The sequence below is a fragment of the Rattus rattus genome, chromosome 7, assembly GCF_011064425.1.
Source record: "Rattus rattus isolate New Zealand chromosome 7, Rrattus_CSIRO_v1, whole genome shotgun sequence".
Classification (NCBI taxonomy): domain Eukaryota; kingdom Metazoa; phylum Chordata; class Mammalia; order Rodentia; family Muridae; genus Rattus; species Rattus rattus.
Window position 1 is genome coordinate 109,895,475 of NC_046160.1, and position 72,089 is coordinate 109,967,563.

The window sequence follows — 72,089 nt, forward strand, 5'->3', positions numbered from 1 at the left end:
GTTTTTGTTTTTGTTTTTTATTATAAAGCTGAAAGGTAGCCAGGCACTGCTTCCAGAACTGCAGCTTGAATTCAACCTCAAGGGACAGAATGATTTGGACATTTGGACATTTGCCAAAATTGTGCAGTAACTAATTTCCATTGACATATTTTATGACAATAACTCTTTGGACAAAAAATTGTCAAATTTTTGTTTTACAGATAAACTAGGATGGTCAATAAGTTGAAAATTGCTCAAGGACATATGCATAACACTGGTATTTATTACATATATATTTAATAGTTCTTAACAGAAGTAATGAAGAGAGGGGCACACAAAATACCCAACATTGGTCAACACTCTCCAATATACTTTGTTTAGGGCAGAAAGCAATAGAATATCTCTTTTTGTCTTTTCTTTTTTTTTTTTTTCCAGAGCTGCAGACGGAACCCAGGGCCATGCGCTTGCTAGGCAAGTGCCCTACCACTGAGCTAAATCCCCAACCCCAAAGATTTATTTATTATATATACAGCATTCTGCCTGCATATATACCTGCAGACGGCACCAGATCTCATTACACATGGTTGTGAGTCACCATGTGGTTGCTGGTATTGAACTCATGACCTCTGGAAGAACACACAGTGCTCTTAACCTCTGAGCCATCTCTCCAGCCTAGAATGTCTTTATTTGTGCTCTGAAGCACAATTTGTAGTCAAGTCCTAGGGATTTCTGTGTGTGACATACAGTTTCCGATAGAAAATAATAATATCTGCTTTTGACAATTGATCTGTGTGACCAAATGTACATCAAACAAAATATTTCATATTCATGCCACGGAGAAGGATATAAGATTGAGAAAATCAATTACAATACTCGACAGGCCCTGGATAGTGCTAATTGCATGACAGAAAGAGTTGCTAACCATGAAGGCTCAATACAATCTTCCTTATTCATAAGATTAGAAAGTAGATAAGGAGCAGAGTTATATCTATAAGAAATAGCAACCTCATGAGCTGGGACAAGTAGCTAGTATTAGTTTTGATTTTTATTTAATAGAGCTCCCCACTGAAAGAACTACTTGCTAGAAGGTAAAGGACTTGCATTTGAAAACAAACAAAAAAAGTTAAATAATCTATTTTGTTCAAGGTCATTTGAAGCAAGCCCCTTGGGACATAGCAACAACTTTGTCAATAGGCTCTAATGTGACAGCATCAAAGAGCTTATTAAAATGAATTGCTTGAGAGGAATCATTGGTTACATTGATCAAGCCTGTAAAAACAAACCAAACTGAAGAAAAACATAAAACAGTTTGCAAGTCATAAGGAAAGAGAATAGGACATGCAGTGCCAATGTGTGTTTTAATAATCCAGAAGGATAATGTGCTACTAATCACATCTCCCTAGTATGATCTACCTCAGCAAAGGGTTGTCAGGTCGGTGTTTAAACACAGAAGCAGCTTTTAAAATGGTTTTAATAAACAATGAGAATAATATTTAGACATTAAGATTTTGAAATAATTCTAAATTGACAGAAAGACAGCAGTCATTCCCCAACTACAGTTTATATGATCATATATATCCTTAATTCTTCATGAGTACTAAGGATTAACAATGGTATGTGATAATAGATAAATTATTAAATCATTTTCAGACATTTTACTATTATTTCTTTCTTTTTCCTTCAATCTTGTCCTTCTGAAAATGCCATGCATTTCTCTTTGCCTTTATGCTCCTCTGACATTTTGTCTTTCCTTCCTCTCTTCCTCAATTGTCCAACTACCCCTTTACCTTTTTTAGAAGTCCTTGTCATGTTTTCTTCTTTTCACATAACATTTCTAACACTTTGAGTTCAATGATGCTTTAATATGATCAGTCAATTATTGTCAATTTTGAGGGAGAATACTAGATTCAGATCAGGTAAAAGTTTAATTTCATCAACAGAAAAGATGACTTATTCCCTGTCTCAGTAATTACATAGATATATACAATATAGTAGGTAAATTAATTGGTTATCAACACAGCATTCTATATTTTATTTGCTAGATATTGGTCACTAAATCCAGTCCACAGCCATGGAAGTAGAATAATCTTATTTCCTCTAGAAAATATGATTACAGAATATATCCTATTGTTTTGAGAGCTTTGAACACTCATTTTTACCATTCATCAAATAGATATAATGACTATGTCATTTTTTTCTTTTCCTCTCTTTTGGATCTTTTATTTATATTTCAAATATTATCCCCTTTCCTGTTTACCCATCCAGAAACCTTCTATTCCCTCCTCCCTTCTCCAGCTTCTAAGAGGGTGCTCACCCACCTACCCACTCCCTCCTACCTCCCATCTTGACATTGCCCTACACTAGGGCATCAAGCCTTGCCAGGACCAAAGGCCTCTCCTCTCACTGATGGCCAGCAAGGCCATCCTTTGCTACATGTGCATCTGGAGTCAGGTCCATCCCTGTGTACTCTTTGTTTGTCACTATTCTAAAAGTGATTTTTTTTCAGTTGTCTTTCTACATTTATTACTCAGAGATCCGCCTGGAATATCTGTGATTTTTCACTGTGCTTTCATTATGCAATTTTTTGATCGTGTCCATCTTTACATATATATTATGTGACTACATGATTTATTATCCTCTCTAACAACATCTTAAAATTTAGTTTTAGTCCCACTATTAAAAACACAGTTGCTGTACCTTGTTTAGTCTTATTCACTTTATCTAGAGAGTTTAGTTTTATTTCTGTGGGTACAGGCTAAATATAATAAAAACACTAAAAAAAATAAATAAAATAAAAACACTACCAAAATTGCCTTCATTTTTCAATGTACATCTTAATAAATCTTTCCTAGGTTTTGTCTTTTTTCTTCCTAAAGCAAAGCGATTTTTTTCCTAGTTATGTTTGTGTGTTTGCTTACTTGTTTTCTTTTGTTTGTTGGTTTGCTTGCTTTTTGAAAGCAAAAACAGAAGAATAAAATCTTCAAAGGGTATTACATGTATCATACTTGACACACATGAGAAGATTAACCAAAAAGAAAGGATCAAGATCCAAGAGGAGGAAACTCTCGTGGAGCAACTGATGTGCAAAGTCTAAGAGATGGAGTCCATCACCACCATGCCATAAGTAGCAAGAGATACAATGCAGAGTAGTTTAAATGATGGTTATAGTGGTTGTGAATTATACAGTAAAAATATAAGCTAAAGTAGAGCCACAAAAAATAAATACATAAATGAGTAGGATACAGATATGAACTTTGGGCATGGTGCTGCTTTTGTTTAAAGGAAATGAATGAATATATAAACAATGAGCACATACACATGCATACCTAAAACATTAAAAGTTTATGCATTCACTTGTATGCAGGAGGCCAAAAAAGGACATCAGATCTCTTAAAGCTGGTGTTGAGGCCATTTTTTTCTGGAGCCTGCCTTTTTACATGGGTGCTGAGATACAGACTCTGGTATTCACATCTGGAAAGGAAGCTCTCACAACCACTGAGCTATCTCTCTAGATTCCAATACTACATTTAAGTGTAAAAGGATATACTCCTGCAGCATTTTGAGGCCTGATAATCTATATAGTATATACTAAGATTAGTTACGGAACTTAAAATCACTCCCAGCAATTATGATTGGAGCATGACGTTCTTTTTTATGCCCACATGCACTTCTGATGGATTCTATGCTCCTCGAAAGTTGTGACTAGTCGATATTTAAAAAGGGGAGACAACAGTAAATCTTGAAACTTTAATCAAGTTGGTACAAGTGATGATGACATAGAAGTAGTCGACTAAGATACCAAAAACCAGAACAACTTTTTGGGTGAGAAAATCTTTATTAAACTCGAACTTTTCTTACTCACCCACGTGAGAAGTTAGCTGTTCAATACGAATAGTGTAGGTCACCTGAAAAACACACAGAATAATTGTAACTGCGTTAGGAGCCTTTGAAGTTATAGATTGAGCCAGTGGGAAATTAGCCAGATTGCCATTATAGCTGAAAAGTGCCGGAAGGCCCCAGCAGCCGGTGTAATTATGCAAGCTTTGTGAGCCTTGAACATTTTGTGATTGCAATGTGTGCTCTCAGCTTTCATAAAGTTCTTGACCAACCTGCATCCTTTAAGCTTCTCTCTGGCCTAAGGCCGAGTAATGAAGTAGGAGAGAAAAACAAATATTGCATAATATTTTTTTCATAACAGAGGTTTCTCTGCATGTGTCCATGGCTTACACTCATACTTTGCTCTGCAGTGAATAGACGGGCTCAGAAACCATGGCCTTTGAATGGAGCCTTTGCCTAAAGAACAGACATACACACAGCTGTGTGTGATTATGGAAGCTGAATAATAAAATAGGCCAGCTGGGGACAGGCAGGGGTCAGTGATAAGATAAGAGTCTCATCAGTGTCTTAAATTTCCAGGGCAGGATTCTGGGGTACAGAAGAAGGACTCAAGTGGAATGAATGTGGACTTTTATTTTGGGCATAGAATAAGTAAAGGAGAGGGTAGAAAAGAGAGTATGTTCATGTTAGTTATAGTTACTAATGCGGTAGTGTAACACTATGAACAAAGCTACAGGGGAAGGAAAACGATTATTTGGCTTACAGTCAGCGTCACTGTTCATCATGAAGAATGCCATGAGGACTTGGTGTCAGGAGTTGATGCAGAAGTCTTGGAGGAGGAGTACTGTTTACTGCCCTGCTTCTCATGTCTTGTAGACCTGATTCCTTACTGAAAACAAGATCACCACCCTAGGGGTGGCTCCACCCACAGTAGGCTGGATCTTCACCCTTTAATAACTAAGAAAATGCTTTTCAGGCTTGCCCACAATCAACTATTATGGAGGCATTTTTTTCTCTATCTAGGTTACCTCCTCTCAGATGTTTATAGCTTAGGTTAAGTTGACATAAAACTAGCCAGTGTAGAAATTTTAGAATCTAAATACCATTGCAGTCACAAAAGACCAAACCCTAAGTGAAGGAGAAAATTATCATTCTCAGAAGAATGATTCTTATTGCCTGTTTACTTGTGTCTAGAGAAGGAATTCCTGATGAACTGAGACTAAAGAATAAATGAGTGTGCTCCATCTAACTCAAGGAGTGAAATGTTTCTTGTGTGCGACCTCTGATTCTTCTGCAGATCCCTTGCCAACAGACAAGGTCTGGGAATATTCAGCATAAACATTGTCTATGACATTCACCTTAAAAACTGAAAGGCAGAGATCACATTAAGAATGTAGAGAAATTATCAATTTCCCTAGACACAGTTCCCCATGCACACAAAGCTCATTTATCAGGAGTTCCAGGGCCCCCTTGATACTCTACGAAGGCTGCAAGCCCTCATTAGCAATAACTGATGCCCCCAACAAGTGATTTCTCCTTGCATTCTCTCCAAGGAACGAAGGAACATTTCTCTAATCTCTCAGCTAACTCATGTTGATTGCTTATGAGAGTCTCCTTCTTTTAAAAGATAAGAACTGCTAGGCAAAGAACCTACTGAGGCTGGCTAGCCAGCAGTGACTCAAGTGCGAGCATGTGGCCATGCATTTCCTACTCCATTGCTCACAAGGCCATTGCTTCCAAACTTGGTTTTCACATTCTCAAGGAGAGGCTAGTATTTTGTCTGTATATCTCTGGAGTCAAGCAATTCAGTTCACAAAAGACACCAAAGACATCTTTCCTCATTGTCTTCCTATAACTTTATGAAATATAAACATTTTGTTGTATCACTTAGAAAACATTTATGTAATTTAACATTCATAGAAACAGAAGAAATAAAATTAAAATTAAAATTGCACAATTAACTCTGCAAATGGCAGTGCAATATACACTTAGGAGAGAGGAAAGTATTGTAAACTACTGTTTAGGACTTTTGTAATGTTTAACACCAAATTTTAAACAAGAAAAGGTGAATAAAATGTGATGATGATATGAAAAAGTTGTGAAACTACTAATTATATACTTAAAGAGAATTTCATAATAATTTTCTTAGTCTACATTCTCTCGATCATTCTGCGATTTTCTTACATATCTAGAGAAAGCAATGCAAACAATACCAAAATTATTGCTCCCTGAATATGTTCAACTGTTTTCAAAAGACATACAGATTTAACAGATTTTATATCTAACTTTCTTTTATGATTTATTTTAAGTATGTGTATGATCCACATGTATACTCTCTCTCTCTTTCACACACACACACACACACACACACACACACACACACACACACACATCTCATCACAATTCTACAACAGGATTTTCTTTGGGCAAGTCATTTATTTTCATATACAAATGGGGAAAAACATATATAACTTTTGTTTGATTGTTTACTCTCTTCCATCTGTATTTTTTTAATTATTGAATTGTACTTAATTGGAGTGCTCTATTTCTAAGTAGCCAAATCTGGCCTGGAACTCACAATCTTTTTATTTTATTGGTTATTTTATTTATTTACATTTCACATGTTATCTCCCTTCTTGGTTTCCCCTCTTCAAACCCCTCTCTCCTCCCCCTCCCCAAGCCACCCACTTCAACCTCATGGCCTTAGTATTCTCCAATGCTGGGACATGGAGCCTTCCCAGGACCAAAAGGAACAAAATCTTTATACCAGGGTATGCAAAAGAGTGCCTCGTACAGGGTCTCCTTTATCCCTGGCCGACCTGGAACACTGGGACTTCTCATAGTTCCACAAGAGTTCCATAAGTAGACCAAGCCCTGCAACCTGTCCATCTCTTACATGTGAGTGCCACCATGCCCGGCTGCCCTGTATTTTTATTACTATTGTATTTTAAATAAGATTCTATGAAGTTCATTTTTATTGTGAAATATTCACCTCCACAGTTTACTAGAAGTGCCATGTTTAGGTTTTATGTATCAGATCTCTAGAATTTATTCTTCTATTGCAGTCAAAGATACTGTAAACTAAATATTTTGAATTACCAACGTCAATGAATAATAGCATTTTTAATCCCACTAAAATAGCAATTGTAAAGATTGTGCTCCTTTTGTTTTGCAACTGTCATTTTTTAGTTTTCCAATCTAATAGAATTTGGGTATCCTGGCTTCTTCTCTTTTGAATTACATTTGTTTAATGACTGAATTATTCTTTTATTAAAATTTTTTGTTTATTCTTCTTTCATATGTTACCTCTGAATCACAGCCACCCCAATCCCCTCCCATTATCCACTCCTCTTCTATATCTCTTCAGTTAGGGGTAGGCCTCCCAGGGATACTAAGCAAACATAGCATATCAAATTGCAATAAGATTAGGAACCTCCCCTCATATAAAGGCTGAAGGTGGCAACCTAGGAGAAGAAAAGACCTCCCAAACATTGGGAAACTTGTCAGAGACATATTTTGCTCCCACAGTCTTACAAAAAGAAAAAGCTACAGAACCATAGCATACATGAGAGGGCTTAGGTTAGACCAGGTTCATGCAGACTCCACTGATTGTTCAGTCTCTGTAAACCTGTATAAGTCCAGGTTGGTTGATTGTGTATGTTCTTTTTACCCCTCTGGCTTCTACCATCCTACCTTTCCCTCATCAGCAAGATTCCTCAAGTTCTGCTGAAAGTTTGGCTGTTTCTACCAGTTGCTAGATGTAACCTCTGTTGTCTTAACCTTAGTACCGGTTATTTTTTTCCCCAGGCATTCCTTGCTGTCCCATAATCTTGACTAAAAGAACCTTGAGCAGGTGTTTTGTAATCTAACCTCTCTTTCGGTTTGATGCTTGTTCACAGTAAGCTTGTGGTTAGCAGAAAGGGTAACATTAAGTTACAGGTGAAGACTTTCCTCCTTGTGTCTTAGCAGGTACACAACAACCACTGAATGATTCTTATTAAGCTTGGCCTTCATCACACATACAAACTTGGCACCTGTACTTGTTCCAATGGCAAACTACCCTTTCTCTCCTTTCTTTTCTGGAGTCTGGCCCCCCAGGTCTCAGTTGCAAATTAATCTCTGATAACTCAATTTAAAGAAAATTTGGTTCAGTGTATAATCTCTAGTATAGTTGTTGAATAATTTTGCTCTTAAAATTTAATTTTCATAATAATTGACATTAAGAAAAATACAACCTCAGGTAATATAATTACCCAGTTATAACTGAACTACACTCAGAATTAAATGCTTCTTGAGTTAACATGGTGAGCTGTTTTTAAGCAATAGTTTTAACTCAAGGTGGCTGTAGAAATTACAATATATATTCCATAGCCAAATACACAGTGTTTATATGTATTTTGATTCATGTCATGTTTTTATAGACAGAGTACATATGTTTTCTATCACATAAAAGTATAGGACAATGATTAATCTTCTATGTTTATCAGTTGTCCAAACTACACTCTTTCAACAACAGAAATTCAACCATTTTAGTTTGTTTCCTCTTGAACCCATCCGAGAATTTAGCAGCCATGGCTACCACTATAATAAGTATAATTCCCATTTAAGACATCTGGCTTTAATATCTACATCGATTCCATCCAATCTCCACTGAAAAGTCTTGAAAATCAGTCTCATTCACTTGCAGAAAATTGCCTTTATCATTACATTTTCAGTGCACATCCTCTCATTTCCAGAGAAGATATATTTACTCAAGACCGGAAAAAAATGTTATTTTTTTCTCGGTTTACTTTACTCAAACTGGAAAATTTCTAAGAAAAACTTTTAAATTCTCTGTGGTTCATTGTAGCTTCATGGTGTGGAATGTGAAAATATCCATACAGATTTGAGCTGTAGGGCAACTCAATTTTTCTTTTCATTAAGTAAATTACTAAATTATCTGGTCTGATTGTGGAGTGATTATTCTTTTTGTGTAATTTGGAAATACATAATTATACAATCCTCAAAGGGGCATTTAATCCTCCAAAAGGATATCTTCCAAGACACAAAAGGGTATGCTCCATTCTTCTCTAAGGAGCAGTGGTGATTTAAGCCAGAGCCTTTGATGGCATGTGCTACAATCACCTCAGAAGATGAAACATCATTCTCTTTTTGCTGACAGAGGTTTTGAGAAAAGTGCACAGTGGTGCCACATATCATGTGTGATCCTGAATCAGGGTTATTCTTCCTTAGCAGAGGACACAAATCGTGAACAGCCTCCTCCTGACACAGCGGGGTCATCCCTGTTATAAATGGAGTCACATAGCTCAAGTTAAAATAAAATGCTCTGGGGATTCAAGAGGCTGGTTTTCCTCACCTTTCAGTGGACTGGCTTAGAGGTCCTCGCATCTTGAAATACATCACTCTTCTGCTCCCTGCCAATGCCTGTGCCCTACCACTCCAGTAGCCTGAAGTCTTTGTCTCATGCATCCATGCCTCCAGGACCACAAACTCTTTCATGACTCTGCTTAATGATTCCTCCTAGTACTTACTGCTACTCTTCTGTAGTTCCTGATTTTTAGTTTAATTTTTGCTACCACATGCTGTGCCTTCTACAGGAAGATGAACAAGGGAAGATAATAATTGTTTAAATTTCCACCAAATATCCTTATACATAGAATAATACCATATATTAGGTGTTTAATATGATGTTTTAAATTCATTTCTTTTAATACCTGGGAATGGAAACCAGGTTCTGATGCATTCTAAGCAACTCCTTGATAGTTGAGCCTCATGCCTAGTCAGGAGTTAGTGAATTTATATAAAGTGACAGAAAAGTGTGCATCCATTCTTTTATACCTTGGACCTCCACAGGAAAAGCAAGTGTGCCCTCTTCGTAACATTAATCTCCTTAAATCTAAAAAAAAAAAAAAAGATGTGGATAATTTTATTTCTTCCAAATAACTTAATTGAATTTTATAATACAATGAGCCCCTATTAATATTCAGTGTACATGTTTAACATATTTTCAACTTTATTTTCTGCATTATCTTAATATTAAAGGGAAAGTGTGATATTGCATCTGTGTCAGATTCTTGTGGTCATACAAAGTCAAGTACTAATTGACTTTATAACTAAATTTGTCAGTTCTAATAAGATATTTTTGAAACAACCTTGTATCTTGAAAAATACTTACCTCTAACAAGAACTCTGTTGAATACCTTTGTCAGGGCCAATATTTCATTATGTGAGGTTTGTAAATATGTACATTTCTGTCAATACAATTCTATTAACTATTATTATATGGCTCCTTACACCCTTAGGGCCTGTATTTAAGTAGCTATATCTGTCATATATTTAGTTTTTAGAAATGTTAAAGTTGGTTCCATTGTCATCAGTTATTCCAATCTTGTAATTTTGAAGACAGTAAATGACTGAGAGTCAGGTTTTGGAAACTTAGAACTGAGTTGAGTGGGTTGAATGCACTCCTTTAGAAAAGGCATTCTGTCTGACTTTAAAAGGTGTGTTATGCAGAAGCCGAATCTTTAAGATTATATCTATTTTTTTTCTGTGTTGATAGTTGAACCTGATGGAGGAATGGATTATAATAGCATAGATCATCACCCTTAACGTGCATGGTGTTCTGGAGGCTGGCTTTTATGTATCAAAGGTCACTCTCCGGTTAAACAAACAGTGAAACACTGAGTTCATTTCTGAGTCTCCTGATTACTGATGTCAAGTTTAAATGTCGCTTGCCAAAACTATCAACTTGTAATATTACTTAAATGCTGTGATTTAAGTTCCCATTGGTAGACAGACCTAGTTGCATTTGTCTACATTCTTGCAAGTGCTCCACTAAAGGATGTGTCACAAGTAATAAAACAGAGGGAATAGTTAAAGGTGGTGGAAGTGACAGTAATTCATCCTGTGCCATTTTGATGGTGAATAGCTATGGCAATCGTTCCAAATACACATTCTCAGCCTTTCAGTGAAGCTATGAAAATAGCCTACAGGCTGAGATGACACACATGTCATCACCATGGCTTTGATGGCTTTATCACCCAAAGAGACAGGCAACAGCTCTCAATAAGGCTCCATTGGAGAAGTCTTCTCTTGGGTCCACTAGATTGCTATGGTTATCATGTTTCCCAAAGTACCCCATACTCCTATCTTCAGGGTCCATAGCTTATTATTATTACAGGAAACTTTCCATCAAAAGAGAGCCCACATTATAACCATTTATTCTTCACTTTTCCTGTCACTTTTCTTCTTTGTCAAAATGAGATGGAGACAAAGGCCTCCCTTTTGGACCCTATTGGTTCATTCAAAGGCAGGGACTCTGAACACCAGGAGAAGGCAGTCCATGTCACAAAGCTCTAATGAGATCTTTTCTATGCCACATCAATATTTTAGTTTTTCTCTTCATGCATCGATGCTATGTATTAAATACAAGATACTTCAGAAGACTGAAGTGTCTCAAGTACAGCCCTAACTTCTTTAGCTGTAGCAACAGTGGGTGCTAGAGTTAATTATCTTATGTAAATTAGAAATAAAAAAATCTTACTATATAAAAATAACAAAAGTGCTAGCAATCTAAAATTTGCTTATATGTATTAAATTTTTAATGAAAAAATGTTTTAAAGTGACTCAGAAAAATCACAACAAATGTCAAAGATAAGAATGTAAGTTTATTAGCACACAATATTTGAAAGTTTTTTCCAAGAAAATCATCCCGAGAAAGACTTTACTATCAAAATCCAGTTTATACATATATGAAAACCTCCTATTGAAAAAACTTGCTATATAACTAACATGCAAAGTAAACACAGCAAACCTCTAGATAAATTTTTTTACTGAGTTTTTGTTAAATACTCTCATTTATATGACAGATAGTAGAAAGGTTTATCTTTTCTTAAATGATGTTGCTTACCCTGTTCCTATATGTAACAATCAAAATATTCATAAAATCTATTTTTAAGGTGACCACTGTTTCTCACTGAGTCACCATGGCACAGACACTTTCTACTACCTCAAATAAAATAACCTACTATTAAAATTTGATGAAAGCTTTGAATGGACCTGTAATTCCCTACTCTTCTTTGGCCCAGTGTAACTTTTCTGTTTATGTCACTCAGTTGCTTCACTGGTATTTGTTGGACACAGCATGTTAAGAAAGATCACTTCACAGTGTTGTAAATGACTTCTGATTTTGACTTCTGAGAGTTCGTGCAAAATTGATCTCTTAAGTAAATCTTCTCGTTATTACATAATACTATTGTCTTTAGAGGAGAGAGATAACATATCCAGGTAACAGTTATTTTGCCTAAGTATGCACATATTTCCTTCAGTGAAACATTTTGTACTCTAGGTTATATTAAGTGCGCAGATTTGGGACTGTAACTGAGACCATGTCAGGAAATGTATGAAGTCAGATAATGTTCCCAGTTTAAGAATCTCAGTTGCTTGCTATGCTTCTGTCTCTCTCACTTTTGAAAATTTTATAGGTTCATCAGTTTTCTTTGTAGGTTCTCCAGTACTCCAGTGGACTCACAAGTCCCTTGTATTTTTAAACATATATGGACTGCAAATGAATGACCCCATCTGGAGGAGTAAAAACAACTCGTTTTTAACACCTGGAAGCTTTTGCAGGATAATGGACATTAATAACTATCGTGTCCGGCAAGTTGCCCAAGGTCCCTGACCCCTCCTCCACTGAATTCTACTCTAATATGTTGGAAAAGATGTAAAAGACAAAGGAGGTGAAAATGATTTTTGGTTACAAATATTCATTCTCTAAATCAGTAGAAAACTGTCTATAAAGCACACATTTGGATTCAAAGAAAAATTCTGATATTATAAAATCCTGACCTACATTTTGTTTTTTAATGAGAATATTAACATTATCCCATGCTATTATGATGATTGATTCTAACACCTTCTGTTAATTGACATATTGTTAAAATGGATGAGTTGTGTTGTTTCCTTACTACATCATGTTTGAGCAGGATGATAAGGAAAACCCTAAATATTTTCAATTTTCTTTTTTTGACAAAAACAAAGTTTACATTTGTGCTTTGAAAAAATATTTATTTCCAGTAAAAATAGGAAATGTACATCTCAATGTATTTATTTTCAATTCTGGATTAGTGTTCTAATTCCTTGCTAGTCATATTCTCTCTCATTTGCTTTGTGATTTACCTTAGTGTCTGTATCCATGGATATCTCTCTTTTTAGTTGATTCTGTGTTTTTAAGTTTTATTTTTCTTAAATTTATTTCCCTGCCTTTTTAGCATTTGAAAGTCAGCCTCTTTAATTCCTTCAAATTTTGTGGACATAGAAAGTAGATGAATTATAAGTAATTCTTTAAACCCTTTATGTTTGAGGTGAAAGAAAAGTTTTACTCTAATGATACACATAATCAAATTCTCAATATGACCTTAGTGCGTTTGGGGGTTTTGTTAGCTTGATTTAGTATTATTCCTTTATAGCAAATAGATCTTGGTGTTATGCCTGTGTTCAATTGTATCTTCTATTTCTTTCACCCAGACAAAATACATTAGCATTTCTCTTTTAACTAAACTTGATATTTAAACATATTAATTTCTTTTTTCTCTTTATTTATTAGATAGATTTCTTTACTTACTTTCCAAATGTTATTCCTTTTCCTGGTTTCCTATCCATAAGCTCCAATCCCTTCCTTCCCCCTCCCCCATACAGGTATTTCCCCCATCCATATCACTTACTGCTCCCACCCATTCCCCTGCACTGGGGGTCCAACCCTGGCAGGACCAAGGGCTTCCCCTTCCACTGGTGCCCCAACAAGGCTATTCTCTCTACATATGCAGTTGGAGCCCTGGGTCAGTCCATGTATAGTCTTTCGGTAGTGGTTTAGTTACTGGAAGCTCTGGTTGGTTGGCATTGTTGTTTTAATGGGGTTGCGAGCTCCTTCAGCTCTTTCAATCCTTCCTCTAATAATAAAATCTATTCCATTTTTCAGTCTCCTTTCAATTATTGAATATCATTCTTAATTTTAATTATTGAAGTTCTGTTGCCTTAAATTTTTGCATCCTCAATCCTACATCTGATAGAGGGCTAATATCCAAAATATACAAAGAAATCAAGAAGTTAGAGTCCAGAGACAAATCACCTTATTAAAAATGGGGTACAGAGTTAAACAAGACATTCTCACCTGAGGATTATTGAATGGCCAAAAATCACCTAAAGAAATGTTCAGCATCCTTAGTCATCAGGGAAATGCAAAGCAAAACAACCCTGAGATTCCACCTCACACCAGTCAGAATGGCTAAGATCAAAAACTCAGGTGACAGCAGATGCTGGTGAGGATGTGGAGAAAGAGGAACACTCCTTCATTTTTGATGGGATTGTAAACTGGTAGAATCACTCTGGAAATCAGTCTGGAGGTTCTTCCGAAAAGTGGACATTCCATTACCTGAGGACCCAGCTATAACTCTCCTAGGCATCTACCCAAAAGATGCTCCAGCATACGACAAAGAGACATGCTCCACTATGTTCATAGCAGTCTTATTTATAATAGCCAGAAGCTAGAACGAACCCAGATGCCCTTCAATAGAGGAATTGATTCAAAAAATATGAGACAGCTACACAATGGAGTACTACTCAGCTATCAAAAACAATGACTTCATGAAATTCCAAGGCAAATGGAATGAACTAGAAAATATCATCCTGAGTGAGGTTACTCAATCACAGAAAAACACACTTGGTATGCACTCACTGATAAGTGGATATTAGACAAAAAGCTCTAATTAACCAAGATGCAATCCACAGACCACAGGAAGCTCAAAAAGGATGACCAAAATGTGGATGTTCCCATTCCTTCTTAAAAGGGGAAAAAGTATCTATAGGAGGGGATATGGAAGCAAAGTTTAGAGCAGGGACTCAAGGAATGGCCATTCAGAGCCTGACCCACATTTGGCCCATATATATGCAGCCACCAAAACTAGATAGGATTGATGAAGCTAGAAAATACATGCTGAAAGGGACCAGATATAGATCTCTCCTGAGACAAACATTCAGAGCATTTCCAATACAGAGGTCAATGCTAGCAGCAAACCACAGAACTGAGATAGGACCCCCTTGGGGGAATTAGAGAAAGAATTGAAAGAGTTGAAGGAGCTTGCAACCCCATTAAAACAACAATGCCAACCAACCAGAGCTTCCAGGGACTAAACCGCTACTGAAAGACTATATATGGACTGCCCCAGGGCTCCAACTGCATATGTAGCAGAGAAGAACCTTGTTGGGGCACCAGTGAAAGGGAGAGCCCTTGGTCCTGCCAAGGTAGGACCCCTAGTTCAGGGGAATATGGGGGGCAATACAGGGATGTATAGGGGGAATAGTTGTATGGGGGAGGGGGAGGGAAGGGATTGGGCCTTATGGACAGGAAACCGGTAAGGGGAATAATGTTTGAAATGTAGCTAATAAAAAGTTTAAAAAATTTTGCATCCCTTTAAATTCTAAATTCACAATTTAGCAATTAACAATATAATATACTACTAGCTAGGACTTTTAGGTATGCAATAGCATTTCTTTAATTTTGTATTTAATCACTTATTATTCCTTCATAGATAAGAATTTGTTTCAGAAGGTATGTTATATCTGATTCTTCCTACCCACATAAGAAACACATAAAAGTCACTATAAACACAAAATTTTGATTCTTTGAGCCCTCAATTTTTAATACAAAAAAGTGAAGATCATAGCATTGGATATGTTATCTTATTCTTCTGGAATATCTATAGCTACTGGTCAGGTTATTTTTATGTTAATTGTTTTTGCTAATCTTTGCATCTCATTACATTTATTGTTCGGGGTCTATAGGTTTTTATTAACATTTCCGAATCTTCTGCCTGTAGAGATACCTTCTTAACTCCAACTACACCTGTGTAGCTGTTTTCTGACTTAGTTCAACTTTTAAACGTTTAAAATATAGTACTGTGTATTCTTTAATGCTACCAATTGCAGTAATATATAATGGATAAATTGTCTGAACTTAAACATTAAAAGCAGTTCTAAAACCCTGATGAAATGATATTATTTGTGAATATTTCAAAGAAAGAAAGCCTGAATTTATGGTTTACCTATATCCAAGGCTAGTCTTCATGAAAAGACTCCAAGAAGGGAACACGGGATCAGGAAGCCAAAAAGAAAAGACATGAAGAAGTGCCTGAAGATAGGAGGTAAAGAATGAAGACATAAGGTAAAGGTTTCCCTGCAAACCTTGGAACCAGCAGAGGACATAGAACCCAATTCTCTTAGAGTCTCTAAAAGTGTCCCTAAGTCTCTTATAGTTTCTAGGTTTGCTCCCTTTTCTCCAAGTGGGATTTCCGGCGATCAGAACCTTAAGAAAATAGGTTTCTGATCATGTAGAGTTCTACACTTTTAGTAATTTGTTATGTCGTCCCAAGGGACCAGAGTCTTCATTGTACTTCCATAAATCCATCATTCTTTTGTAATATATAGGTTTTATTTCAACTAGGAAGTAATTTAATTATATACCTTAACATTTTTTTCCCTCACATATTGTTTGCTGTTTCCTTTTGGTCTTTTCTCAGAGTTGTTTATTTAGAATTCCTTTGAAGATATCATAGAGTACAGTTAGAAAGGTTTTATTAGTTTATGCTAAGTGATGCCAATTAATATAAGGGAAGTAAAAACTGATACAGAAACTTTTACAAAGTCTATGTACAACTCATCCAATTCACACTGAAATATGTATATGGAAAAGAAAATTAACACACTTTGTAAAATTTAATATCACTTTATAAAGTAAACCTTAATCTAATAACTTTATAACTCCTAAATATTAAAGACTATCATTTCCTTGTAACAAAAATTAAATTCATCAAGAGTGAGCTATTTTTTGTTCATTTAAAGTCCTTTTGGTTTATTTTGAAGGAAGTCTTAGGGTGTATCATAAAAGAAGTGAGAAAGTGAAACAAAGATGAGGAGTCGATCAAAGTTATCAAAAAGCCATACAGTAAAGCTGTAGTTACCTCCAACTAGCACTGCGGAGCTCTGCCCGCCAGCACGGGCTGGAGATGAGACAGAGCAGGGGACTGGGCCCTTGGTGATTGTTGTTAGGAGGAGTCTCTTCTTATCTGAAGGATGCAATATCTTCTGGGCAATTTTGTTAGCATGTGAAAACATTATCTTAAGGCCAAGTACAAAAGTAATGGAATACAGATATTACCAATGGAAGTTCTGGCAAATTGCTCTAAATGACAGCAGTATGCCCAGGCCGCAAAAGATCTTCTGTAATGACACTGGACACTAAACTTTCAGTTGAAGTACTGAAATTGATATTTAACATCACTATCATTATTTACAAATGGACACAGCATTCAGAAAATAGTAGCTACAAGTGGCAATTCTGTTGTCCTGGTGATCTTTCTGTTGAGAGCCACTTGCCCACAGTAATTCAATCTTGTGTTCTTATCATGTCAGTAAAAGAATAAAAAATAATATAAAGGCAGGAACATTTCTAGGAGTTCCCCTTTATGAGCAGGTAAAATTTGTACTGTGATCCTCAAGCTCACATATTAATTATTTTCCCCATAGAAAAGGGATCAGTCTATTGAACCGTCTCATTAGAAATCTGTTGTGTGTCAGAACACACAAGAAGTGTATTATTTACTCTTCTTATTTCTGGAAGTGAACACATGACAGAGAGAAGCAAAAATAAGGAGGCATTCTTTCAGGTTTATGGTTTAGGAAGATAAAACTAGAGCTGCTGGCTGAAATGGGGAGTGAGGGTAGTCATGCTGCAGCCACAGTCTGCCAGTAGGAAAAGGTAAATACCGATCTTGGTTTTGCCCTCTTTATTCAGTGAATGACCGAAGTTTATGAGATAGCATTGTCTATATTCAGGTAGAGAACTCTGTCTATCTATGTTTAAAATGAAGGCTAATCATTGCAGGAAGTTTAATGACAAGGAAGATATCTGACTATGCACAGACCACATGAAGCTCAAAGAGAAGGACGATGACCAAAGTGCAGGTGCTTCTGTCCTTCTTAAAAGGGAAAACAAAAAAAATTCATAGGAAGAGATATGGAGCAGAGACTGGAGGAATGACCATCTAGAGCCTGCCCCACCTGGGGATCCAGCCCATATACATGCAGTCACCAAATCCAGACAATATTGATGAAGCCTAGAAGTGCATGCTGACAGGAGCCTGATAGAGCTGTCTCTTGAGAAACTCTGCCAGCGCTTGACAAATACTGAGGTGAATGCTGGCAGCCAACCATTGAACTGAGAACAGGGTCCCAGTTGGAGGAATTAGAGAAAGGATTGAAGGAACTGAAGGGGCTTGCAACCCCATAAGAACAACAATACCAACCAACCAGAGCTCCCAGGGACTAAAGTATTACCAAAACTGTACACATGAACAGATCCATGGCTGCAGCTGCTTATGTAGCAGAGGATGGCTTTGTTGGGCACCAATGTGTCCTGCTAAATTTGTTGGGCACCAATTGGTCCTGCTAAAGCTGGACTCCTCAGTGTAAGGAAATGTCACAGCGGAGAGGCTGGAAGGGGTGGGTGGTTGGAGGGGGAACACCCTCATAGAAGAAGAGGGAGGAGGAGGAGGTAAGGTGTTTATGGACAGGAAACTGGGAAAGGGGACAACATTTGAAATGTAAATTAAAAATATCCAATGAAAAAATAAGAGTTTGGGGGAATAGCTCAGTGGGTAAAATGCTTATCATGTAGGCATGGATGCTTGAATTTGTATCTCCTACACCCATGAAGCAACAGTTTGCAACTGTAAATGCAGCACTAACACAAGGGTGAGATATATTTGAGGATCCCCAGAACTCACTGACTAGCCAGTCTGAAAGATCTGGAAATATAATTAATTGCCTTTAAAAAGAAAAAAACTAAGTTTGTTTATGTTTTAAGTGCTAAAAAAGCATTAAATTCTTATTTTACTCATTGCTTTGTGATTTTATATGTATCTATGTATCTTTTCATAATATGAATATACATTCATGTAGATACACATAAATATGTTATGAGAAATATGCACGTGTCTGTGTGTGTGTATGTGTATGTGTGCGTGTGTGTGTGTGTGTGTGTGTGTGTGTGTGTGTGTAGGTTTAATCATCTCTGAATTTGCTAATGTGTAATATACTCTAATTTTTCAAAAGCCTTAAAAATTTAAGTTTAAATTGCCTTGTACCTGTGAGATGTTGCCTATAAATTACCTTCTATTTGCCTAATACAATTGTCTTTTAGGCTTACTGATAAGCAAAACTCAAACTTTCTAGTTCTTTCTGAACGCTGGCTGGGTGTTTCAATTTTGATGTTCTGCCTTGATCTCCTCTCCAAATTGACTCATTCAAACTGTCTTCTCTTTGCTACTCACTGAATTGCTCTGCTTGGAAAAACTGACTCTTTTTTTCTTATTTATTAACCTGGGTATTTCTTATTTACAGTTCGATTGCTATTCCCTTTCCCAGTTTCCGGTCCAACACCCCCCTAACCCCTCCCCCTCCCCTTCTCTATGGGTGTTCCCCACCCTATCCTCCCCCTATTACTGCCCTCCCCCCAACAATCACATTCACTGGGGGTTCAGTCTTGGCAGGACCAAGACATTCCCCTTCCACTGGTGCTCTTACTAGACTATTCATTGCTACCTATGAGGTTAGAGACCAGGGTCAGTCCATGTATAGTCTTTGGGTAGTGGCTTAGTCCGTGGAAGCTCTGGTTGGTTGGCATTGTTGTTCATATGGGGTCTCAAGCCCCTTCAAGCTCTTTCAGTCCCTTCTCTAATTCCTTGACACGTGCTCCACTATGTTCACAGCAGCCTTATTTATAATAGCCAGAAGCTGGAAAGAACCCAGATGCCCTTCAACAGAGGAATGGATACAGAAAATGTGGAACATCTACACAATGGAATATTACTCAACTATCAAAAATCATGACTTTATGAAATTCATAGGCAAATGTATGGAACTGGAAAATATCATCCTGAGTGAGGTAACCCAATCACAGAAAAGCACACATGGTATGCACTCATTGATAAGTGGAAAAACTGACTCTTAATTCTATAAACAGAATTGCACTGACTGCATGAACTCAACTCCATTCAACTGCACTGTCTCCATTGACCTAGCTCCACTGCTCTTGTATGGTTTTTCTTTCCTGTGCTGTTCTTGAGTTGGGCATATCCTATCACTGATTCATTCTATCAAATTTTTCTGTGATTTATTGCTTCGTCTGCCTCGCAATTAGAAGTCACTCTCAAACATGGCTGACTCCTTCTACAAACTGATTTTACTCTAATAGTATATATTAAATTGTGTCTGCATTCCATCTGCATTACACAGACCTATGTCTTTGAATGCAATCCCTTGCCAGAACAGCCATGTTGCTAGATTAAAATTAAAGAAGAGTTACCGCATATTCGTTCCTGGCATCTCATTTTTAGCACCGTTTACTGAACATATTTATGTACTAATTATTATTTCCATTAAAGTGCTTCACTCCTTCAATGAACATAACTGTTACTGTAAGTAAAGGTATATGTTATTTCCAGTATTCTAAAGTAACAAGTATCCCTGTTCAAACTACTTTTTATCACAATTAAATAGAATACAGTCTCACAAACATGAGTGAGTTCTATTTTGCTTTAGATTATTCATGTTGGCAGGTGTGCCAGGGTAAAAAAAAATGAAGGCTGTATTTTTTGAGGCCACTTTATTCTAAGCCATATCGTCACAAACTTCCCACAGATTTATAGGCTTAAGGTAAACTTAATTGAATTATTCAAAGAAAAGCAAACTTCATAAAATCCCAAAGCATTATCCTGGATTTTCACTGACTTACTTTCACATCTATAAAAAATAAAAATGAATACCTCCATCATCAATTAAGGAATTGCTCATTGCTCCCAGCATCCAAACTCGACCTCTTATAGGCTTAATACAATATTTTTTTTTTATCCTCACCTCACTTAGATGAAATCTAAAAAGGAGATACTTGTGAAGACAGTCCTTTCTCTTAGTTTCAAGGCAAGCTCAGTCTTGGCATTATTTCAATGAACACCTTTAAAGATTAATAAACTATTCAAGACAAAAGGAAAAGATCATGGCAGCTTTTTGTATATAATTACTAAAGTAGAATTTAATATATAAGCCACTAACCATTCGTGGACTAGATTCAGATCAATGTTTGCACCCTAGTACAAGGGTATATGAATGATAGTCTAACCACAAGGCCATTTAGAAAAAGGTCATCTAGCGCTCTTCTCCACATTGTTCTACATTCACATTTTCTGTTCATTAATAAAGTGGACAAATTAATTTATCAATAATTTAATTATTTTCATTTTTAAATAATTTCTTCCTTTTTAAGTTGTTTAAAAAGTATCTAGTTTCTGTAGAGCAATTTAAAACACTATGCAGGATTCAAATAACCCAACCACTTCATTTCTCTGCTCTTCCTGCTAGAGCTATCTGCCCTTAGTATTACTTCATTTTATTTCTTTCCCCATACAAATCCCTCAAAGCCATTTTTCAAAAATCTTTGACTCTGATTTTTGTCCTTTTGGCTTATTTGATTGTTTTTTTTTAACATTTATTCACTTCTAGCTGGATGTAAATATAAATATTTTGAGTCTACATAAGAAAGAGAAAATATCTAATTCGTTTTTCAGAGCCTGGGTTGTGTTGTTAAACATATTATTTTCCAATGGATTCATTGCTTGCATTTTCATGATTGCACCCTTCTTTTCGGCTAAATGAAATATATTGATATTTAAAACATTTCTGTTGTCCACTTATTAGATCATGGCGTCAATCTTTGTCTCATTTTCCTGCTACTCTGATTCCTTACTGGAGCAGTAAACACAGTTGTGCACTTATCTCTGTGGTGAGATGGGAAGACATTTGAGCATATGACCAAGAGTATTATATCTTTTTCTTAGGGTAGCTTTATTTTTAGTTTTTGTTGTTATGCGTATTTCACATTTAACCTATTGATTGTGCTAGTTTTCCCAGCTACCAACAGTTAGAAAGGGTGCCTTTCTTTTTTGTTCCATTCTCATTTGCATTTGCTGATTTGCTGGCTTTTTTTTTTTTTTTTTTTTGAGTTTAGCTTTAGTCCCTGGTGTGAGATGAAATCACACATGTATTTCTCTGATTGCTAGAAACAATGAACTATTTTTTTAAAAAAAATATTAACTGGCTCTTTGTGTTTCTTCTTTTGAGGACTGACTACTCAGATAATGGATTTATCGATTAATAGTGTTGATTTGCAGGTCTTGGTATACTCCTGAAATTAACCCCTTGTCTGGAATACAGTTGACAAAGATTTTACTCTTTCTGTAGGTTTTCTTCAGATTCTGCTGATAGTTTATTCTATGTTATCCCATTGTCAGTCATTGGAGCTCAACAAAAATGATACCAATGGACATGTTAAAGAGGATGGAGAAAGCCTATGAGACCTCAACCCAACATAAAGAACAATAAGCAGCTGAGGAAAAACTGGAAATGAGAAAGTAAGCCATCCCTGGGGGAGAAGTCACCAAGTGGTTGTTAAGTGATTATCTCTGAAAACAAACATGCAGGTATAATTATATGGACAGAACAGGTTATATTTCATAACATAAATTCATTCCTATTTCTAAGAATATTTTCAAAAAGGCAATGAATTTGAAGTAAAGATAGTAATTTAAAGCATTCGAGTAGAAAAATGTAATAATTAAATTATAATCTCTAGAATTTAAATGGGAAAATTAAAGTGGGGACAATTTTAATAAACATGTTATTATTTCACATTTTCTTTTTTTTTACAGTTTGAAGCAATGTTTTATCTGTATATGAGGTTACAAAAATTATACCAATTTATTCTCACTATCACTGATAGCTGAACATATATTGAACAGTGACAATGACAATATCACAGTAGATGGAGGATAGCCCATAAAGCTTCAAACCTAGATAAAGAGGTACAGAAAACTAAGGAATGCAGTGAAAGAAAAAATAAAAGTCTTTCCCAAAGATGTATGCAGCAGTATTTCAAATTGTTTCATCTTAAACATATCTTGTTCAAACCATAAAAGGTAATATTGAGGCTTTACTTTTCCCTTTCACAAATTAGAAAAGAAAGATAACTTATTATATCAAAAACCATAAATGTCTGTGGTATTGATTCCCTTTCTTATCACTGGCAAGACTTAGTTTTTGTTTGTTTGGGTTTTTTTTTCCTGTTTGTTTGGTTTTCTTTTTTTGATAGTAAAGACATTTGGTCTCAGGTACTTAAATGTGGGAAAGATATAAATATTTTAAGGCAAAATATCGCTCATATTTCTTTCTAAACAAAGCATAGCAGTTGTTGCAAATCAATATGCTCTCACTTACACTAATAGCACCTTCAAATGCAGCTTATTCCTCACTTCCTAGATATTTTTTAAATATTATTGGGTAAGTAGCAAGCACAGATATTAAAACGAAGATATTGGTTCACAAAACTATTTGTTTAATTAGGGCTTTCTTTAATAGTTTGTTCATATTGAAATGCTATGTTTGGATGGTAAATATGAAGCAATAGCATTACATATATATTTTTCAAGATATTTTACTAATCATTTTATTTATTTGCATTTCAAATGTTATCCCCTCCCTGTTGTGCTTTTAAGAGTTAAGTTGCCATTGGTTTTAGTTACCTAAGTAAATAAGCAATAAATTAGTAGATAGATGAAAGAAAGAAAGATGGATGGATGGATAGATAGATAGATACATACATACATACATACATACATACATACATTAAGTGGTCCTAGTTGATGACATTATGTTCAATTGGTCGTTTAATTTTGAATCCTTAAGCTAGAGAATATATCCTGTTGCTTATGATAGGACACTTCATTCAGACCCTGGAATAATCACAATTAAGGACACAGAGGGAAGTAAAGACCACAGAACTTCAAAGATAAGTCTTTCACAATTACCCAGAGAAATTTCTATGTGTGGCTATAAAATAAAAGAATGGTCATGAGCTTTGTTTTTTGTCTAAAGTTGGGAGCATAGTTTTATTTTTTTAATTAAAAAATATATGTAAAGGATAATATATAATATGCAATAGGCAATACATAATATAATATATAAAATATAATTAATATATGATATATAAATTAAACATGTATGTGTATCATGTATTTTATATAAATATAAATTATATATCATAATATATAACATTATGATAAAATATAATATCATAGATCATATGTTTTTAGATATAACAATATATTCTCTATTTTTATATTCTTTATTCTTTATTATAATATATGTGCTATATGATGTAATGTAAATATATATATATAATTTTGTATATATTATTCTTCTGCATATAAAAGATTCAGTGCCTTAGGAAGCCATAGAGGGCATAATATCACACGCAACTGGAATTAGGGAAATCATCTCTCTAGCTGCAGATGCATTTCTCAATAATACATTCTTTTGTATGTGTGGTTAAATTTTACATTTGAATATTTTTATTAACCATTGTGTTCAGATTGTGATGCTCCAGAAGCTTTCCTTTCTTTTATTTAAAAATTATTTATTTCATTTTCTGAGTCCTTTAATTAATTAAAAATATATTTTATTTATCTCAGATAATGTTTTGTGATTGCAGTTGCTTTTCCCTCTACTCCTTTTTTCTCTGACTTTGCCTCCTCACCAGATCCACAGCCATTTTGTCTTTAATTAGAAAAGAAATAGTTAGCTGAGGAATATTATTAAAATAAAATAGCTCAAAACCAAAGAAAATCAGAATAGCACTGAACAACTAAACAAGAAAGAGTCAAAGAAAAGATACAAAGAAACACATACATATGCAGAGACACAAATTTGCATACACATGAACCCACAAATGGAATGCAAAATAAATTAAAATACCCCCACCCCCACACACACACAAAGAAAACCACATATTTAGGCAAAGAACCTTAAGGTGACAAAAAAAAAACAACAACAACAACAAAAAAAACAAAAAACAAAAACAAAAAAAACAACAACAACAACAAAAAAACCCTGAAATAACAGTCTCTCCATAGATACCACTGAGGTTTTTGTTTCTATTTTTTTTTTGGTTTGTTTGTTTATTTGTTGTCGTTTTTGGTTTTTCTGTTTGATCTACTTCTAGAAATTGGACCTCCCCTTAAATATGTCTCACTTCCTGATTGAGAATCTCTTGGGAAAAGCAAATCTTTTCTTTCTAGATGACTGTGAACGGAGATAGTTCCTGGGTCAGAGGTAGAGTATATGTGTCTGCATTTGTCCTTTCAGCTTTAGGACCCATCTGGTACAGACCTGTGCAGGCCCTGTTCATCTCTACCTGCTGCTGCAGTCTCTCTAAGTTTGAGCATGCCAATTCTATGCTTGTCTAGAAGGCAATGATTTTTCTTGTCTGCCATCCTCTCTGCCTCGTGCATTGTGTTTGTTTGTTTGTTTGTTTGTTTGGTTGGTTGGTTGGTTGGTTTATGACCCGCAGAATACCCTAAGCCCTGAGTGGAACCATTAGATGGAGGCATCTATTTTAGATTGAATTTCCTATGTTCTTTTACTTTCTGCGTATTTTCTGCCTCTGGGTCTCTGTTTTGTCTGATATGCTGCAAGAGGAAGTTCCTCTGATTTTAACTAAGAAAAGCGTGGATCTATGAATAAAACTGAATGCTCTGAGGAGTCATTCCATTGCTGTGGTCCTTTAGGAGTCCGTAAATGGGTTCTATTCCATGGAATAGACCTTGGTTAGTTATTCCCACAAACTGTGTGCCGCTATTGCACCAACGTATCTGGTAGGCAGGTCACTACTGTTGAGCGAGGGTTTTGTAGCTGGGTTGATGCTTCATTTCTCTTCCGTTGGTGGGCAGAATACTTTCCAGTACCGTGAACAATGGTGGCAACAACAGTACAAAGGGAGTAAATATTCTCAGTAGGCACCAGGATGACTTCTTCAGGTTCAGTGAGTTGTGTAGATGTTTTCTTCAGCGCCAGGGATTTGCCATCAGTTTCTGGAGAGCCACTTACAGTTTTGGTAATGATCTCTGTTTATTGGGGGTGCTTTTGACGCTTCCTTGACCAAGAACTGGAAGTTTGATATAGTGCTATATCTACTTGAGGCTCTGTTCCCCCCATTACTTGGTGATCTTAGTAGATCAAATACATATTTGTATATGTTAGGAAACTTTTACTCTATTAGGTTTCCATAGAATCCACCAAATACCCTACAGTTTTAGTTTTTTAATCCACATTCCCACCCTTGGCCCTTTCTTTCCTCCTTCTCCTTTAGATCATCCCTTTTTTAGCTTCTCCCCATACCCATCCATATTTATACTTTTTATCCTTGCTACAGTAATTTATCCATATTCTCAGTACTTTACTGTCTACCTAACCTGTGTGGTTAAATACATTGTACTTTGCTTCCAGTAGCTTTTCATGAATGACATAAACTAGAAGAAGATAGGAAATAACTCTTCAGTTTTTGAATGCAAACAGGTATATATAAATGTGTGTGAGTGTATCAAAAACATATAATGACTAGAAAATGTTCATCAATATGTATCTGTATTAGTAATGATTCATTGGAAGGCTATACATTTCTATTTTTAAGGAAGGGACCAAAAATATGGTATTTTAAAAACTATAGGGTTGGACAGTTATGATAGTGCAGAAAAGCACCTGAGCAGTAAGATTCAAACAAAAGGTGAACTTGCATTAGTGTGCTGGTAACTACCACTGGACACACAATTAGTAAAAAATAACTCTTGATGAAATATTTTGTCTTGAAGCAAGATTACATGTGTTGTCATTAACAATTTGTCAATTGTCATTAATGACAATTGTTAATTGTCATTAATAGTTAAGGCACAATTGCCCAGTAACAATAATGAGTATGAATGAAGCTGGTTGTGATTTATGTTGACCCTTTCTATTTTTACATACACACATACCAGCAAGGAAACTAACCTGGTTTACAGTCAGTAGTGCTCTCGTGAAGCATTAGTACTATGTACAGTGTAGTCCCTCATTCATAACAGTGTATTCTGCTGACTTGAGTAACCAATGTAATATTGAAGTAGTCATAGTGCATAAATTGCAGGTTTGTTTTGAACACTAATATCTATTGTCTAAGTCTAGGTTATAAATAATTCATAATTTAAAATAGAAAAATATCAGTTAGTAATACTTTAGTTTATGTTGGGATTCCTAGACACTGATGAACAAATATAGATGTTTTGGTATAAAGTTAAATTTGAGCTAATGGGGAAAATGGGTTCCAGAAAAATCCTAAAACTATAGAGAATTTTCTAGTAGTCATGGTTGTATATGTGCAGTTTATTTTTTTTTATTTGCTTGTTTTCGTTTTCCAGTGTAAGGTTACTCTGTACAGCCTTGGCTGTCCGGAAACTCACTGTGTAAACCAGGCTGACTGCAGTCTTGGAGATTTACCAGTGTCTGCCTCCCAAATGTTAGGAATGAGGTCATGTACAACCATGCCTACCTATATGTCTGTCCTATGTACAGATCTGTTATGCTATTTCATCCTAAGAACTACTGACATTATTTTAAGATCTTAGAAATATTTTCTAGACACCTTAAATTAGACAACAGAGACCTACATACTTTTATTTTATATTGGAAAAGATTTGGTTCCTATTTACATGTTCAGCAAAGATCATAGGCAAATTAAGTCTTGGAAAAAAAAAGAGAAGAGGAACTCACTTTGGAAAAGAAACATCCTCGTGTAAATTCCTATCAATATTTTCTTCCACTTTTAGAGGAGGGTTTCTGTGTAAATGTGTGTTTCTGGTTGAATGGCATTTAGAAACCAAATATGTTATCATGGATCAATTTTAGAAAGTATATTCCTATAAGCAATTGCCCACAGGTTGCCAATTAGGATGCTCAGTATAAGCTGGAGCTCGTAAGAGCAAAAGCAGGAACTTCTTTTAATATGACACTTATTATTATGGGAAGATTTGAAATCATTGCATAAACAAGACTTCCAGACATCATTGACTTTGTGAGTTTGGATAATTAACATAGTTCCTGTGAGCCCAACAATTACCAATGAAGTACAATTATAGGCCTATAGACCCAGGGCAATAGGTGAAGTCCAAGCTTCACTAGTATGAAAACCTGAGTTTGATGCCTGAAATCTCACATAGTCATTGGGTTTAGAAACAGAGGTCGGTAATCTCAATGCTCCTACAACGAAGCAGAGAGGGATGACAGTAGAACTGCCAGAAATGTGTAGGCTATCTAGTCCGGGGTAAGAATCAATGGAAAATATCTCAAAAGAGTAGACAATGAGACCAAGTACCCAATGTTGTCATCTGATTTAGATGGCAGGTTTATTGACTACTGAATTCACACACCTGAGAGAAAACAACACACACACACACACACACACACACACACACACACACACACACACACACACACAGAGAGACAGACAGACAGACAGAGAGAGACAGACAGATAGATATAGAGACAGAGACACCCAGAGAGAGCTATTTTTCAAATGTTATTACAAGATGATAAGCTATCATAAAAATATTGAAAAGACATATTTTGAATATTTTTTCCCTAGCAATGAATAAATCGCAGTTACAACAAATGCTCTTGTAATATTGACTGAGAAGATGAAATTGCATAGACAAGACTGAGCATTGCTTAATATTAACATTACAACTGACTTTTGCCACAAATAAAAATTGTAATCTTGGTATAGCAGTTGGCATGTCAAGCATCTTTCCCTGTATCTCCTATTCTTCTATTCAAAATATTGCATTCTTGAAATTCTAAATTATAATCAAACTCAGGCCAGAAATTGAGAAAATACATACACCTACTACTACAAGGAACTGTTGTGACACCCAACATCATATAGAACCAGATGGCTAAAGGCAATCGCAAGGACACACAACAGAAGACAGTGCAATGTGACACCATCATAAACCCATTCTCCTATGGCAACAAGCCATGGATATCATAACACACCTGCAGATCAAGACTATGACCTTAAATCTCAACTTATGAAGATGATAAAGGCGTTTAAAGAGAAAACAAATAAACCCCTTAAAGAAATCCAGGAGAATACAATAAAACAGGATAAGGAAAAATTAAAACTGTTCAAGTCCTGCAAATGGAAACAGAAGCAATAAAGAAAACACAAATGGAGGCAACTCTGGAGAGGAAAAACTTAGGAAATGGAACAGGAAAAACAAGACGCAAGAATCACCAACAGAATACAAGAGATGGAAGAGAGAAATCCACGAGTAGGATATACAATGGAATGAATTGCTTTATTGGTCAAAGAAAATGCCAAATGTAAAAGGTCTCTAATATGAAACATGGAGGAAATTTGAGACACTATCAAAGGATCAAACCTAAGAACAATAGGATTATAAGAGGGAGAAGATTCACTATTCCAAGATCCAGAAAATGTCTGCAACAAAATCATAGGAGAAAATTCCCTAACATAAAGGAAGGGATGTCTATAAACATTCAAGAAGCCTACAGTACACCAAATAGACTAGACCAGAAAACAAAATCTTCCCACAATATAATAATCAAAACATTGGATATACTGAACAAAGAAATAATATTAAAAGTTGTAAGGGGAAAGGGTCAAGTATTATGTAAAGGCAGAACTATCAGAAATCCCCCTGATGTCCCCCCCCCAAAAAAAAAACTCTGAAACTGAGAAGGTTCTAACCAGATGTTTTGTAGACTCAAGAGACCACAGTTGTCAACACTGATACCTAGATCCATCAAAAAGTTCTATCACCATAGACAGGGAAACCAAGATATTACGTCAAAAATAAATCTGAATGCTATCTTCCTACTAATTGAGTCTTACAGAGGATACTAGAAAGAAAATTCATACATTAGGAGGATCACTGAAACCAAGAAATCACAAGAAATTGACCATCTCGCAGACACAGACAAGGAGTCACAGTGACTAAGGCAGCATTCTCAGGGCTTGCACAGGTCTGCACCAGATGGAGTTGCAGAGCTCAAAGGGAAATACACGCGCCTCCATCCCGCAGCCAGAGGGATCTTCAATTGGTAAGTACCTGCAACTAACTTTTTAAGAGCTCTCTAAGGAAGTGTCAATGTGGAATCAAACTACTCCTAAGGACTGCTTGCCCAGGAGTAGAGGACTAATAGAAAACGAACTCAAACTCACTTCTGGAGATTTCTTGTTTTACATTGATATTTGGAACTTTTTATTATAATTTTTTAGTTTTTTTTTCTTTGAATATGTTTACTCATTTATACTTTTATCACTACATTTAACCTACACATTATATTGCATTTTTATGGGATTCCTAGGTATATTAACAAGCAAGTGTCTGTGTCTATATCTGATTTTGTGCATTTTCTTGGGCTCTTTCTCTTCTGTTTTCTTGTTTTGTCCTATTATATGTGCTAGTTTTTATTTTATTGCATTTAATTTTATTTCATTTAAATTTATTGTTATCCCTTAGAAGTTTATTTGTATTTTGGTGGGAGTCACAAAGAGGATAGGGCCAGACAAAAGATTGGGAGGAACTGTTACATATACATGGAGGGAAAACTGTAATCTGGATATCATATGTGGAAAAATCTACATTTAATAAAAAGGAAACACTGAACTGCATTTTATTTTTTTATTTTCTGTCTAATATTTTCCAAAACATAGTTGCATGTTTCATTCTGCTGAATGAATGGACTGTATGTAGATACAATATTTTTAGATATTATTCATTGTGTATTCAATTGAGTCTGTGGAAACAGCTTCTAAACTGCCTACTAGTGAATGGAAAATATATAAAAATGCTCTATACATCAGTGCATTAATCTGATTGACCTACTTGCCTGCAAACACTGCATCCAATTACATGGGATGCTAACCTTGTCCCTAATGGAGGACTTTGTTGTAATATGTGGTGTGACTGTGGCCAAAATCGTGACATTCTCAAGCAAGGAAGCTAAATGATGAACGGATGATGAGATCAACATAGATTTCTATGGAGACTTAATCAGAAAATAACATCTATCTCCATGCACACTTGGCCTAAAGTTGGACCTGTGACTGGGGTATTTCTTATGTACATTTAGTGTTATTCCCTTTCCGGTTTCGGGCAAACATCCTTCCCTCCCCCTTCCTTATGGGTGTTCCCTCCCACCCTCCCCCATTGCCCTCTCCCCAACAGTCTAGTTCACTGGGGGTTCAGTCTTAGCAGGACCCAGGGCTTCCCCTTCCACTGGTGCTCTTACTAGGATATTCATTGCTACCTATGAGGTCAGAGTCCAGGGTCAGTCCATGTATAGTCTTTAGGTAGTGGCTTAGTCCCTGGAAGCTCTGGTTGCTTGGCATTGTTGTACATATGGGGTCTCAAGCCCCTTCAAGCTCTTCCAGTTCATTCTCTGATTCCTTCAACGGGGTCCCGTTCTCAGTTCAGTGGTTTGCTGCTGGCATTGCCTCTGTATTTGCTGTATTCTGGCTGTGTCGCTCAGGATCGATCTACATCCGGCTCCTGTCGGTCTGCACTTCTTTGCTTCATCCATCTTGTCTAATTGGATGGCTGTATATGTATGGGCCACATGTGGGGCAGGCTCTGAATGGGTGTTCCTTCAGTCTCTGTTTAATCTTTGCCTCTCTTCCCTGCCAAGGGTATTCTTTTATTCCCTTTTAAAGAAGGAGTGAAGCCTTCATTTGATCATCCGTCTTGAGTTTCATTTGTTTCTAGGCATCTAGGAATTAATTCAAGCATTTGGGCTAATAGCCACTTATCAGTGAGTGCATACCATGTATGTCTTTCTGTGATTAATTTAGCTCACTCAGGATGATATTTTCAGGTCCAACCATTTGCCCATTTAATTTCCTTAAAGTCATTGTTTTTGATGGCTGAGTAATATTCCATTGTGTAGATGTACCACATTTTCTGTATCCATTCCTCTGTTGAAGGGCATCTGGGTTCTTTCCAGCTTCTGGCTATTATAAATAAGGCTGCGATGAACATAGTGGAACACGTGTCTTTTTTGTATGTTGGGGCATCTTTTGGGTATATGCCCAAGAGAGGTATAGCTGGATCCTCAGGCAGTTCAATGTCCAATTTTCTGAGAAACCTCCAGACTGATTTCCAGAATGGTTGTACCAGTCTGCAACCCCACCAACAATGGAGGAGTGTTCCTCTTCCTCCACATCCTCGCCAGCATTTGCTGTCACCTGAGTTTTTGATCTTAGCCATTCTCACTGGTGTGAGGTGAAATCTCAGGGTTGTTTTGATTTGCATTTCCCTGATGACTAAAGATGTTGAACATTTCTTTAGGTGTTTCTCAGCCATTCGGCATTCCTCAGCTGTGAATTCTTTGTTTAGCTCTGAACCCCATTTTTTAATAGGGTTATTTGTCTCCCCTGCGGTCTTTTTTGAGTTCTTTGTATATTTTGGATATAAGGCCTCTATCTGTTGTAGGATTGGTAAAGATCTTTTCCCAATCTGTTGGTTGCCGTTTTGTCCTGACCACAGTATCCTTTGCCTTACAGAAGCTTTGTAGTTTTATGAGATCCCATTTGTCGATTCTTGATCTTAGAGCATAAGCCATTGGTGTTTTGTTCAGGAATTTTTTTCCAGTGCCCATGTGTTCCAGATGCTTCCCTAGTTTTTCTTCTATTAGTTTGAGTGTGTCTGGTTTGATGTGGAGGTCCTTGATCCACTTGGACTTAAGCTTTGTACAGGGTGATAAGCATGGATCGATCTGCATTCTTCTACATGTTGACCTCTTTAAGGTTTACGTTTAGGACACATTTGAACTGGAGGGGGATTTCCCCAGAGAATAACATCTGTCAGGCCTCCTGCCTTACCTTCCTTAGCTAATTCACTCCTCTTTGAAAAGAGTTATTGATAATAACTAATAATATATGTGTGTATAGAATTGTAATCTATATAATCTCAACGTCAGAAAATTCATGTGCATATATTGTAGTTGCTTTATCCTTTTTTTTTTTTTTGGTGTCTTCCAACTTTTCTTCTCAATCTTATGATTCTTTGCCTTACCCTACAGAGTCCCAAAGCCTGAAACCTATACTTCGTAGTATAAATTTAGCAACTATTTAGAGACAAGAAAGTGGAGCATAATGCAGCTTATGGCTTAAAGAACAATGTCAAATATGACTGGATTTGGAAAATTGTGATCCTCCTCTTAATGTGAAAGATCTTCTCATTGGCCTCACCCTCCCTCAGCCCCAGAACATGTTCAGCATCAGAACACATTTTATCTATTTGCTTTCTATGTTGATATCCAAAACAAGGTTATTTTACTTATCAAACAGAACTTGGCCATGAACTGGATCTTGAACCTCCTGTTAGGTCTTTGGTCTTTTGTACTCATTCTATTTCCGTGCACCAGTGTTCTGGAATGAAGGAAAACATACCCATTCTTATTGAAGTTGAATAAAGAAAAGAAAAAAGAGTGGGTTTTTTGCATTTAAATTATGACGGGAGTCATTTTCTTTGTCTTTCTGAGCCATCCACTCTAACTATTTCACCAGTGGCAGCAGAGGGCAAAGGAGAATAACATTCTTTCTAACAGAATGCTTTTTTATTTTCTCTCACTGTATTTTATTTCATTGCATATTATTTTATATTTTTCCTGTCCTTAAACAGCAACACTGTGTCAATATAGCCTCTGCTATGCAGTTTGAGGGACACTGACAGAGTATGTAAAGTGCATATGTTGATCAACTATCCCCAAGTCACCAAAACGAAAAACAGAACGCGAAACAGCATCCACAAATGCATTCTAGTCCCTCCTACGAAATGATCATAATGAATGCTCTTCTTACTAAGCATCCATCTTTATAGAAAAACATGGCAACCATTTAGTTTGTTAAATATAACCTCATTGAAAACTACATTGTTTAATATTGTCTCATGTGGATTGGAATTAGCTGATTAATTTACGTGCTGTGAACTGGAAAGAATGTTCTTTTGTATTCTGTGTTTTCAGTCTTGAACACTGGTAAGTTTTTAATTGTCTTTTACAATCACTTCTGTGATACTTAGTTTAATATGTTAATTTCCTATGACTATGAGCTAAAATTTCTGCTGCTTGCTCTGTCCAGAAACCACCACCTTTTGAAAGCAAAAGTGAAATTAGGTATTAATACTATTGACTTTTTACATGTAAACACGAGGTTAAAATCATCTGCAGATTTAACTGGAGGAACCATATTTTCCCTTGGGACATTCTGGCATTTTGGCAGGGAGCTTGAGCTGTCTTTTCCTCTAGTCTTTGGCTGGTCTCTCTGGGGCTCAGGGCAGGCACTATCCATTAAGATCATATGCATGCAATCATGATCAATTTCCTGCAAGCGTGGAAGGATGGGGTACTTGCAGTGCCTGGCGTCATATATTTTATTCTGTTTCAATGGGTGGTGTTTTTCTATCCTAATAACCGCTGGAATCCAAATATGTAGGGGATAGGGGGGAAGAGAAAATGAAACTCCTCTTAGGTATAAAAATATTTCCCATTTGTCTGGTTTCTTTGTCTGTACCACATACATGTGATGAAAGCTAAAGGAACCCAAGCTTAACTTGAAGCACAATGACTTGATGCTGAAAATCTGAAGAAAAATCATTTTATTTCAAATGACAGAATCCAGTGTTTTCTAGAGAGGTCAGCCTTCAGAAGTTCCCAAATCACCTATAACTGTTTTCTTGGTTGCTGGCTTCAAATCTCAGCTGAGAGAAAGGCCCTTTCATTTTTATTAGCATTCAATTTCTTTGGGGCTGGACAGATACCTGGTATATTGGCAAGTTGTGTACAAAAAGCAAAGGACGATCAGGTAAGGACTCTTTTTCTTTCTCACTTCTCCCTCCTTCTCCTTTCCTTCTTTCTTCTCCCTCTCTTTCAGTACCTTCCTCTTTATTTTAATCTCTTTGTCTTTTTCTTTTTCACCATTTACAAATATATTTGTGTTAAGCCATGAAATTAAGGATGAGGGCTTTAAAACACAATTTCTCTAAAATAAGGTAATTCAATACTCAGTGCTATTTTATTCTCCCATTCCTTTCAGAAACACTTCCTCAAACATATAGTTTTTCTCTGATTATGCTCAGTTTCTGTGAAGAATGAACATATTAAGAAGTATGCATGAAGAATACTCTGTCTGTTATAACACAATCCCAACAGAAATTTCTTATTGGGTTATTCAATTCTCCTGATACTTCATCCTGTGGAAGAACAGCCTGGAGAAAACATCCTGTTTTATACGGCGATTATTATTAAAAATGAACCTCTAAGGGAGTCATTTCATTTGCATGAGACTTCCATGTGCGCTTCAGTCACCTGCCATCAATGTCTTTATCTCAGGCTTAATGGAAGTGCATTCTTTAGTAACTAATAAAGATGAAAATTAAAACCAGAGAGTCACAGTTCTCATCACCAAGCCCAGCTTGACCTCAAGGCAATGCATATGTTGGTTACTGAAGAAGTGCTATGAGACATGGTCGGGAGACATTCCCACAGTCTCTGGCAAGGCTCCAAATTAGATGCATGAGCATTTCCGCGCTTAGTTCTATCAGTAGCTGAATAGCCAGAACACTTGGAAGAGGAATCTCGAATCCCCTACTCAAATAATGACCAGATGTTTGACTCAAGTTGTCCTAATTTTCTAGTTATGTGCAAAAAGCAGTGAAGTACTGAAGAACTCTAGCCTAAAGACGTAGGAGAATGTAATCGTTTATGTTGCAACATATTTATATGGGCCAGACATTTCTAGTATATCCTAAACAGTTGTCTGCATCGAAAACTATTTTTCTGTCTCAATCACCCTCTACGCTGAAAATGTTTCTAACCAAGACGTGTGGCTTAATACATGCATATCTCCATGCCACTAGAACAAAAATGTCTTGCTTTCCCTATATTTGCAGTACCCCAGGGATTCTCAGTAAGAACCATGTGAATCTCCTGTTATAATCAGACCACAAATTAGTTATAGAGCATGTGTCCCATCCAGCCTTGAATTCTAAACCTCCTTTTGGCATGATGAACATGGCCAAGTAGCAACCACTCTGAGAGGAACATTTAGTGTTTTCTTTCATCAGACAAAACTGTAATGAAATGGCTTAGGATAATTCTCATATTGGATATATATGAAAAAAGTGAGTTCAATTTTCAAGTACTTTGAGGACTGAACTTCTACTGTTGTCTGGAGATCATCAGTTGAGTACATGACAACTAGATTTTGCATGCAGTACCTTCAACCTTATAAAAATTATATACTGTTTATCTGGCTATTCAGGAGGCAAAATAGAGACTAAAGGAAATAATAAAACACCCAGGATTTTAGAGGTAGAAATTGGAAAACTAAGTATTGTGAACTGTTTCCTTCTCATTACATATTTAAACCAAGTAGGTTTCTTTTCAAATCAACTTTGTCTCATTTTATGTTAGTGATTTTAGTTCAGAAATGTTCCTTACTCCTTGAAATTGGAGAAAAATTCTTATTAAATCGGGATGAGAAATCAAATGTGCAAAGTCTTAACCTAAGGAATAGAATTAGCATTTAAAGAAAACAAAAGAAATCCCACTTGCATTAATAATTAATAAACCATTGGCTCTACATTAACACACTGCTTAACGGGAGTAGAAATTACCAAACTGACATTGTATTTATGAAGTAATGAATCAACCCATGGATAGTATGATCTGAATTCGACCACTATGTAAAGATTTTACTTGTTTTAATGATGTAGACTTTAAGCCTCTGCCTTTCATTTTATAGCAGCATAAGGGATTCAAATAGATTACTGGTAATTTCATGTAATTAAATATTTGATTAATAATATAAAACAAGTTACTCATGTTTGTGGTCTCTGGCACTTTATTCTCCACATGGCTTGTCTTGAAGGTATTTATGGATTCATTCAATCTGTTAGCCAAGACAGACATAATTCTATTCTCCCTAGAGCAGCCCTTGGACATTCTCATCCTTAAGGTCTTGTTGCAGTACCTCTGAGTCTGTTTCTTAACTCTGACTTTAGAGGCCAAGCTCTCGTTGACTCTGTCGAGGCTGAAATACAGCTAAATGAAGCAATACGGGCATATTTAATTTCAATTAGGCTCTGTTAATTTTATCCAGTGCGTGAACACATTAATTGAATAATTCCCCATTCAAGCCACAAAGCAAGCCTAGTGTCTCTTTTGATTCCTTTGAGAACTTCGTAAATAGTATTTTGATCAAACCATACCTGCCCCTACTCCATTCATTCCATCGCTTCCTGTACCTGCCACCACTTCTGAATTCATGTGGTCTTTTATTAACTCACTGAGTTCATTTCATGCTACTGGTATGTGTGTGGTGGTAGAGAAATATACTAGAATATGGGAAACCTGTTAGGGGTCAACATCCCTAAAGAAAACTGATTCTCCCTCCCACATGGCCTCAATTGCTAAAAGCTCATCAGCTACATCTGAGATGAACTTAGGGGAACACTCCTCAGTTCCTGTTGGAATTTGGGTCGGATGAATCTTGTGCAGGATTTGTACATGAAGCATCAGCCCCTGAAGGTACTTTTGTGAAACAACAACCACAATGCTATGTAAGAAAAAAGGCTGTTTTCAGATGACATATCTGAATATTTTCTTCCTATTTTCTTAGGTTCTACAAAAGAAAAACTTTTGAAAGGTTCTAGAGAAATTTGAAAATTTGTCTTTTTTGCCTTTGTCAGGAAGGCAAATGAATATTTAGAATACAGGCATATGAAGCAGTAGAACAGTGTTACTACCTGTCACTCATGGCAAGAACACTGGTCTATACATTCTACTATATTTAGACAAAGTACTAAGTGTAGCAGTGCATTTGTAGTTTGCAAAGACTGACTACCAGATATTCTCTGGAAAAACGAGGAAACAGAAATGGTTTGTTAGTTTATATTTATTTTTACACTCCAGATTTTATTCCCTTCCAATCCACCCTCAGACTGTTCCACAACCCATACCTTCCCCCACACCCTTGTCTCCACAAGGATGTGACCATCTCAGCCAACCCTGTTGGTCAGAGAATTGTGTCATTTGAAATTTTTGGTTTCTCTCCATCAGTCTTCTTGCTGCCCAGAAATGTTTCTGAATACTCTCTATCTCTTCTTAGAGAACAAATCAACTCAAATTCAGGCTCTCTGATTGTTCTCTGTAATCATATCATTAAGTTAGCACAATTATTTATATATTTATTTATTCGTTTATTTATTTATTTATTTATTTATTTATTTATTTATTTATTTATTTATTTTTACACAATCAAGATTTTATTTCCCTCCCGATCCAACTTCCTATTGTTCCACATCCCATACTTCTTCCCTGCCCCCCTGTCTCCACTAGGGTGTTCTCACTCCATCAACCCTGCCAGATCTCTAAACTACCTGGGGCCTCCAGTTTCTTCATGGTTTAGATGCATCTTCTCTAACTGAACCCAGACCTGGGAGTCCTCTTCTGTATACATATCAGGGTCCTCATATGAGCTGGTGTATGCTGCCTGGTTGTTGATCCAGTGTCTGAGGGATCTTGGGGTGTAGGTTAGTTGAGAATGCTGGTTTTCTTACAGGATTACCCTCCTCAGCTTGTTTCAGTTTTTCCCCAATTCAACCACAGGGGTCAGTGGCTTCTTTTCATTAGTTGGGTGTAAATATCTGCATCTGATTGTTTCAGCTGCTTGTTAAATATTTCAGTGGTCAGTCATGATAGGTCCTTTTTTGTGAGCACACCACCGTATCAGTAATAGTGTCATGGCTTGGGGCCTCCGCCTGAGCTGGATCCCATTCTGGGCATGTTGCTGGACCTTCTTTTCTTTAGGCTCTTCTCCATTTCCATCCTTGAAGTATTTTCAGACAGGAACAATTATGGGTCAGAGTTTTGACTGTGGAATAGCAACCCCTTCTTCACTTGCTGGAGGTGGGCTCTTTAAGTTCCCTCCCTCACTGTAGGGCATTCATCTATAAGGTCCCTCCCTTTGAGTCCTGATAGTCTCTCACATCCGAGGTCTCTGGTACATTCTGGGGGGTCCTCCCAACATCCAATGTCCCCAAGTTCTTTCTGCTGGCCCTCAGGATTTTATTCCTTTTCCCCTACCCAATACCAAATTGTGTTCCCCTCTTCCCTCACCAACTCCTGTCCCTTTCCCTCCCAGGTCCCGCCCTCTGCCCCCCCTCCTTTGTGTTTGCTTTCTTCTCCCTCCCAAGTTGGACCAAGGTATTCTCACTTGGGAAGCTTTGTACAAGGGGATAAAAATGGGTCAGTTTGCATTCTTTTACATGCTGACCTCTAGTTCAACCAGCAACATTTGTAGAAAATGGTCTCTTATTCTTATTGGATAGTTTTAGCTTTGTCAAAGATCAAGTGACTATAGGTGTGTGGGTTCATTTCTGAGTCTTCAATTCTACTCCACTGACCTATCTGCATGTCACTGTACCAATACCATGCAATTTTAATCATGATTGCTCTGTAACACTGCCTGAGGTCAGGGATGGTGATTCTCCCGGGAGTTTTTTTATTGTTAAGAATAGTTTTTGCTCTGTACTCTATAAATAAAAAAAAAGAATAGTTTTGCTATCCTGGCTTTTTTTTTTTTTTTTTTTTTTTTTTTTTTTTTACTTTTCCAGATGAATCTTCAAACTGCTCTTTCAAATTCTATGAAATATTGAGTTGGAATTTTGATGGAGATTGCATTGAATCTGTAGATTGCTTTTGGCAAGATGACCATTTTTACTATATTAATCCTGTGAATCCATGAGCATACGACATCTTTTCATCTTCTGAGATCTTTGATATCTTTTTTCAGAGACAAAACAGCATCAACAGATTGGGAAAAGGTTTTTCCCTATCCAACATCTGATAGAGTGCTCATATCTAATATATACAAGGAACTCAAGAAGTTGGACTATAGAGAATCAAATAATCCTATTAAAAAATGGGGTTCAGAACTGAACAAAGAATTCTCAACTGAGGAATACTGAATGGTTAAGAAGCACTTAAAAAATATTCAAACTCTTTAGTCATCAGGGAAATGCCAATCAAAAGAACCTTGAGAGTCCACCTCACACCAGTCACAATAGCTAAGATAACTCAGGTGACAAGAGATGCTGTTGAGAATGTGGAGGAAGAAGAACACTCCTCCATTGTTGGTGGGATTGCAAGCTGATACAATCCACTCTGGAAGTCAGTCTAGTGGTTCCTCAGAAAATAGGACATAGTGGTAGCTGAGAACCAAGCTATACCACTCCTGGGCATACACCCAAAGATGTTCTAACATATAACAAGGACACATGCTCTACTGTGTTCATAACAGTCTTATTTATAATAGCCAGAAGCTGGAAAGAACCCAGATGTCCCTCTACAGATACAGAAAATGTGGTACATCTACACAATAGAGTACTACTCAGATATTAAAAACAGTGACTATATGAAATTCTTAGGCAAATGGATGAAACTAGAAAATATCCTGAGTGAGGTAACCCAGTCCCAAAAGAACACAAATGGTTTGTGCTCACTGATGATTAGATATTACCCAAAAAGCTTGGAATACCTAAGAAAAATTCACAGATCATATGAAACCCAAGATAAAAGAAGACCAAAATGTGAATGCTTCATTCCTTTTTAGAGAAGAGAACAAATTACTCATGGGAGGAAATGTACGGACAAGGAGTGGAGCAGGGACTCAAAAATTTAGATGTCATCCAGAGATTGCCCCACCTGGATATCCATCCCATATGCAGCCATGAAAACCAGTCACTGTTACTGATGCCAAGAAGTGCTTGCTGAAAGGAGCCTGATATGGGTGTCTCCTGAGAGGCTCTGCCAGAGCCCTAATGATATAGATGAGGAGGTTTGGAGGCTTGCAGCTAACCATTGGACTGAACAAGGAGATGCCAATGGAAGAGTTAGAGAAAAGACTGAAGGAGCAGAGGGGATTTGCAACCCCATAGGAAGAACAATGATAGCAACCAACCAAACCCCACCTGAGTTCTCAGGTTCTAAACCACCGACCAATGAGTACATGGAGGGTCCCGTGTATCCAGCCACATATGTGGCAAAGGATGGCCTTGTCCAGCATCAATTGGAGGAAAAGCCCTTGGTCTTGCAGAGGCTTGTTTCTCCAATGCAGGTTAATTCCAGGGCATTGACGATTGTGTGGATGGGAATGGGAGCATTATCGCAGAAGCAGGGGGAGGGACTATAGGAGAGGGGTGAAAGGGAATAACATTTGAAATGTAAATACATAAAATATTCAAGAAAAATAAAACTATTTAAGAGGAAATGTTCAAATTCCTTAGTGACCAAGGAAATGCAAATCAAAATGACCCTGAAGTTATGCCTCACGCCAATCAAAATGGCTAAGATCGAAACCTCACGTGACAACACATGTTGGCAAGGAAGTGGAGAAAAAGGAACATTTCTTCATTACTGGTGGAATTGCCAACTGGTACAACCACTCTGGAAACACATGTGGAGGGTCCTCAGAAATTTAGCAATAGACTTACCTGAAGACCCGGCAATATCATTCTTCTCAGTAGAAACAAAAGTTGCCTCACAGGGGCACATGTTCGGCTATGTTCATAGAGGCCTTATTTGTGACTGCCAGAAACTGGAAACAACACAGATGTCCCATGATAGAAGAACTGATGTTTTAACTTTAAACTCGCTGAAAGACAAAATTTAAATATGTAGATGTTGTGTGTTCATTTTTATTACTTTAGTAAGGCCTGTTAGATAAAACTGACAAAGAGTATAATGCAAAAAATTAATTGTACTGTTAACCTGCCAATGTTGGCCTATGTTTTTATTTTTCAATATTTATACTCTAAACTTTAGTCTGACAATGATATCAACAGTGGTTTATAAAAATGTGATATGGACACAATGGAATATTACTTAAGTTGTTAAGGAAAATAAAATTAATAAAGTCATAGATAAATAAAAGAAGCTTGAAACAGTGATTTTGAATTATTTAGAGTCCAGCCAGGAAAGAGAAATATCACATAATTTCTATTATTTGTGGATGCTAGTCTTGAATTTCCAAAAATGTATAATGCACTTAAAACACCCTCAGAAGGGAGGAAATCAGTAACTGGCTGGACGTGGGTGGAACTTCCAAGGGAAAGGACTAGGTTTTCAGGGGAGAGGGGTAGAAGACAGATATAAAAAATATTTCAGGAAAATAATGGAAGAGAAAGCTTTAAATTGGGGTTTGGGCAAAGAACAGGGTAAAGAAGGGAATACTTTTTCTACAGTTACAGTTGACCCAAATATATTCTATTATGTTCAAATCATGTAGGACAGATGTTCATTTGTTTATTTATAAAGCTTTCGATATTATGATATCTTGATTTTTCTACAATGAAGAAATTCTGATTGAAGTCCTTTGACTCACAGAAAAGAATAATCTTTGCCTGCAGTATCTCAACTCAGATCACCTGCGTATTTCATTGGAAGCTTAGCATTGTTTCCTCTTTCTGGTTTCTAGACAAAAGCCAAAAATCAGCTACAATTTCAAGAATCATCCCTTTGTTGTCAATGTGAAATTCAAAGTCAACTCTTTTTGTTAAAACTCATTTATCTATTTATTGTGATCATACATTCACATGAAGACCTTGTTCCTCACTAGATTTTTCTAAATTCAGTGATAAGCTTCCTTTATTCCCAAATTCAGCACTGCTTGTGTCAAAAGGCAAAAGGTTTTATCTGAAAATTGCGTTTAGTTTGATTTACTATATTTTAACCATATTATAATTGTGGCCCATTTTGAGAAGAGCAGTGTGTGTGTGTGTGTGTGTGTGTGTGTGTGTGTGTGTGTGTGCGCGCGCACGCGCGCACTGTGATTTTGTGTCTTTGAACTCAAAGATTATTTAGAAGAAAAAAATGGAAAATGTAAGTGATAATAAATAATAGAAACGAGAAATATTAGATGTAATCCCTATTTTGAGACTATGTAGTTTGAATTATAAAGTTGCAAGATATATTAAATTTCATTACAAAAATGCTTGCTGTAATTCATATTTGTAGTATATTATGGATTTAGGCTTATAGAGACCAAGTGAGTTTGGAGAAAATAAGTTCTCTATTGAGAATATTGGGAAAGACATTCCCACATTGCGGTTTTCTGAGGAAGATTGTGAGAAATAATTTGAGGCTTACAGCCCACAGTCAGGAAGGTATATGAAAGAAGATGTTAGTCTACAAAAAAGGGATTCTTAATGTGTGGTAGGTGAAACTGGTGACCCAGGAGCAGATGTTTTGGGGTTTGTATGAAATATTAACACTGACAATTTTTCACAGCAGGATAACCAGAGATATAAAGAGAAAGGCAGTTTATCATTCAATTTTAATTGTTTCCTGATACTTGCTGGAATGTGAGATTTTATATGATTCCTATATTTTGTTCTAAATGACAATGAGCCACTGGTCTACAACTATAACATCTTGTCTTATTATGGAGACAAGCTTTTGGCTGCATGGTTGATGGGACCCAAGAACAGATAAAATAACCACAGGGATTCAGCAGATGAAAGGAGGTTAAAAAAAAAAACTAACAGAAGAAAAGAAAAACCAGATGCAATAAAAAAATGCAGTTTTGTGTTGAAAATCAGAAATATAAATTTAATCCCATGATCAGAAAATATGATGAGATACAGCATCTCAACATATTTTTCAAAAAAAGTTAACATTTTCTCAGAAGAAGAAAAACCAGTGTGTTGCATGGGTATAAGTTTTCTTATTATAGGAATTGCCCACAAATGAGATAAAATATTTTAACTGATTGAAATCTCTTATACTGTGTCTTACACTAAAGAGTCTACTATCACATACCAGTCAATAATTCTTCGACAAATTTCAACACAGTTTACATCCTCCATGAATTTCGAGTATTATAACTAAATATTGAGTACATACATTAACATATCTCCCAATCCTTGTAAAAGAAGCTTCTAGTTTCAGTACATGGCGGTTAACACAGATATCCATAGCTAGTCTAGGTAAAGATTACAGAATGTTTGGGCATAATTAGCATATCTATATCACACCTGCCCTCTCACAACCCAGCAACAAGTGTGGAAGAGGGAGCAGAAAGAATATGAGATCTAGAGACCATCAATGACTGTAATGAAACAGTATCTTCTGGACACAGAAGAGCAACTGCACAAGGTAATTCAGAAAGGTTATGACATAACGTCCCTGTTCAAGACCAAGCAAGATCAAATGCCAGCACAGGGAGGACAGGTGAGGTATGGCAGTCCTTCATGAAGCATGAGGGAGACTTAAATTTTTAAGAGTACAATGGGCTCATTGTAAATGTGTCTTTTATCCTTCAGATGTAATTGCCATCTTGAAGTCCTCCTGCTAAATAGGCTCACTCTAGTCCTTTTATCTCTTTGGTCGGCAGGATCAACGCAAATGTTCTACCACAAACTCCTCTCCAATCTGATTGATTTAATTTGACTCTGCTGTGATTCTCAATGAGTTACTCTGCTTGGCCTCAATCTAACTCTGGAAATGTGTTCTAGTCTTCTGGTTCTTTCTCAGTCTCTGCTTCATAGTGTCTTCACCTGTGTTCAGCTTGTCATTGCAAGCTGTCTTTATAAAACTATCCTCCTCCTCCTCCTCCTCCTCCTCCTCCTCCTCCTCCTCCTCCTCTCCTCCTCCTCCTCCTCTACCACCTCCTCCTTCTCCTCCTCCTCGTAAATATCATTGAACTCCACAAACTGAACTTCCACAAACTCAACCCTAATGCATTGCCTCTCAACTAATTCCCAAGTGACTGACTCAACTCAATTGACTGAACTGAACAGAATGACTCTTCTTAAATAGCTTCTCTTTACTGTGCTGTTCATTTGAAAGTTGCGTGTATCTTTTGCTGTCAAAACTTTCTCTGATTTGTCACTTGTCTATCAGTTAGAAGGCACTGTTTGCAATTACACACATGTACCAAGGGTATGTCTATATTACAGGCCGAAGAGCCATTTTGCTGGAGTAAAGTTCCTCTACAATCCAGGGTAGGCTTTGAATCCAGTTCAAATATGCTTTAATGGAAGGCCAAAAATGTGTGGACATCACATATGGCTGGTTATGTGTAAAACAAACAAATGACACCAAATTGCCTGTGAATCAAACAAAGAGCATAAATCTGGTAGGAGTCTGGGGGAACTTCTGATATGATCCAAACATATTGTAAAAAAAATTAATAAACTAATCAAAATCATGAATAAAAAGGAATAAATCACATTATACACATTTTACCAAGAAAGAATGATGACAAACTATACCAAAAGTTAAAGTCTACCTACAGGATGGAGGCATTATGAAATTGCTTAAAATATTAGTAAGCTGCATGGACAACTGAAAGAAAGGAAGTATATGATCTATGTCATGTTTTAACTTTGAATAAAATGAGGTAAAATATATTTTTTATTAGTTATTTTATTTGCATTTCAAATGTTTCCCCCCTTCCTTGTTAAACGCCCTATCCTCTCTCCCATGCCCCATGCTTCTATGAGGTTACTCCCCCAACTACCACTCCTTTCCAACTCCACACCAGAGAATCCCCAATGCAGGGTCATCAAGCCTCTCCACAGGACCAGGGGCTCCCCTCTCATTGATGCCAGATAAGGTAATCCTCTGCTACATATGCACATGGAGCCATGGGTCCCTTCATGTACACCCTTTGTTTGGTGTTTTAGTGCCTGGAAGCTTTAGAGTGTCTGGTTGACTAATATTATTGTTCTTCCTGTGGGGTTGCTAACCCCTTCACCTCCTTCAGTACTTCCCCGAATTCCTCCATTGAAGTCCCTATGCTCATTCTAATGGATGACTGTGTGTATCCACATCTGTATTAGTCAGGCTATGGCACAATTCTCAGTGAACAGGTATACCAGGCTCCTGTCAGCAAGCACTTCGAGACATCAGCAATAGCATCTGGATTTCCTGTTTGCAGATGGGATGGATCCCTAAGTAAGGTACCCTCTGGATGGCAGTCTGCTCCACTCTTTGTCTACTCATCCCTTTTAACAGGAACAATTATGGATTAATATCTTTTGAGATGAATGGGTGGTCCCTCACCTGGGGGCCTTGCCCATACACTTGATAAGTTCTCTAAAGGTTCTCTCTCCCCTTAGTTGGTTATTTTGGCTAATACCATCCCTGTTTGTTCCTGGGAACCTCTTGGGTCCCTGACATCTGGAACTTTTTAATAGCTACCCCAAGTTTCCCAACCCCTACTGCTACACACTATCATTCAATATCCTGACCCCCTGTACTTCTCCTCAGTTTATTCCCATACCTGATACTAACCCCCCTTTCCCTCCTCTTTCTCTTTCTCTTCCTAATATACCACCCTCTATCTCCCATGATTTTCTTCCCCATTCTGAGTAAGACTTCACACTTTGGTCTTCCTTCTTGGGTTTCATATGTCTGTGAGTTGTATCGTGGGTATTCTGAGCTTTATTTTTGGCTAATATACACTTAAAGGTGAGTGCACACCATGTGTACTCTTTGGGACTGGGCTACCCTACATGGGATAAAATTTTCTAGTTACATTCATTTGCCTAAGAATTTCATGAAGTCATTGTTTCTAATAGCTGAGTAATACTCCATTGTGCAAATGTACCACATTTTCTGTATCCATTCTTCTCTTGAAGGGCATCTGGGTTCTTTCAAATTTCTGGTTATTATAAATAAGGCTGCTATGAACAGAGTGGAGAATATGTGTCCTTGTTATATGTTGCAGCATCTTTTGGGTATTTGCTTAGTACTGGTATTGATGGAACCTCAGGTAGTACCATGTCTAATTTTCTGAGGAAATTCCAGACTGATTTCCAGAAAGGTTGTACCAGGATGTAATCCCATCAGCAATGGAGGAGTGTTCCTCTTTCTCCACATCCTGGCCAGCATCTACTGTCACCTGAGTTTTTGATCATAGCTATTCTGACTGGCGTGAAGTGGAATCTCAGGTTTATTTGATTTGAATTTCCCTGATGACTCAGGATGTAGAACATTTTTTTAGGTGCTTATTAACCATTCAAGATTCCTTAGTTGAGAATCCTTTGTTCAGGTCTATACCCCATTTTTAATATGGTTATTTGGTTCTGTAGAGTCTAACTTCTTGAGTTCCTTATATATTTGGAGTATTACCTCTCTATCAGAAGTCAGGTTGGTAAAATTTTTTCCCAATCTGTGGGTTGCTATTTTGTCCTATTAACAGTTTCCTGTGCCTTACAGAAGCTTTTCAATTTTATGAGGACACTTTTGTCAATTGTTGACATTAGAGCATAGGCCATTGGTATTCTGTTCAGGAAATTTTCCTCTGTGCCAATGTATTCAACATTCTTTCCCACATTCTCCTCTATTAGATTTAGCATCTGGTTTTATGTGGAGGTCCCTGATCTACTTCAACTTGAGCTTTGTACAGGGGATGAGAATGTAGAGAATGACATTCTTCTACATGCCAACTACTAGTTGAACCAGCACCATTTGTTGAAAATGCTCTCTTTATTCCAGGAGAAGCATTTGACCTCTTTGTCAAAGATCAAGTGACAATATGTGTGTGGGCTCATTTCTGGGACTTCAATTTTATTCCAATGATCTACTTGCCCATCCCTGTATCAATACCATTCCATTTTTAACTAAAGTCAAGTTAGGATCAGTTAAACCATATAAACCATTTCATAAGCCCTAAAGAAATCGAAACAGTCACTAAAAGTCTCCTAACCAAAAAAAGCCCAGGACCATGTGGTTTGAATACAGAATACTCTCAGACCTTTAATGAAGACCTAATACCAATATTCCTCAAACTATTCCACAAAATAGAAACAGAAGGAGCACTACCAAATTTGTTCTATGAAACCACAGTTACACTGATACCTTAACCACACAAAGACCCAACAAAAAAAGAGAACTTCTGACCAATTTCCCTTATGAATAGCGATGCCAAAATACCCAATAAGATTATCTCAAACTGAATCCAAGAACACATCAAAATGATAATTCACCATGATCAAGTAGGCTTCACCACAAAGATACAGGAATGGTTCAAAATATGGAAATCTATCAATGTAATCCACTATATAAACAGACTCCAAAAAAAACCCATAATCATCTCATTATATGCTGAAAACCCTTTGACAAAATACAACACTTCATGCTAAAAGTATTAGAGAGATCAGAAATTAAAGCTCCATACCTAAACATAATAAAAGCAATGTACAGCAAACCAATAGACATCATCAAACTAGATGGAGAGAAATTTGAAGCTATCTCACAAAAATCAGGGACTAGACAAAGCTGCCTACCTTTTCACTGCCTATTCCATATAGTATTAGCCAGAGCAATTAGATGACAAAACGAGGCCAAAGATACAAATTGGAAAGGAAGAAGTCAAAATATCACTATTTGCAGATGATAAGATAGTATACTTAAGCGAACCCAAAAATTCCACCAGAGAACACCTACTGCTGATCAACAACTTCAGCAAAGTGGCTGGGTATAAAATTACATCAAACAAATCAGTAGTCTTCCTCTACTCTAACGATAAACAGGATGAGCAAGATATTGAGGAAATGACACCCTTCACAATAGTTTTAAATAATATAAAATATCTTGGTGTGACTCTAATCAAGCAAGTGAAAGATCTGTATGACAAGAAATTCAAGTCTCTGAAGAAAGAAATTGAAGAAAACCTTAGTATATGGAAATATCTCCTACGCTCATGGATAGACAAGATTAACATAGTAAAAATGGCCATCTTACCAAAAGCAATTTGCAGATTCATTGCAATCCCTATCAAAATCCCAACTAAATTCTTCACAGAGATAGAAAGAGAAATTCTCAAATTCATCTGGAATAACAAAAAACCCAGGACAGCAAAAATCATAAAATAATAGAACTTCTGGGGGAATCACCATCAGTGGCCTCAAGCTATACTACAAAACATGTCTTTAAATTTAAATATATGGATATATTGACACATAAAGATGTTATTTTTAAGTTAGGAGTATGGTGGCTTTTTCGTTTAATCTCAACACTTATTATGTTTATATCTCAATAAATTAGTAGATATGGCCCCCAGAACTAGTATTGGAACATGACATGGTTTGAGCCATTTACTATTGTGAATAGAGATTGGTAAAGGCCAAAAATATTGTAGCCCTACAACATGGAGAAGATGATATAGCATACAATGGAAATAAGGAAAATGGAGGAGTCTGCGGCTTAGCTTTGAACTAATACTTAAAACAATCAGTATTTACTATGTAGGGATTTATGTCTACATGTTCTAATTCGGAAGCAAGACCAACCTTGCTCGAAACTTTCTTCAAATATGATCTAAATGATTCTTACAGAATTGTACCAAGCATAACAGCATAATTTCAAATTCATGAGTATATATAATAGATATTTTTTCTTTTGAATTACAAAGGAAGAAATAGCAATAATGTCAAGGGGTGGGAAGTGGGGTGGATGAGAAGGGGAACACCCTTATAGAAGAAGGGGAGAGGAAGGTGATAGGGGCTTATGGACAGGAAACAATGAAAAAGAATAGCATTTGAAATGTAATTAAAAATATTCCAATAAAAAGAAAAAAATTAACAATAGGTCTTGATAAATTAAAACATCATATTATAATTTGAAAAGCAAAGTAAGTAAGCAACATGTTAAACATGGGAAATAGAGCAAATATAAAGATGAGCATTCAAAAATAATCCTTAGAAAAGGAACCTATGAAAGTAGAAACATGAATTGATAGTTTAGACAGAAAAGTGCAGTTAGGCCTGTAAGGTGTACTTGTGAATATAGTTTTTAGTCAATAATAGTGTGCAAGTAGAAAAGTTCAAAATGAATTAAGAAACTGAAAAATGAAATATAGGATATAAGAATGTGTAAAGGAGGTACACAATAGTAAAGGCAGTGGTCTATAAAATAGAAATAGAAGTTTTAGACTTCTGACAGTTGACATGAGAATTAATGCACACAAGCAGCATAAAATATTCCCAGAAGGATGTACCCAATAATCTATGATATAAAACAAATAATACTAGAGACATATTTCTGAAAAAAAATTGCAAATGCATTTTTGTTTCACAAGAAATTGAAAACATAGTACTGATTCTTTGTGTACATTTCACCAAATTTTTCCAAATAGGATCTTTATTTTATTATTTTTTAATCTTTTTCACAGTCCAGACATTATGCCCCTCCTAGTCCAGCCTCTGACTGTTTCACATCCCACACCTCCTCCCCGCCACCCACCCCTGTCACCAATAAAAGGTGATAGCAGTTAGAGAAAATTACTCAGTTAAGGATTATGTGAATGTGGCCAACAATTGATCTAAGCTAGAAGACCCCAGTGGAAGAGTTAGGGGAAGGACTGAAGGAGTTGAAGAGGAGTACAACCCCATAGGAAGAACAATATTCTCAACTAACCAGATCCCTCAGAGTTCCCAGAGACTAAACCACCACATAAGAGTAGATGTGGGTGGGCCCATAGCTCCTGCTATATAGCAGAGGATTGCCTTACAATCAATAGCAGAGAATTGCCTCATCAATCAATCAGTCAATCGATAATCAATGGGAGGAAAGGTGCTTGGTCCTGTGAAGGCTTGTTGCCTCAGTGAAGGGAGATACTAGGTAAGGCAGGAGAGGGTGTGTGTTTGGGGAGCACTTTCTTATAGGCAAACGGGAGCGGGGATGTGATGGGGGTTTGTAGAAGGGAGAACAAGAAGGGAGACAGCATTTGAAATGTAAATACACAAAATAACACCAAACACACAAGTATCACAGGAATGAATGGAAAATTGGATGGTATCTTTAAAGGAGTAAAGGGCCATTCAAGGAGGTTAGTGGAAGGAGATGGAAAGTAGAGAAAATTATCCCCCTAAGTATTGTGAAAATAATATAATTAGAAACTTTACCAACTGGCCGATGTTCTTTAAAATATTTTAGAATTAAAAAAAAAATTCATGACCATTTGATTGTAATGTACCATGAAGGGAACAATCATAATTCAATTAAAATTGAGTGTGAATCAAAACTTTGAGAAAAACAAATAACCAAGTAAACAACAACTACAAAAAATGCCAACTACTTCAGGCAGACTTCCATAAATTTTAATTCAGGTGAAACAGTGTAGGTTTTTTTTTTTTTAAGTGATTTTCACGAAATAAGAATATAATTTCAGATGATTCCTGTAAAAGAGTCCCTTTATAACTATCAAAATTAAGTTCCCTTTTGAAAGTTATAATACCTATTTTTATGGGAAATGGAGTTCTTGGAGTTCAAACATTTTCTTCATTAAACAGGACTAGATAACTATTGCCATTTTTTCTTTGTTGATTTAAACATGTTTGATAAAATTACACTTATAACAATGGGCAAAGACAAAACCAATTGAATAAGATGCAAGGAACATGAGTCCACCTGAAAATGGATAAAAGAAGGAAGGTAAATTACCAAATCAAAATGCTATGAAAGGGGGCTGAAGAGAATGTTTTACCCATAAGAATATTTACAACCCTTCCAGAAGACTGGGGTTTGATTTCCAGCTCCAAAACTGTGTGTCACAGGAATTTATCACTTAAGTTACATGCTTACATCACAGGTGCATAGAGAGCTGCATACAGGAGTATACATATATATGCAAAAGACCTTTACACAAAAACTAAAAAATCTTTTATAAAGTAAAAAATGGAAATCAATAAAATATGAAAGTTAAGTAGTCACAAAAGGCAAATATATTCTGTATTAATGGCTGTTAGAGGTGACATTTCACAAAGCTCAAACAGTGTCAATGAATATCCAGTAAACATGCTTTAGAAAAATATTTCAATGACAAATGGTTTATTGGAAAATACTTAAAAGTACAAATTGAAAAACTATATATAGAAAACAAATTTAATAATATTATCCATGAGTGATGCAGAAAATAATAATATAGAATATTGCTTTAATTATACCATTTTAATACTGTAATAATATAGTAAATTTGAAAATACATGAATTAAAAGATTTTTTTAACTATTCAAACCAGATATTCTTCTAAATCTGAGAAGTATTAGATGAATCACACAAAAAGAAGAAATGAATATCCCCAAATTGTGCTATATTAATGATAGCTTATAAAAGAAATAATAAACAATAAGCTTAGAAATTCATAGAAACAGATTAATATTCTATTGAATAAAAATGAGATTATATAAAAATTGAGAGCGATATCAATGAAATTTTGAATTGAATGAAAATAAATATAAGACATACCTAAACGTATAAAACACAATAAAAGTGCTTCTAAAAGACAACTTCAGAAAAGTGCCTATATATAAAATTGGCCAAGTCTCATATTGCAATTTAGAGCACAACTGAAAATTCTGGAATAAAAGGAAAAAACAAAAACAAAAAGGAGTAGAGAGCAAGAAATAATTAAACTGGAGGCTGAAACAAATACAATAGAAACAAATAAAGAAACAAATAATACAAATGATCAATGAAATAGAGTTTGTTGTTCTGTCTCCTGAGAAACTAAATCTGGCTTTGGATAGGAGCAGATGCAGATTTCCAGAGCCAAGCATAAGAAGATCCAGGAGTTTTATGGAAGAATGTAGGATAGAATTGAGGCAGTCAGTTGAGTCAAGGACACCACAAAAAGACTACAGAGTCAACTAACCTGGGCCCATGGGAACTCATATAGACTGAACCAACAACAATAGACCACACAGAGGTTGGATCTAGGCCCCCTACATATTTGTAGCAAATGCACAATTGCTCTTCTTATGATAACCCTAACATGTGGAACTGGGGCACTTTCTGTCTGTTCCTGCCAGTGGGAGAGAATGTGCCTAGTCTTTCTAGAACAGATGACCCAGGGAAGGGTGGTAACCAAAGAGGTTCCCACTTCTCTGAGGACTAAGGATGGGACATTCAGGGGAGGGATTTGTAAGGGTGGGCCTCTGAGGATATAGCCATGTTATGATCTAGATGTAAGGTGAATAAAACAACAAGTACTAAAACATAAAGTATTAAAAAAGGAAATCAATAAAATTGATAAACCTTTATCCAAATTAATTAAAAGTCAGAGGAATATAACAACAGACACTGAAAAAATGCAGATGCTCATAAAGATATAATTTTAAACCATGCATTCCCTTAAACTGAGAGTCTAAAACAAATGGATATTTTCTCAATATATAACACTTACAAAATTTAAGTCAATAGTAGAAAAACAATGTAAACAGACCTATAACCCCTAGTGAAATAGAAACAGTCATTAAATATCTACGAACCAAAAACCCAAGGACCTGATGGCTTTAGTACACAACTCTATAAGACTTTCTAATGGCTAAGATTTTTGTCCAAATAAATCTGAATAACCAAGCTTTTATATTCTAAAGTAAGCTTTGGTGGGTTACAAGTTAATGACTTTATTGCTAATTATTTCTCTGGATTAAATCCTCTTCTAGTATTTATGGGTGTAGATTATGTAATACAGGACACCACCCATCTCTTCATGTTTTGAGTTCCTGATGAAAGGTGATCTCATTGTGTGTGTGTGTGTGTGTGTGTGTGTGTGTGTGTGTACATGTGCGTGCATGTATCTGTCTAGACCTATCTATCTTTATCTATTTCTACCTCTATCTACATTTATATATGAGAGTAGTGTTTAGAAGAGTGATGTCAGAGTAGATGTGAGAAATATCGGCCTTTACTAATACATGTTCACTGGACATTTTCAAAGAATCACAACACTCTTCAGCATCGCATAGGGCTCTCTTTGAAATCTCCCTGTGGATCTGCTCCCAGAGCCAGGACTGTTCCACATTTCCTGGAGCACTCTCCCTCCTAAACCCTCAGCCAACAGGTGAGACCCACTATCTTCCCAGTTGACTTTCCAAGGAGAGACTCACTAGGAGTGCACAGGGCTATAGAGTTACAGGGAAGCCTGGGACAGTGCCCTTCTGGTCTCCATCTGTGCCCAGAGCCAGAATTGTTCCATGGGCCTCAGATACAAAATCTACCTGCAGAAAGCTGGTCTGCCAGGAGCACTCTCACCTCAAAGATCACAGCCTCACAGCCTCACAGGCTTACAGAAGAGGCAAGCTCCATTCAGAGACAGCAAGACTAAATAACATGAGAGATACCAGATGGCAAGAGGCAAGCACAGGAATATAAGCAGCAGAAACCAAGACTACTTGGCATCATAAAAACCCAGTTCTCCCAACAAAGCAAATACTGGATATCCCAAGACACCAGAAAAGCAAGACTAGGATAAAAAAATCACATCTCATGAAGATGATAGTGGACTTTAAGAAGGCAAAGGACACTGTGGTTATGACAAAACAGCAACCAACAGATTGGGAAAAGATCTTTACCAATCCTACAACAGATGGAGGCCTTATATCCAAAATATGCAAAGAACTCAAGAAGTTAGACCACAGGGAGACGAATAGCCCTATTAAAAAATGGGGTTCAGAGCTAAACAAAGAATTCACAGCTGAGGAATGCCGAATGGCTGCGAAACACCTAAAGAAATGTTCAACATCTTTAGTCATAAGGGAAATGCAAATCAAAACAACCTTGAGATTTCACCTCACACCAGTGAGAATGGCTAAGATCAAAAACTCAGGTGACAGCAAATGCTGGCGAGGATGTGGAGGAAGAGGAACACTCCTCCATTGTTGGTGTGATTGCAGACTGGTACAACCATTCTGGAAATCGGTCTGGAGGGTCCTCAGAAAATTGGATATTGAACTGCCTGAGGATCCATCTATACCTCTCTTGGGCATATACCCAAAAGATGCCCCAACATATAACAAAGACACGTGCTCCACATGTTCATAGCAGCCTTATTTATAATAGCCAGAAGCTGGAAAGAACCCAGATGCCCTTCAACAGATGAATGGATACAGAAAATGTGGTACATCTACACAATGGAATATTGCTCAGCTATCAAAAACAATGACTTTATGAAATTCGTAGGCAAATGGTTGGAACTGGAAAATATCATCCTGAGTGAGCTAACCCAATCACAGGAAGACATACATGGTATGCACTCATTGATAAGTGGCTATTAGCCCAAATGCGTGAATTACCCTAGATGCCTAGAACAAATGAAACTCAAGACGGATGATCAAAATGTGAATGCTTCACTCCTTCTTTAAAAGGGGAACAAGAATACCCTTGGCAGGGAATAGAGAGGCAAAGATTAAAACAGACACAGAAGGAAAACCCATTCAGAGCCTACCCCATATGTGGCCCATACATATACAGCCACCCAATTACACAAGATGGATGAAGCAAAGAAGTGCAGGCAGAAAGGAGCTGGATGTAGATCTCTCCTGAGAGACACAGCCAGAATACAGCAAATACAGAGGCAAATGCCAGCAGCAAACCACTGAACTGAGAACAGGACACCCATCGAAGGAATCAGAGAAAGAACTGGAAAGCTTGTAGGGGCTCGAGACCCCATATGAACAACAATGCCAAGCAACCAGAGCTTCCAGGGACTAAGCCACTACCTAAAGACTATACATGGACTGACCCTGGACTCTGACTTCATAGGTAGCATTGAATATCCTAGTAAGATCACCAGTATAAGGGGAAGCCCTGGGTCCTGCTAAGACTGAACCCCCAGTGAACATGATTTTTGGGGGGAGGGCGGCAATGGGGGGAGGATGGGGAGGGGGACACCCATAAAGAAGGGGAGGGGGAGAGGTTAGGGGGATGTTGGCCTGTAAACCGGGAAAGGGAATAACACTCGAAATGTAAATAAGAAATACTCAAGTTAATTAAAAAAAAAAAAAAAAGAATGACCTACATAAATAACTCCCTTAAAGAAATACAGGAGAAACCCTTAAAAAGATACAAAAATCCCTTAAAGAATTTCTGGAAAACACAACCAAACAGGTGAAGAGATTGAACAAAACCACCCAGGATATAAAAATGGAAATAGAAACAATAAAGAAATCACAAAGCGAGACAACCCTGGAGATAGAAAACCTAGGAAAGAGATCAGGAGTCATAGATGTATGCATCACAAACAGAATACACGTGATTAAAGAAAGAATCTCAGGGCAGAAAATGTTATAGAAAAGATTGACACAATAGTCAAAGAAAATGGAAAAGGCAAAAAGCTCCTAACCCAAAATATCCAGGAAATTCAGGACACAATAAGAAAATAAACCTAAAAATAATAGGTATAGAAGAGAATGAAGATTCCCAACTTAAAGGGCCAGTAAATATCTTCAACAAAATTATAGGCAAAACTTCCCTAACCTAAAGAAAGAGATGCCTATGAACACACAAGAAGCCTAAATAACTCAAAAAATATTGGACTTAAAAAGAAATTCCTCCCATTACATAATAATCAAAACACCAAATACCTGAAACAAAGAAAGAATACTAAAAGTAGTAATTAAAAAAGGGCAAGTAACATATTAAGGCAGACCTATCAGAATTACATAAGACTTCTCAAAAAAGACTATGAAAACTTAATTGAAAATGTTTATAGTAAGTAGAATAATAAAAATATTCTGATTTGTTTTGGCTTTTCTGGAATAAACATTACAATGAAAACACACATTTATTAAAATTTGATTATAAAGAAATCTTTATACACTAATCATTAATATTTAATTGAGTAAAATTTATTGGAATATACAATCTTCTATTCAATTAATGTGTCTTAGACTCTATTGTGTAGCAAATATTTGTTGATTCTATATGGTTTCGTACAGGTGAAAGAAAACAAGGGTCATTTTATAGATTATTATAGTTAGCATGTAATAATTTTTCTCAATTCTTTTCATGAAATGCTATAGGTCTTTGGAAATAAACCCATATAAATATATAAATAAACCCATATAAATTTATAGATATAAATCTCAGTGAATTGTCTTCCTTATTAGTAATTGTATGGTTGTTATAGAGAGTCATAAAAATAAGTTAATTCCTTTTGCCCTAATTCATTTACATTTTGGTAAAATTAAGAGTTATTAATTCAAAAACCTTATCTACCTCTTCATGCCATTATGTTAAATGACATGATCAGAAAAGGAAATATGAATGAGATATGAACTTAAGTCTTCAAAAGATGCTTTCTGATAATAATCAAAAGAACAATGCATGGATTCATTCCTCTGAAATCGAAGAGCATTGTATCAACAGCAAGCATTTATATGTAGTTCATAATAATTCTTACAAAATATACAAAAGAAAATCATTCTTAGGCTTTGAACATATAGCAGAATTTGCATTATTGATTTGCACTATCCTGTTAGGATAAAGTTAAGATTTAAAAGATGACCAAACTGAGAGTCAGGATACTAGCAGTTGCTATTTGAAAATGTACAGCACACCAAAAGCTTAAAGTTATTAGGAAAGTTGGAATATAATATTAGAGAATATTATAGAGATTATGATGCTACAAGGCCTTCTAAGACAGATGAAATTAAAGAAACTAGTGGGCAACATGAAGTATGTCTGTGTCCCTTTGTATGTATATGCTGTAGGCACATGTTTCCCCTAAGGGTACCACATGGATAGGATAGTTAGCAACTTCTCTTGGCAAGAAACATGTGACTATTGCTTTATAAGATTTTGGCTTCCAGACAACCAATCATACTGAAAAATAGACGCTCAGTCAGTTACTGAAATGGAAGAAGATGGAAAGTCAGGTTTAAATGTTTCTTCTTTAAGTGACCTTTAAATTGAGCTATTTTCCATAACTCTTGATTTTGGGGGAATCAACTAGTTTTGCTAAATAATTTTTCTATTAACTTTTCTTTTCTTCTGTTCATTGGCAATGATCACTTTATATCTCATTTCCTATCCCATTATTCATTAAGAAGAGTTACAAGGAAAAATTTCTCATGCTGATATATTCAATTTGTTGACTTGGAAAAATTTGGTATTAGAAATTAAATTTAGCCAACAGTCACTTCAAGCAAGATAATTACAAAGATATTTTGAAAGGGACTGTTTCTGAGTGTGACAAAATGTTCAGTTCCAGACATTTGACCATCCAAAAAATTCATGTTGGAAATTGAGATTGTATTAGCAATTAAAGGCAACTGTCATAATTCAGGGCTCTATAGTGCATCCAAGGAAATATGTAGCAGCAACTTCATAACTTTGTAAAGGAATCCAGATGTCCTGATGGTGGGTAACTTACAGTACAAGTGATGTTTCATTTTACAGCAGATAAAAAGGAAAAATAATTTTCCAATAAATTGAAATTTTTTAGCCATTATGTTAAAATGACAAGGTAATATTTTAAACTTAAGTATTTGTGTGTGTGTGTGTGTGTGTGTAATATAATCTAAATATATTTTTTCTCTAAAGGCATTGAAAGCTTTTTATATATACATTAGGTTCTCAATGGCAAGTCATGGTTCCATGTGCTTTGCCATGAAAAGTGAGGCTAGACAAAACTAATACTGCAGTTTCTGGCACGGTTAGCTGCAATTTTGTATCACAGTCTGTTTTTTTTTCCTTACATTTTATAAGCATTGGATTCAGAGTAAAGAGCCTAAGAGGTTGCTTAGAAATTAAATTTACCCAACAGTCACTTCAAGCAAGGTAATTACAAAGATATGTCTTAATGGATTAGTCTTTCAGGCATTATATATAAGACTCTGAGATCAAGCCGGAGCATGGAACTATTATTTTATACACACAACTATAAAGACCTATTTTATAAACTATTACAGTTACCAGAAGAAAATGCATTATGTATGTGCATGCATGTTTCTGTTATTCACTGAGTAGCATCTAACATTAAACTTTTTTAATGCTCGTCACATTTCTTGGATTAGAATTACACTGTCTCTATTCCTGCAATTCACACTATTCTTTCACAGGCCTAAACTTTTTTGATTCCTTAATGCACATGATACCTGAATTAGTCAAGATTCTTCAAAGCAAGAAAAATCTATTTCTCCATAGCTCATTGGACACATAAAATATGTAAATATGATATATATGTATGTGCCTACAAATATTTAGGGAGTAATATGGTATGGAAATTGATAAGATTTGTTGGACACGATTACAGACATATCAGAGAAAAATTGAGTTACAACTCAATATGTGAATTGAAAAAACTTGAAGTACTTTATTAATAGAATACAGTTTGAAACTAAAAGGCTGAAAACTACAGCATAATGTACAAGGGCAGAGCAGATGGTCGTTCCATCAAACCGGAAACATTTTATTCTTTCTCTGCCATTTGTCTAGCCCTTGAAGAAATTATTCATGACCAATTATGTTGATGAAGATGAAACTATTTATTTTCATTACTTTAATGGTATACACACAAATACAGTTGGTCAGATTTTTTTCATCTTGCAAGTAGACAGTATTTGTTTCAGAGAGCACTGATTGTCCCTCAATATATTTTGTCTTGTTTTCTCATAAAAATATAATTACATACTAGACTTGGATGTACAGCTCGGCAGTAAGAACTTCAACACTTATCGCTGGCTTTAAATAAGACATACTTTTGACACTAGTTTAAAACTATTCTAGCTATATTGCTATATCCCTGATATGGTACATTTCTAAATTAATTATAATTATAAATATTTAGATAATTTATTAATTATTATTCTGATAAATGTATGCCTGAATACCAGAACAGGGGACAAGATTTCATTATAGATTGTGATAATCCAGCACATGGTTGATAGGGATTGAACTCAGGACCTCTAGAAGAGGAACCAGTGCTCTTTACCTCTGAGCCATCTGTCCTGCACTACCTTCTTTTTTTAATACTTGTACTTTTATCTTCACATCACACTCCTGGTTGGGCAGGATGTTTTCCACAATAATAGGTCCCACTTGTACTTGAAATATTTTTCTTTCTTTTCTTTTCTTTTCTTTTCTTTTCTTTTCTTTCCTTTTCTTTTCTTTCTTCTTTTCTTTCTTTCTTTCCTTCTTTCTTCCTTCCTTCCTTCCTTCCTTTCTTTCTTCCTTTCTATCTTTCTTTTTTAAAAACTACTTATTTTATTGGTTATTTTATTTATTTACATTTCAAAAGTTGTCCCTCTTCCCAGTTTCCCCTCCACAAGTTCCTATCCCTTCCTCCCAATCTTTGCCACTCTGAGGGTGCGCCACCACCTGCCCATCCACTCCTGCCACAACTGCCTAGCATTCCCCTATCCTGGGTCATCAACCTCAACAGGACTTCCCACCCAGCGATGCCAGAAAAAGCAATCCTCTGCTACATATCCAGCTGGAGCCATGAATATCCCCTCTGTACTCTTTGGTTGGTGATTTAGTATGTGGGAGTATTGAGGGGTCTGGTTGGTTGACATTGTTCTTCTTCCTGTGAGGTTTCAAACCCTACAGCTACTGTGGTCCTTGGTCTAAATTCCCCACTGGCATCGCAGCATTCAGTACAATGTTAGGTTGTGTACATCCAACTTTGTATTTGTCAGGCTCTGGCAGAGTCTCTCAGTAATACCAGGCTCCTGTCAGTAAGCACTTCTTGGCATCAGCAATAGTGTTTGAATTTGGTGTGAGGAGATGGGATGGATCCCTAGCTGGAGGCATTTCCTTCAGTTTTTGCTCCACTCTTTGTCCCTGCATTTGCTTTTGACAGGAGGAATTCTGAATTGATATTTTTGAGGGGGACATCCCTCGAATAGGGGCTGTGCCTATTCATTAGATATGGTTTCACAGGTTCTATATCCCCTTTGTTGGGTATTTTAGGTAAAGTCCTCCCTGTTGGGTCTTGGGGATCACTTTGGACCCAGTCATCTGGGACTTTATAATGGCTACCCCCAGTCTCCCTTCCCTCACAGCTACATGCCTACTTTTAAATTCTTTATTTCTCCCCAATCTTTTACCATATCTTAACTGACACCCCCTTTTCCCTCCCCATCATCTCTCCCTCCCATATCCCTCTTTTTCTCTACCATCCAGAGATTATTCTCCTCCCCGTACTGAGTAGTACAGTAGCATCCACACTTTGCTGTGATCTTCTTTCTTCTTGAGTTTCATATGGTTTGTGAGTATTCTGAGTTTCTTTTTGACTAATATCCATTTATCGGTGAGTACATACAATGTGTGTTACCTCCCCCAGGATGATAGTTCCAAGTTCCTTCCATTTACCTAAGAATTTCATGAAGTCATTATCTTTAATAGCTGAGTACTGCACCATTCTATAAATGTACCACATTTTCTGTATGCATTTCTCCGTTGAGACATCTGAGTTGTTTCCAGTTGCTGGTTATAATAAATAAGGCTGCTATAAACATAGTGGAACATGTTTCCTTGTTATATGTAGGAGCATCTTTTGGACCCAGGAGCTGGGTCCTCAAATACTACTATGTCCAGTTTTCTGAGGAACCTCCAGACTGATTTCCAGAGTGGTTGTAACGGCTTGTAATCCTACCAACAATCGAGGATTGTTCCCCTTTTTCCACATCCTCACCAACATCTACTATCACCTGAGTTTTTTATCTTAGACATTCTACTGGTATGAGGTAGAATCTAAGGATTGTTTTGATTTGAATTTCCCTGACGACTAAGGATGTTGGACATTTCTTTAAGTGCTTCTCAGTCAATTGAGATCCACAGTTGAGAATTATCTGTTTAGCTCTGTACTTCATTTTTTAATAGGACATAAATAACTTATTTAAAGAAATACAGAACATAGGTAAACAAGCAGAAACCCTTAAAGAGGAAACAAATTATTTTTTTTAAAAAAATACAGGAAAACACAAATGGTTAAATTATTGAACAAAACCAACCAGGATCTTAAAATGGAAATAAAACATTAAATAAAACACAAAGGAATATAACCCTGGAGATCAAAAACCCAGTATAGAGATCAGTAGTCAGAAATGCAAACATCACCAACAGAATACAAGAAATAGAAGAGAGAATCTGAGGTGTAGAAGATACCATAGAAGACATTGACACAACACTCAAAGTAAATACCAAAAGCAAAAACCTCCTAATTAAAAACATTTAACAAAACTAGGACACAATGAAAAAAATGAACCTAAGAATAGTAGGTATAGAAGAGAGGGAAGATTCCTAACTCAAAGGGCAAGCTAACATCTTCAACAAAATTATAGAAGAAAACTTCACAAACCTAATGAAAGAGGGAACAAAGTAAAATTTAAACAATGTCTTTCCATCAATCCAGCCCTACAGAAGATAATGGAAGGAAAACTTGAACATAAGGAGACTACACCAAAGAAAGAGCAAGAAAGCAATATTCTCACAACAAACCCAAAAGAAGAGAACCACATAATCATAATTCCACCTCTAATAAAAATAACAGGGAGCAAAATCATGGTCCTCAATATCTCTCAATATAAATGGACCCAATTCCCCAATAAAAAGACGTAGACTAGCAGGCTAGATACAAAAACAGGAGCTAGGGTTTTGCTGCATACAAGGAATACATCTCAGTGAAAAAAAAGACAGACGTTACTTCAAAATAAAAGTCTGGAAAAAATTTTTTGAGGCAAATGATCCCAAGAAACAAACTGGAGTAGCAATTCTAGATTCAATGAAATAGACTTCCAACAAATTTTCTCAAAAAAAAGATGAGGAACTTCCACTACATCCGCATCAAAGGAAAAATCCAACAAGAGAAACTCTCAATTTTGAACATATGTGCCCCAAAATACAAGGGCACACACACACATGTTAAAAAAATTACTGAAGCTCAAAGCACACAATGACCCTCACACAATGATAGCAGGAGACTTTAATACCCCACTCTCACCAGTGGACAGATTGTGGAAACAGAAGCTAGCAGAGACATAGTAAAACTAATCATATAATCAGAAAAAAAAAAAAACCAAGCCTCAACAGATATAAGAAGATTGAAATAATCCTATGGAATAATCCTATGCATCCTATTTGATCACAAGTAACTAAGTCTGGTCTTCGACAACAATAAAAATGAGAGAAAGTCCACATATACATGGAAGCTGAACAACTATCTACTCGATGATAACTCATGGAAGAAATAAAGAAAGAAATTAAAGACGTTGTAGAATTCAAAGGAAATGGAGGCACAACCCAAACTGATGGGACACAATGAAAGCAGTGCTAAGAGGAAAACTCATACCTCTGAGCATTCCCATAAAGAAATTGGAGAGAGCATACACTAGGAGCTTAACAGTACATCTGAAAACTCTAGAACAAAATAAAAGCAAATACACCTAAGAGGAGTAGACCAAAGGAAATAATCACTCTGGGCTGAAATCAATGAAGTAGAAACAAAACAAAAACAAAAACAAAAATAAACAAAGAAAATCATACAAAGAATCTACAAAACCAGGAGCTGGTTCTTTGAGAAAATCAATAAAATATACAAACCCTTAGGCAGACTAACCAGAGGGCACAGAGGCAGTACTTGGAATATCAGTATGCCCCTGGGTATTTGGATTCTCAAAGTAGTTGTTTGGGTTTCTCTATGGCTCTGTATGGGCCCATGTTCCCCAGGACCTGGTTCTGATCATATTCTCTACATAGCCAATCCTATAATCTTCTTCTGCATCCTCCCTGGGCCAATATCATTACAATGGCCAGATGTGGCTATGGCAATCACTCTCTATGTACATAATGGTAGTGAATTATATGAACGTTTGGATCAATCAAAACAGAATATAGTAAGCATTTCATTTAAAATGTTTTAATGACCTGAGGGCAGAACGCCCCTTGCAAAACTTACTCACCTGGCATGGCAGTTTTATAAACACTGTTACAGGAGGAGATATTATCTGACTGCTCTACAAACACAGAAACAGAAGAACCTCTTGATGTGTTTTATAAAGATTATCTCTAAATAATATAGGTTATAATCATGCCTGTCTCTTAATCGCAAATGTAATAAATCCTGGCACATTTGATAAATCCTGGTCCATTTGTAATAACCCAATTTAATGTTGTTAACCCAGAAATAACATAACTGAAGCTTGAGATCAAAAAAGGACTTGGCTTCAAACACATTGGAGACAGAGTTGAGGTTACACCTAGACTTATGAACTTTGTGGCTGTGCCTTGTCTTTATCCGGCAGACAACTTCAACACTGAAAAATTCTAGCTAAAAGAAAACCTAAAAGATTCTCTGACATGTGAGATTGAGCAAAAAGGCAGTTAAGGGTTTGTATTCATAATATTTTAGAAGAGAAGCTTTGCATGTTTTTCCCTGACATTTACCGTGATACATGAAAGATGTCCCATCCTTTCCCTTCCAACTAAAGATAAATCAATTTTCAGACACCTGTCTCCCAAACGGACATGAAACAGAACATTTGAGGGACTTTGCTTACCTCCGTCACTCAGGAGCATTTATTTCTTGAAAATTTTGTGGGCTGCATGAATAACTTCCAGGGATAAACATTTTGGTGGGATGTCTTTAAAGTTAGCCAAGTCTTAAATAGCATTTATATGACATACTGAAGAATTTAAATCATTAATGTTTATAACTGAAAATAAAATCTGGCAATTCTCAGTGGATTAGAAAATATTAGAAACTCTATTCCAAGAACTTATATAATTATGCTGATCACATTTTGTATCCCTATAATTTCATTGGCTTATAAATTATTCCATGTATTTTGTCCAACAAAAAGATTTAATTGGTATAAGAAATTGAAGTTTGGATAAAGGTACAATTTAACTCACTTCATGCATTTGGGCACATTATTCCTTTGTGAAATTTATAAATTGCAAGGAGTGAGGTCATGCAAGTGGCAGTAGGAAATAAAATACATCAATATGCGTGCATGGTTAATGACATCGGGTACGTTTCAAGACTGCGGAAGGATCGTGAGGAGGATGAGGCTCTGTAATGACTAAGGACCTCACTCTGAGAAACATTCTTCTGAGAAGACACATCTGCTCTACTCTGATTCTGTACTAAGCTTTTCCCTTGCACTCAGTTTGCAATTTGCATGGTAATAATAAGATTTCTTTGTTTTCATGTGTTTGGGTACAAAGGTCAAGACAGTATTGTTTACTTAAAAGCACTTTCATTCAAACAAATTATCATAGAAAGAAGCCCAAGTGGAGATAAATACGTGACATCATACTGATGATACGAACACATTCCCACAACTTCAGGTAAGCTGCGTAGGAAAGCACCGTCTCGGACCTGTCTTTGCACCTCCAAATTCAGCTAAAGCCGAAGCTGCATCAAATATTCGAAGAATATCTTCTGGGTCAAAATGCTAGTTGTCACTGGTATTCTCCTTCCACCATTGATTTGTTCTTTTTATGCCTATTAAACCAAAGAGGACACCTCCTCTCTACTCTTAAAGGATTTCATTCATTGCTTTTCAGGAGTTTCTTTTCTTTTTTTTTTTTTTTTTTTTCCGGAGCTGGAGACCGAACCCAGGGCCTTGCTCTTGCTAGGCAATTGCTCTACCACTGAGACAAATCCCCAACCCCCAGGAGTTTCTTATTTTTCTCACTTCAGCACATCTCAATTTAAAACTGCGGTTGCATACAAATGGACACTTAGTTGGTCAGAATTAGTAACGCCATAGAACAAACAAATCCATGCTAATTACCCATGTAAAATGAAGGAAATCATGTAGATAAATAGTTTTTCAGGACATATATTATGTTGTGAATAAAATCATTCCATTGATGATGGAAACCTGGATCTCCTTGATATGCCTGATAGCAATGTTTATCTACTTTTTCCCTATATACTAAAGGCATTACTTTCCATATACTATGTAGAGAAGCCTTGGCAGGACAATATGGCAGGTGACATTAAGATTCTGCTCTGTGTACTTACAGGCTGTTATTAATGTTCTTAAGGGATGGCTGGTACTGGGTTTCTATATTTAGGTGGGCAATTATATCTTATCAATTGGGTCAAAGGTTATTGTGTTGCGTGTTCTTTCATGTGTAGATTTAGGTGTAATCGAGTGTGGGGCAGCTGGTCTGGGCTACCACAGAGTTGGGATGTGTGTTTCTGGCATGGAAACCTGCCTTGGGAAACAGATAGGTAGAGAGATTGCTGACGGCTCAGAGATGCCTTCACAGTGTGATATGGGATGGAGCAAAGCAGGTGAGAGGCTTTGGTGTCTGAGAATTAAGATATCCAGCAGATATCTTGGGGCGCCATGGTGCCGGATCTAGTGGGCATAAAAGACATCGTTACTTTTTTTTATTTTTTACACTTTTACAACAAAAATACTATGTAAATCCAAAATCCTCACTCACTTTTCCCTTTCATACCCCATCTTTACTCTCCCTCCTCTTCGCTCTGCAACCTCCCCATCCCTCTCCATCCTCCCCATCCCTCTCCACCCTCCCCATCCCTCTCCATCCTCCCCATCCCTCTCCATCCTCCCCATCCCTCTCCATCCTCCACATCCCTCTCCATCCTCCACATCCCTCTCCATCCTCCACATCCCTCTCCATCCTCCACATCTCTCTCCATCCTCCCCATCCCTCTCCATCCTCCACATCCCTCTCCATCCTCCCCATCCCTCTCCCATTATTCTACTTTCTTGGTGATTCTTCTCTCCCCCTTTAGACTTCGAACTTTTCTCCAATTACTTGATACCAGTAAGATAATTGCATATATTCAAGAATCCACATGTAGGTAGTATACATACAAATTTGTAAAGCAAATATATAAGGGACTTGATTCACAGGTCGCTCTGCATTTATCCTGTGCTATGTGATATTAACAGAGCTGAGTGCTATTCATTTTACAACAGCTTCTACATTTCTTGGCTGGTATAACTGCTGAGTTATGCCAATCGGAAGGGTATGCTGCATTTCCACTTTTTTCTTTAACTTATAATTTCCTTTATTTTCAATTAAAATTTTCTTATTTTTGCTTATGATGAATGAGACTCTCTCTCTCTCTCTCTCTCTCTCTCTCTCTCTCTGTGTGTGTGTGTGTGTGTGTGTGTGTGTGTGTGTGTGTGTGTGTGATATTTTCTTTATCCCTTACATGTTAAGAAGCCTTTTGCCTGATTTCATATGTTGGTCCTCATGAAAAATAGAATAATCATGTATATTCAAATACCTCTTCTGTATTCTATTATTAAACCAACGGGATCTAATGTGGAGTTTTGTGAAAAAAAAGTTTGTAATCACTTGGTTATTAGATAGTTGGAGAAATCCTCAAAGATGATTTTTACCATTTGAATTTTGAAAGCGTAGAGAGACATCTGTTGTACTTTACTTTTTTGATATTTACCTTGATATATTGTAAGCTGAAATTGGGGAAACTAGATTGTTGACATTATTTTCAGATGTCTCATCATGTTATTAGACAGAAAATTCTTATACTTGCTTAGTCCTGGACCATAATTTTATTTGAATTATCTGACATCATAATTCCAGCAATGTTTAATATATCATGATTCAAATAATGTAAACTACAAAAAAAGAATTTTCTTGATAAGATTGCAGTCTGTTTTTGAAAGTCAAATTATCGACAGACATGTGTATATTATTTTTTTCATATTCACTGAAAGAATCATGCTGGCCCAGTGCATTCCAACTTAGAAGCCACAGTGATTATTTGCAAGGACACTAGTGTACTCCTCACTAAGCATATACTTTTCAAACACTAAGTTGTTTATTCTAAATTTACATCACCATATTTAATTTTATGCTGATGTAATATACTATGTCTTAAACCTAGAAACAATAGTATTTCATATCTTCTGCTATTTTGTAATCATATAAAGTGATTTATTGTCCAACTTGTTCTTAAAAGTTTATACCAAGGTATATACTACTATTAAGGTGAACAAGCATCTCTGTGTGTGTGGCAAGGTGTTTGTGCTGATTTGTTTTGTGAGAGGGTCGGGTACCCAGTGCTCTTCTTAAACTCACCATGTAGCTGGTCCTGACTTTGAATTTCTTACCTACTTCCCCTAGCTCCCACTTGCTGAGATTATAAGCATACATTACTATGTCTGAGAGCAAATCCTCATTTTTGCAACAGCATGTATGAATCCCTTTCTATCTTGAGATTTATACTTTTTGTTTGGATTGTTCTGAAGAAATTTATTGCTACTCAGATGGAGAATCAGTAAACATAGTTATTTCTTCCATCTGTTATATTTCTATAATATTCACATTTAAGTTTAATTCAAATGTATTGCATGTTGTCAAGTATTATTCTTTTCTCATCAATTTATATTTTATTTTATTTTTCAGTGATGCTACATTATCAAATATAAACTCCTCATCTTACATGGCAAACAAATATTTAATAATTCTTTTGGTCCCCAAAGGAGTCCTTTAAATATGTTTAAATTGTCTTGGTAAATTCCTGTATCTTCCCCTTTCCTTTGTTAGATCATAAACTTTTCTTTGTTTAATATCAATATATTTAATTTCAGAAATTAGGTTACATTATATAGACCCTGTTCTTATTACACATTGTTAGGTAACTGTTTTTTTTTAACTAGTAATTTGCTATGTTCATTTCATATACCTCATTGTCTGTATAGAAATATTTGTGTTAGGTGTTTTTTATTATGATATACATTTTTATTTTGGAATTAATTAAATCTTGATAATACTAATGTGTCCTGAATTTAATTGTTAAGCATCAAAACACTAACAAACAACATATAGTAGAAAAAACTAATTATTTAGAAGTTAGTCATTCCATTTTATCATCATTATCTAACTCTAAGGTGACAGAGACAAAATGAGGGGAATGGCTAATGAAATATTCATTATTACATTGAAACTATCATTAGGCCTTTTTATATTAAGGTTCAACCATTTTATACCTACCCATAAAATTACATATTGAAAACAGATCTGTACTTAAAAAGCAAACAATACATTCAAAATAAAAATATAAACTTTTCTGGAAAAACACATTCTTTGCATTCCTGGTTAAGTCAATTTTACATCGACTAATTTCTCTGGATGTTCAAGATTTAATGAGATAAAATATTATGATTATTAAAGCATTGGGCAGTATTCAGAGTAGTTAATTTTGGCCTTTGTACTGTATCACATTGTCTCTCCATCTTAACTACATTGACTCTATTATAACAAACATCCCATAAGATGGATGACATATAATCAACAGAGATTTATCTCTTAAATTTCTGAAGTTTGGAAATCCAAGACTGAGGCAATATCTGAGTCCATATCTCATGAGGACATACTTTGAGGACCATGTAGGGCCATCCTTAATAAAAACGTATGTCTATAAAGACACTGACTCTAAGGGTTCCATTCTCATGGCCTCCTCACCTTCTAAAGCCCCTAACTTTAAATGCCATAACTGTAAGAGTAATAATCAAAACAATCTTTCACTTGCTTGGTGAGTGTTACCGCAAGATATTCTGTATTATTTGTGGCTATTGTAAAGGGTATTTCTCTAATTTCTTCTTTTTCCTTTTTTTTAATTGGATATTTATTTATTTACATTTCAAATGTTATCCCTTTTCCTGGGTTCCCATCCATAAACCCCCTATTGCATCCCTACACTTCCTGCTTCTATGACGGTGTTTCCCCACCCACCCATGCACCCCTTTCCAACACTGAGTCTTAACACTCCCCGACACTGGGGCATCAAGTCTTGACAGGATCAAGGGCCTCTCCTTTCATTGGTGCCCAACGAGACCATCCTCTGCTGCATACGCAGATGGAGCCTTGGGTCAGTTCATGTACAGTCTTTGGATAGTGGTTTACTCTCTGGTGGCTTTGGTTGGTTGGTATTTTTGTTCTTAGGGGGTTACAAACCCCATCAGCTCCTTTAATCTCTTCTCTAAGTCCTCCAATGGGGACCCCATTTTCAGTTCAATGGTTGACTTCTAGCATTTGTCTCTGTATTTGTCATGCTCTGGCAGAGCCTCTCAGGAGGCAGCTATATCAGGCTTCTGTCAGCATGCACTTCTTGGCATCATCAATATTGTCTGGGTTTGGTGGCTGTGTGGATATGGGCTTGATCCCCAGGTGGGGTACTCTCTGGATGACCTTTCCCTCAGTCTCTGCTCCAAACTTTGTCTCTGTATTTCCTTCTGTGAATATTTTTGTTACCCCTTCTAAGAAAGACTGAAGCATGTACACTTTGGTTGCCCTTCTTCTTGAGCTTCAAGTGGTCTGTGGATAGTATCTTGGGTAATCCAAGCTTTTGGGATAATAATCCACTTATCAGTGAGTGCATACCGTGTGTGTGTGTGTGTGTGTGTGTGTGTGTGTGTGTGTGTGTGTGTGTGTGTGTGTTTCAGTTACATCACTCAGGATGAAATTTTCTAGTTCCATGTATTTGAGAAATAATTTCATGAAGTTGTTGTTTTTAATAGCTAAGTAATACTCCATTTTATAAATGGACCACATTTTCTGTATCCATTCCTCTGTTCAAGGACATCTGGGTTCTTTCCAGCATCTGAATACTAAAAATAAGGCTGTTACGAACATAGTGGAGCATGTGTCCTTGTTATATGTTGGAGCATCTTTTGGCTATATGCCCAGGAGTGGGATAGCTGGGTCTTCAGGTAGCACTATGTCCATTTTTCTGAGGAACCACAAGACTGATTTCCAGAGTGGTTGTACCAGCTTGCAATTCCACTGAAAATAGAGGAGTGTTAAGATCAAGAATCTACAAATGAGACCTCGTTAAAATAGCAAAGCTTCTGTAAGGCAAAGGACACTGTCAATGGGACATATTGACAACCAACTGATTAGGGAAAGATCTTTACCATTCCTACATCTTATAGAGGGCTAATATCTAATATATACAAATAACTCAAGAAGTTTAACTCCAGAGAACCAAATAACGCTATTGAAAATGGGGTACAGAGCTAAACAAAGAATTCTCAACTGAGGAATTTCAAAGGGCCTCAAAGCACCTAAAGGGAAAGGGGTAGGGTTCGTGGGGAGGGGAACATCTTTATAGAAGAAGGGGAGGGGGAGGGGATAGGAGGCTTATGTCTAGGAAACCAGTAAAGGGAAAAATATTTGAAATGTAAATTTAAAAATATCCAATAAAAGAAAAAAAGAAAAAACTGGTCAACATCCTTAGTCATCAGGGAAATGCAAATCAAAGCAACCCTGAGATTCCACATCATTCCACTCAAAATAACTAAGATCAAAAACTCAGGTGACAGCAGCAGATGCTGGGGAGAATGTAGAGAAAAAACAACCCTTAGTAATTTTCTTGCTTTTGAAAACCGTGCAACCCTGTGTGAGAGTTGACACACACATCACACACACACACACACACACACACACACACACACACATACATATACACACACACAAAACACACTCCCAGCATGCATATATTTAATTTGGGTGTTTTTATAAATTAATTTTGAAAAGTTCTAATGTATCCTCTTATAATAAAGTAAATAAACTTTTCATCTCTTTTAAAGCTTTTTCTTAATAATTTCTGATTTTGTTAACTTGGGTTATGTCTTTCTTTTAATAAGTTGAGCCAAGATGTTTTGATCTTTCTTATCTTTTCAAAGACATCACCTTTAGATTTTTATTATATTCTTTATTGTTTTCTCTTTTTCTGGTTCTGATTTGATTGCTTTTTTTCCTTTTTTTTTTAATTGGATATTTCTTTATCTACATTTCAGATGTTATTCCTTTTCCCAGTTTCCTGTCCATAAGCCTCCTATCCCCTCCCCCTCCCCAACTTCTATTAGGGTGTTCCCCTCTCCATCCCCCCCCCTTTCCCGTCCCCCCTGACATTCCCTTGCACTGGCAGTCCAATCTGGGCAGGACCAAGGGCTTCTCCTTCCATTGGTGCCCAACAAGGCCATCCTCTGCTACGTATGCAGTTGGAGTGAAAGAGATTTGATTCTTTTTAATCCTATATTTTTAACTGGATTTGGGTCTAGTTTGCTTTTGCTCTTCCAGATTCTTGAGTTATATCATCAAGTTATTTTTTTTTGTATTTTTTTATAATATATGCACTTAGGACTGCTCATTTCCCTCTTACAACTGCCTTCAGTGTGCCCCAGATGTTTTATTGTGTTGTGTCTTCATTGTGATTTAGTTTCATGTATATTTTGATTCCTTTCTTTACTCCCTTTTAGTAATCTATCATTCGATAATGAGTTGATTAGCCTCCATTAATTTACATAATTTCAGATATTTATTTACTGTCAATGTTATCAATTTTAAGTTATAATGTAACTGTTAGGCAGATACATGGATTTTCATTTTTTTAATTTTTAAGGCTTTTTTTTTGTATCACAGAATATGTTCTCTTGAAAGAAGCTCCAACCTTCCTAAAA